General features: G+C 49.5%; 3 protein-coding genes and 1 pseudogene across 4 annotated transcripts; all 4 read left to right on the forward strand.

Annotated features, from left to right (window-relative positions):
- Positions 1-22,766: 22,766 nt before the first annotated feature.
- On the forward strand, positions 22,767-29,780 carry LAIR1 (leukocyte associated immunoglobulin like receptor 1; the record flags this gene model as incomplete). The annotated part of the gene is made up of 8 exons (XM_082863559.1): positions 22,767-22,800; positions 23,236-23,271; positions 25,165-25,461; positions 28,049-28,159; positions 28,255-28,297; positions 28,381-28,418; positions 28,622-28,674; positions 29,220-29,780. The coding sequence occupies 8 exons, from the start codon at positions 22,767-22,769 to the stop codon at positions 29,364-29,366; spliced, it is 759 nt and encodes a 252-aa protein (XP_082719685.1). The 3' UTR covers positions 29,367-29,780.
- A 7,799-nt stretch (positions 29,781-37,579) lies between these two features.
- On the forward strand, positions 37,580-41,576 carry LOC309977431 (leukocyte immunoglobulin-like receptor subfamily B member 3; the record flags this gene model as incomplete). The annotated part of the gene is made up of 8 exons (XM_082863543.1): positions 37,580-37,613; positions 37,772-37,807; positions 37,991-38,275; positions 38,423-38,725; positions 38,953-39,249; positions 39,512-39,814; positions 41,181-41,288; positions 41,489-41,576. 8 exons carry the CDS (start codon positions 37,580-37,582, stop codon positions 41,548-41,550), a joined length of 1,428 nt encoding a protein of 475 aa, XP_082719669.1. The 3' UTR covers positions 41,551-41,576.
- A 12,134-nt stretch (positions 41,577-53,710) lies between these two features.
- LOC309977418 (leukocyte immunoglobulin-like receptor subfamily B member 3) lies at positions 53,711-59,642 on the forward strand (the record flags this gene model as incomplete). The annotated part of the gene is given in 14 exon segments (XM_082863518.1): positions 53,711-53,744; positions 53,904-53,939; positions 54,123-54,407; positions 54,555-54,857; positions 55,085-55,381; positions 55,619-55,779; positions 55,783-55,921; positions 56,583-56,633; positions 57,342-57,449; positions 57,796-57,838; positions 57,924-57,961; positions 58,186-58,238; positions 59,019-59,183; positions 59,261-59,642. Coding segments are annotated over 14 exon segments (1,857 nt in total). The 3' UTR covers positions 59,405-59,642.
- Positions 59,643-67,438: 7,796 nt separating this feature from the next.
- Positions 67,439-70,536, forward strand: LOC309976373 (leukocyte immunoglobulin-like receptor subfamily A member 6; annotated as a pseudogene). Its single transcript has 7 exons — positions 67,439-67,472; positions 67,632-67,667; positions 67,850-68,134; positions 68,282-68,584; positions 68,812-69,107; positions 69,370-69,672; positions 70,391-70,536. The product of its transcript is annotated as a leukocyte immunoglobulin-like receptor subfamily A member 6 (transcript).
- Positions 70,537-71,257: the final 721 nt, after the last annotated feature.

The raw sequence follows: 71,257 nt of genomic DNA on the forward strand, positions 1-71,257 counted from the left end.
GAAAAATAAAACAATTAGATTCCTAACTTACACCATATGCGAAAATTAACTCCAGTTGGATTGAGAAACTAAATGTGGAAAAGAATCTAGGAAACTCCTCCTCGGTCCTGGATGTTATAAAGTTATTCTTTGGATGTTATAAAGTTATTCTTCTATAGCATGTTCTACTTATTTAAACAACACAAAACACTTTTTTAAAAATGTATTTATTCATTTTTGGATGTGTTGGGTCTTCGTTGCTGCACACAGACACTTTCTCTAGTTGCAGCGGTGCATGGGCTTCTCACTGCGGTGGCTTCTCTTGTTGAGGAGCCTGGGCCCTAGGCACACGGGCCTCAGTAGTTGCAGCGCGTGGGCTCAGTAGTTGTGGCTCACGGGCTCTAGAGCGCAGGCTCAGTAGTTGTGGCGCACGGGCTTAGTTGCTCCGTGGCATGTGGGATCTTCCTGGACCAGGACTCAAACCCGTGTCCCTTGCACTGGCAGGCAGATTCTTAACCACTGCGGCACCAGGGAATTCCCATAAATACTGTATTGACCTTGATTTGATACCTAACAATACACTCTGGGATCTTTCCTTACTGGTACGTAGGTTATTTTCAAATACATTTCTCCATCATCTTCTAATTTCCACAGTGGTCGATGAGAAGTCTGATGTGATTCTGAGCTAGGAACAATTACTTTAAAAAATTTACAGAGGAAGAAGCAGACGCACAAAGAGATTGATTAACTTGCTCAAAGTACAGAACTTATAACTAGCAGAGTCCAGAGTCATACATAGAAATCTAGTCTCTGGAATTGTATTTGACGATAATGCACTATATGCTTCCCTCTACTTCCCATATTCTGTATGTATCTATTCATCTATCAGCATTCAAAAAATATTTACTGAGGGCTTCCCTGGTGGTGCAGTGGTTGAGAGTCCGCCTGCCGATGCAGGGGACACTGGTTTGTGCCCCGGTCCGGGAAGATCCCATATGCCGCGGAGCGGCTGGGCCCGTGAACCATGGCCGCTGAGCCTGTGCATCTGGAGCCTGTGCTCCGCAACGCGAGAGGCCACAGCAGTGAGGGGCCCGCATACCGCAAAAAAAAAAAAATAAAAAAAAAAATATATTTACTGAATATCTACTATGTGCCGGTTACTGTTCTAGATGCAAGGATACAATGGGAAACGCTACCAAAAAAAAAAAAAAACCTCTAGAGATTAGAATAGCAATATATTCTAGAGGGAGACAGACAGTAAAGAATATTAGTAAGAAAATACATAACAAGGCTAGTGATACATGCTGAAGGAAAATTAAAAAACAGCAAAAGATAAATATACAATCTGGAGGCGGTGTAGCAGTTTTAGAAAGGATGGTGGTCTGGGAAGGTCTAAGTGAGAAGGAAACTTTGGAGCAGGACTGGAGGACAGGATGTGGTGAGGAGCCACGTGCATCTCTGGCGGAAGAACATTCCAGGCAGAGAAAACGGCATGTGCAAAGGTCCTGAGGCAGAAGCATGCTTGGTGTGTTCTAGGCATAGCAAAGACACCCATGTGGCTGAAGCAGAGCCAGTGAGGAGATACAATGACAGAAGATGCAGAGTCCTGTAAGTCTGACCGAGATGGCAAGCCCTGGAATGATTCTGAGCAGAGTGATACAAAGTGGCTAGTTCTGGTTGCATTTTATTGCCAAATTGTATTTTATTATCCGCGTGCTTTATTCCATGGAATCAGGCTTGTATTTTGGAGAAAGATCCCATTTTTTAAAAAATTTTTATTATTTATTATTTATTTTCCTTTTGGCCGCACCGTGCAGCATGTGGGATCCTAGCTCCCCCACCAGGGATCAAACCTGTGCCCCTGCGGTGGAAGCACAGAGTCTTAACTACTGGACTGCCAGGGAAGTCCCCCCCCACCCCGTTTTCTTTAAATTGAGATACAGCTGCCATATAATATTGTGTAAGTATTGTGTAAGGTGAACCACATACTGATTTGATACGTTTATACTGAAGTATGATTGCCATCGTAGCGTTGGCTAACACCTCTGTTGTGTCACATAATTATAATTTCTTCTTGCAGTGGGAACATTCAAGATCTAGTGTCTTAGCAGGTTTAATGTTTAGAATACAGTTTTATCATCCATAATCACTATACTATGCATTAGATCTCCAGGACTTATCTACTAGTTGCACGTTTGTATCCTTAAACAACATCTCCCTATTTCCCTCGTCACCACCGTTCCACTCTCTGTTACTATTTCACTTTTTTTAGATTCCACATATAAGCAATATCATACAGTATTTGTCTTTCTCAGCCTTACTAATCTCACCTAATATAATGCCCTCAAGATCCAACCATCGTGTTATGGCAAATGGTAGGACTTCATTTTTTCTGGTAGCTGAGTAGTATTCATATATACAGCACATCTTTTTTTTTTAAATAAGTGACTTTATTTAATTTTGGTCGAACCACATGGCTTGCGGGATCTTAGTTCCCCGACTAGGGATTGAACCCGGGCCCTCAGCAGTGAAAGTGCAGAGTCCTAAGCAGTGGGCCACCAGGGAAGTCCCACACCACATCTTTATCCATTCATCCACTGATGGACACTTAGGTTGTTTCCATATCTTGTGCATATTGTGAATAATGCTGCAGTGAACACAGGAGTGCAGATAACTCTTCGAGATCAGGTTTTCGTCTCCTTTGGATAAATACCCAGAGGTGGGATTGCTGGATCACATGGTAGTTCTATTTTTAGTTTTTTGAGGAACAAGAGATTTGGTTTTCATGAATGGACTGGTGTGCTATATATATGGAAACAGTGCCAACCATTTCAGGAGAACTGCCTTCAGTCCTCTTGTGGACATCCCGGTGTGGACACCCAGACATCATTCTTGCGTCTCCATTCCAAGGGCTGGTAATTGGGAACTGGTGACGTACCCCTCAGACCTTCCCCCTCAAAGGAGACAGACCAGGGTCTTCCTTGGCAGCCTCCTCCCGGCTCTGGGGACTGGAGGTCGACCGTGAGCGTCTCTCCCTGTGAAGACCTCTACTACTGCTCTGCTCAGCGAGGCCTCCGCCCAAAGCCAAAGTCCTATTTTATCCCATAATTTCCCAGGAATAATAAAGCGTTCCATAGGGATCAGCTTTTGGCTAGCTTTTCTCGGTTGCCTCGTCATCATTTCTGTAGGATCCACCTTTTTCCTTCAACAGATTTTTACTCGCAAGGAAATGACTTCCGAGAATGACAGCCATAATGCTGGCTAGTCATTTTCTCTCATCTAGATCTGCCCAAACTCCAGAACCGAGCTTGGCCGGCATCCCTAGTGCTTTGGCAGCCATGGCTGTGTCCGCCCTCCCCTATCTGCCGGGCTTGGCCCCAATTCTGGGAGGAACTGTTAAGTTTAACGGGGTGACACTGCTGCTTGGTTGAGATTAGACCAAATGGGGGAGGTTAAAAATGAGTAGGGGAAGAAAGACAAATACCATATGATATTACTTATATGTGCAATCTAAAATATGCCACAAATGCACCTGTCTAAGAAACAGAAACAGACTCACAGACATAGAGAACAGACTTGCGGTTGCCAAGCGGGAGGGGGTGTGGGGGAGGGATGGATTGAGAGTTTGGGATTAGCAGATGCAAACTACTGCATATAGAATGGATAAACAAGGTCCTACTGTATAGCCCAGGGAACTACATTCAATATCTTGGGATAAACCATAATGGAAAAGAATTAAAAGAATGTTAGAAACCCAAACCAAACAAAACAATAACGAGTCGGCAGGGGAGGTTAGGGGGCTCTTGCAATAATCCAGGTGACAGCTGACGTGGTTCAGACCAGGGTTGTGTTAGCAGAAGTGGTGAGATGAGATTGCAGTTCTGCAATTCTCTCTCTCTCTCTTCCTTCTCTCCATCCCTCCCTCTGCTCTCTCTTCCCCTTAATGGGACTCCAGTTACACATATGTTGGACCTTTTTAGCATGTCCCATACTTGTCTCATGCCCTTTATTTTATTAATTGAGGTAAGTCATGCCCTCTTCTGAATATTTATTCTTCAGTCTCTCTGTACCTCTGTCTGGGTAGGTCTCTGAGACCTATGTCTCAGGTCACTCTTTCTCTATTCAGCTGAGTCCAATTTGCTGTTAACCCCATAGTTGAGTTCACAGTTTCAGTAACTACATGTTTCAATTCTAGAACTTGTATTTATGTTTTCATATTTTCTAGCTCTTTGTTGAAATTTCCCATCTTGCCATTTATTTGTACATAGTGGCTATAATTATTTGAAGCCCAACGTGGTCTATTTCTATCACATACTTTTTCCCCCTCTGGGTTCTTTGGGCTAATCTTAACCACCTGATGCCTTATTGCTTTTGATTATGTGCCAAAAATTGCGTGTGATGTTTTTGGGGATACTCTGCCACTCTGTATGGTTGTTCTGCTCCAGAGAGGATATATTTTTGCTTGGATTAAAGACCAGTCCTTTTCACTTTTTAAAACTGGGTTTCTCCCCTTCTGAGGTCTTGCTAATGCCCAGATCACCTTCATCCCAGGATGTGACCCTTCAGGGATGTTTATGGGGTACTTCCTCCTAATGGACCCTTCTGCCTGATGCCCTCAATTTGAAAATATTGTTTAATGCGATGGCCAAAATTCCACCCAGCTTTTCAGTCTCTTCTCTGCTGCTTTTACTTTTAGTAGCAGCAAACTGTCAGTGTAAACCTATCCCCAAGTGATAAATCCCCCTCTCTTGGTTTCCTTCCCCTTTTGTAACTTGGAACCATAGATCCTGTCTGCTTTGGAAGCTCTCCAAGGCTGACAAACAGATGTTCTCTATGCTTTTTCTCTGTTTTTGTTTGTTTTGTTTTATTTTTTTGCAGTGGGAAGTTTAATCTAAAACAACGTAGTCAGACATTTCTGGGAACCAAACTTCCATCAGCATTTCTTTTCAGCCTAGTTTCCATTCTTGAAACCGTGCGTTTTTAAAAAACCCTTACAGCTATCACCCTACCCCAAGCAACTCAAGTCTTCCCTGGAGGGCAAGAGCTCCTTAACTGGTCTATACACACGGTTTTGTTTTAATAACTATAAAAGTGTCCATTTATATTATATATTATTGCTAAATATAGTATCACAATAATAGGTGAGAACATAGGGTCCTCCCAGGTTGAAATTCAGTTCCAACACTTACCTGACGCACAGCACTAATCACACTAGTTGCCCCTCTGAGCCTCCCTGTCCTCATCTATAAAACAGATCTACTCCTCTACTGACTCTTGTGAGAATTAAGAAAACTATCCACATGGAGGACTCAGAACGGTGACTGGCACATAACAGGTGCGCAGAAAATGTGAGCTCTTACGTTTATCGCCTCCTCCAATTCCGTCTCCATGAAGTGGCCGTATATATATCTTAGACAAAAATCTGATTATGCCAGGCTTACGTTGAAAACCTTTCCCGTTGGGCTTCCCTGGTGGCGCAGTGGTTGACAGTCCGCCTGCCGATGCAGGGGACGCGGGTTCGTGCCCCGGTCTGGGAAGATCCCACATGCCGCGGAGCGGCTGGGCCCGTGAGCCGTGGCCGCTGAGCCTGCGCGTCCGGAGCCTGTGCTCCGCAACGGGAGAGGCCGCAGCAGTGAGGGGCCCGCGTACCGCAAAAAAAACAAAACACAACAAACCTTTCCCATTATCCTGAAGATCAAATCCCAAATCTTTATGTCACCTTTTACAAAGCCCCGCACATTCAATCCCTATGGAAGCATCTCCTCAATGTCCTCCAGTTTCCAGTGCTTTGGGAATTGTGTCAACTTCTGAGAACTTGCAAAATTATTTCCTGACTCAGGGCTAGAGTCAGGATTCTGCCTAGATTCTCCTCAACTCTCAGCTCTGCTGACAGTTCATCCAATCTCACACTCCTACTTAAGCTCAGCATCATGGGGGCGCCTTCCCCGAGGTCTGCACTCAAGGTCAAGTCCCCTTTTTACACAGAGTCATAGCCACTGTTTCCCTTGGAGTGCCTACGACGTGGGCAGCTGTGGCTTACCACGCACCACGCTTTCATGGCTTCTCATATATTGTGTTATCACTGCCCCACAGCTGCCCCACAAGACACTGTATACCAGACTTTCTTACACCCAGCTGTGGACTCGTGATGAATTCTCATCAATGGAATGAGAGCAGAGGTGATACCTGCCACTTCAGGATTTTTTTAAAAAAGAAATGGATGTGGGGCTTCCCTGGTGGCGCAGTGGTTAAGAATCCGCCTGCCAATGCAGGGGACACGGATTCGAGCCCTGGTCCGGGAAGATCCCACGTGCTGCAGAGCAACTAAGCCGGCGCGCCACAACTACTGAGTGCATGCCACAACTACTGAAGCCCACGTGCCTAGAGACCGTGCTCCGCAACAAGAGAAGCCACCGCAATGAGAAACCCGCACACCGCAACGAAGAGTAGCCCCCGCTCCCCACAACTAGAGAAAGCCCGCGCGCAGCAACGAAGACCCAACGCAGCCAAAAATAAATAACTTAATTAAAAATAAAGAAGAAAGAAATGGATGCGTCATTTTCACTCTCTCATTCTCCTTCCCCTCTCTGGTAGCAGAGTACTCCAAGATCTTAGTGGGTGCTGGGGCCAAAAGTTGGAAGAATCCTGGGAGCATGGGTCACCCCATGGAGGAACTCCAACTGCCGAGCTGGGGGCACCCGTACTGAAGGGTTACATGAGTGAGAAATAAGACATTCCACTGAGACAAACTACTGAGCTTTTGAGGTTGATGTGTGGGGGAAAAAAAATCTAGTGTTACTAGAGGTTAATTATCACCCCTGCAATCACATGATTTTTGGAGACCCTTGACGTGTGTCTTCCTCATCAGACCGGGAGCTCCATTAATTTGCATATTTCAAATGTTCGGCACAGACTCAGGTCCTTAAGAGACACCCAATAAATATGTATTTGTTGAAACAACAAAAAAGGAAAGCGGCCGACTCACACCTCCCTAGGAAGGCGACTCGCTTCAGGCCCCACGTTCTACATGAGACAGAGCCGGCATCACAGTATCATTTACGTCTAACTCCTGTCGGTGCTCAGAGTCCCCCTCGCACCCTAGGGCCAGCCTTGCCAATCTGGATGCGGTGTTTGGATGGGAGATTCAAGTCGGGCATGAGTGTGGTTGGACCAGTCCTCCTTTCCCACACCCCCGGTCAAGGGAAGGAGGAACTAGGTCATGTGGGTGAACTTTCCGTTAAACCACTTAGTAAGAAAACCACAAGATGGTTCGGATTGAGTCTCTGACCACCACAGCCCGTACATCTGTCCGTTGGCAAGGCTGGGTCTTGGGCAGGCAGCATCGTGCCTGCCGTGTTTACTTTTTGGTTTTCCATTGGTGAGTTCTGACATAGCAGGAGGGGATCTCTGGGCTGGGGGACCAGGATGCTGAAAATCCAGGTCCTTCCCTAGACCATAGTCCTGGTTGGATCGATGCTATGGGACCTTAGTCTATGATTCAAGGGGGAGCAGAGACTATGAAAAGAAGGTATTGTCTACCCAAGCCTCAGGCTCCCCTGCCCCGGCCTTGAACCAGGAGCTAAGGGGCTTAATCAAATATGGATTCTGAGTGAAGAATGGAGCCCTTTAAACCTGGATTTCTCTACTAGGCCACGAGAGAGGAGGGAGAGGAGGGAGAGGAGGCCACAATCTTGAGTCTGGGCCACAAGATTTGGATACGAGAGAGTAAGTCTGTGTCCTAAAGTGCTAAGGTCTATACTGGGTCAATGCAGTCGACTCTCACCAGCAGAGCCGGAACTGGATAAGAAAAGGCTGGGATGGTGAGCGTATCTGTGGAGTGCTTTTGGAGTCTAAACTCTAAAGTGCTTGGACTCCGTGAGATCATAGTTCCCTGACCAGGGCTCGAACTCGCGCCCCCTGCACTGGAAGCATGCAGTCTTAACCACTGGGCCACCGGGGGAGTCCCGTGAGGCTCTAGATGTGATCCCCTTCTAGAAAGCTACTCTGGAGTCATTTTCCTGGGTGATCCAGACTCGGTGTCAGACCAGAAGAATTTCAGGACCCTCTGGGGCTGGGAGCTGTCCAGGTCTGATGAATTCTGTCTGGATAGAGATGGAAATCCTGAGCTCTGGGATAAAGATGTCACCAGAATCACCCAACTACCCATAGTACACGGGAGCAGACAATTCAGGCCTTCGCCACAGTCCCTACGGCAGCCGAAGCCACGGCTGGCGATTTCAGGTTGGACGCCTATCCAGAGGTTGCCCAGTCTCAGGTCCCGCCCGTCGTGTTCGGATCAAGGGGGAAATGAATGGGCCACGTGGAGCCCTTCACAGAGACAAGAACAGAGGGCGAGGGAGGTGAGGAACCAACCCCCCTTCACACGGCCACCCCCCTGTCCTCTGGTTGCTCGTGACATCTACCTTCAGCTTAGCCAGCACTGGGCGGGTTTCTGGAGAGAACGTGGAAATGCATGCCTTTAATGTTCCTCAGAACTCCAGGGTAGCTGGTTCCTTCTAGTACCGAGGCGTCCATCAGCTCCGATGGTGCATCAGCCAGAGGGGTCATAATGACACGCTCCTTTGCTCTCCACGCTCCCGGGAGGTGGCTACCCACAAGGAGCTTTATTGTCTGGTCTCCCTTGCATCTGCTTGTGACTGTAGTAAGTAAATATATCCAAGAAAGTTGGGCAGAAATAATGTGTATCACTTCCAGGCCAGAGACGTACAGGTGGACATACCCTTTCTGCTTTCTCTTTCTCTTTCCTTTGGTTGGAAGCAGAGGACACTGTTGCCCACGAGGATGGTGGGGCCACAGATGGAAGAGGCTGAGGTTCCTGAGACCTCCTAAGACAGGAAGTTCAAATCCTTCCCAGGAAGACCCACATTGGTCATGAGGAAGCAACAGACTCCCTTTGTGTTAAGACACTGGTATTTCAGGGTTGACCTGTTACAGTGGTGACTGTTACCCCTCTTTCATATCACAATGGTAGTTAAAGAATTGATGAGTAGCTAAGTAATTGATTGATTCTAACCCCTCACTGGATGGAAGCTCTGCTGAGCACAGGGACCGTACCTGTTTTGTTCACTTTTGTATCCCAAACACCAAGCGCATGACAGGAAATGACTAAATATTGGTCAACTGGCTTCTGAAGAAAGGGAGCTCACAAAACTCACATTTATGAAAGTTTATGGGGAAAGGGACTTGTCCAAGGTTGTTGTAGGAGACAGAGGAAGATCTCATTCCGTCTGACTTCTCAGCCCACGCTCTGCACTTCTTTCAATATCTTAACAGCCAAGTTTCCACTACACACCTACTCAGAGTGGCCAAGACCCAAAACACTGACACCAAAGGCTGGCGAGGATGTGGAGCAACGGAAACTCGCATTAGCTGCTGGTGGGAAACGCAAAAGGGTACATTTTGACCATTTCGCAGTTTCTTACCAAACTCAACCTGCTTACTACCATATGACCCAGCAGTTGTGCTCCTTGGTATTTACTTAAATGAACTGAAAAGTTATGTGACCACCTAGAGGGGTGGGATAGGGAGGGTGGGAGGGAGGGAGACACAAGAGGGAAGAGCTATGGGCACATACGTATATGTATAACTGATTCACTTTGTTATAAAGCAGAAACTAACACACCATTGTAAAGCAATTATACTCCAATGAAGATGTTAAAAAAAAACCAGAAAAGTTATGTCCACACAAAAACCTGCACACAGATGTTTAAAGCAGCTGCGTTTTCATAACTGCCAAAACTTGGAAGCAACCGAGATGCTGTTCAGCAGGTGAACAGCTTAATAAACCGTGGTCCGTCCACAATGGAATATTATTCAGTGCTAAAAAGATACGAGCTATCAAGCCATGGAAAAACATGGAGGAACTTTACATGCTTATTACCAAGTGGAAGGAGTCGATCTGAAAAGGCTACAAGCCGCATGATTCCAACTCTATGACAGTCTGGAAAAGGAAAGACGATGGATACAGTAAAAAGATCAGTTGTTGCCAGGGGTTAGGAAGGAGGGAAGCATGAACAGGCGGAGCAGAGAGGAATTTCAGGGCAGTGAAACTACTCTGTACGATACTGCAGTGGTGCATGCATGGCATTATACGTTTGTCCGAACACATAAAACGTACAACACCAAGAGTGAGCCCTCTTACGCTAATATGTATAAAATAGATAACTAATAAGAACCTGCTGTATTAAAAAAAAAAAAAACAATTCAGAAAAAAAGAAAAAGAGTGAGCCCCCATGTACACTACGGGCTTTGGGTGGTTATGATGTGTCGATGTGAGTTCATCAGTTGTAACACGTATACCACGCTGGTGCCAGCGTGTTGATAATGCGGGAGGCTGTGCATGTCTGGGGGCAGGGGGTGGACGGGAAACCTTGGTATCTTCTGCTTCAGTAGTTGTGGCTCACAGGCTCAGCAGTTGTGGCGCACGGGCTTAGCTGCTCCGCGGCATGTGGGATCTTCCCAGACCAGGGCTCGAACCCTTGTCCCCTGCATTGACAGGCGGATTCTTAACCACTGCGCTACCAGGGAAGGCCCCTCTTCTGCCCAATTTTGCTGTGATCCTAAAACTAGTCTAAGGAATAAAATTCATTTGCGAAAAGAACCAAATTACCCATCTGAACTTGATGGTGGGTCGCGGATGGTGTTTCAGATAAGTGAGCAGCGGTTTGCTTGCAAAGCTGCTGAAACATCTGTGATGCTAAGCAGCAGCCCTCACTGCTGATGGGGGTGGCGGTGAGAAGGACAAAGCTCCAGGAAAGGAGTTACTTCCCTTTTTGTGAGAAAATCAACAGGAAAACCGAGACATACTTGGGGTTAAGCTTCCGCACATCCTACCCTGCATGTCTGTCTGTCGAGTTGGGCTCCACTGCCTACCTGTCTGTCGAGCTGGGTTGTTTCGGTTCCTCTGTTTGCACGTGCTGGCCTGCCTCGCTCTGTCCCCTCATCCTCCTTGGAGAGCTTCCCTTGGCGATGAGCATGCCTGGGCTGCTTTCTCCCCGGGCTCTGCGATTCTGCCCTTGCAAGGACTTTCAGATGCTAATGACGGAGGGTGACCATCAATCCTCCTGGGAACAATGGGGTCCCGCTGATACCCCAGGCTTGCGATCACCTGTGAGCATGCCCAGCTAACCCCAGTCCTCTGTGGGGCTCAGACGGGCTGTTTTAAGCGTTTTACCCAGGTAGTCACATGTATGGGAGGTCCACCTTAGGTTCTTGGGGACACAGAGAGGCCCTCCAGACTCAGTGGGAGAGAAGGACACGGACAGAGACAGAGAGAGAGGAAAAAAAAGGAGAGACAGAGAATTTGCATAAAGTCAGACTAAGCGAGACAGAAGAGAGGAAGAGCCAGAGACAGATGTACTGACTGAAGGAGACCTCTACCTACTTCAGGCACCGAGGGTGTGTTTAGAGACGCTCCATCAAGCGTGGTGGCCGCTACCCACAGGTGTCTGTGGATCAGTCTACACAAAGCCAGTCTCAGCCGCCATGTGCTTCAATTATAAAACACACCCGGGACCTGGAAGACAGAGTAAAAAGAAAGAGTGTGAGCTATGTCGTTGGTCATTTTTTACACTGCAAAGATAACGTTTTAAAACAGATTGGGTTAAATGAAACATAGGTATAATTACTTTCCATCAGTTTCTTTTTAGTGTGGACCTTTAAACACGCACATGTGGCTAGTACTTGCGGTTGATATTGTATTTTAATTGGAAAGTGCTGGTTTAGGGAGCTGGCTGGCCACCTTAACACCCCACACTCTTCTCAAAGGAGACTCAAAGGAAAATGGGCATCTTCCCTGAAGCAGATGCTCAGACAGTCTCCGGAGAGCCTATGACCCAGAGGCATCACTCAGAGACCTGGTGAGACTTATCCTTTCCGTCCTAAGAGAGATGAGCTAACGTTCCAGGTCTTGCTTAGCAGACCGTGGCTTTTCTGGCTTCCCCTGAACTTGGTGACTTCAGTCACTGAAGACATCTCCAGTCACAATGGCTTTTCTGACAACGACCTCTCGTGTCATTGGATCCTAATGAGTTTTGGACCCTGACTTCATGGTCATGGGGGGCCGGAACAGTGCAGAACACAAAAACAATAAACTGGACGTAAGATAAATCTATCCAGATTGAAGTACTCAGAAAAGAAAACGGAAGCCCAAAGGAAAATTCTAAGAGACTTGTGGAGCACAGGAAAAAGTTTCTACGTTTGACTAACTGGAGCCCTAGGAGCCAAGAAGAAAGAGGATGAAGAAAAAGCAATATTTGAGGAGATAATGACCTAGAAATTATCCAGCTTTATCTAATTTTAATTTTATCCAACTTTTAATTATCCAAAGTGATCCATTTGGGGAACTTTCCTGGTGGTCCAGTGGTTAAGACTCAGTGCTCCCCACGCAGGGGGCACGGGTTCGATCCCCCGTCAGGGAACCCAATCCTGCATGCTGCGTGGCACGGCCAAAAAACAAACAAACAAAAACCAAACCAAACCAAAACAAGAAACCGAAGTGATCCGTTTTTGCTTCCCAAATTGGATCAGCCACCAAGCCACTGCTTCCAGAAGCTCAGAGAAACCCAAGATAAGTACATATAAAACAGTGTTTAGTACTTCAAAGAGAATTCATCCAAACTTTAAAGGAAAAATAACACCAATCTTATAAAAAACATTTCAGAAAAAAGAGAGAATATACCTTATATCCTATGAATTTATTTGTCTATTTATTTATACTGAGACATAATTACATATAACATTGTTTAAGTGTAAGGTGTGCAGTATATTGATTTGATACATTTAAATATTGCACCTTGATTACCACTGTAGCATTAGCTAACACATCCATCCCGTCACACAGTTGCCATTTCTCTTTTCCTTTGTGCCGAGAACAAGATCTAGTCTCTTAGCAACTATGAAGTCTAGAGTACGGTATTGTTGTCTATAACTACCATGCTATATATTAGATCCCCAGAACTTCTTCATCTTACAACTGCAAGCTGGTACCCTTTGGCCAGCATATCCCCATTTTCCCCACCCCAGCCCTTAAAAGACAATCATTCTACCCTCTATTTCTACGAGTTGGCTTTTTTTAGATACCCTATAGAAGTAAGATCGTACAACATTTGTCCTTCTCTGTCTGATTTACTTCACTCAGCATGATGCCCTCAGGGCTCATCCTTACTTTTCCAAATGGTAGGATTTCTTTCTTTCTCATGGCTGAATAATATACCACTTATAAATATACCACATCTTCTTTAACCGTTCATCTGTTGAGTGACACTTAGGTTGCTTCCATATCTTGGCTATTATGAATAACGCTGCAATGAACATGGGAATTCAGAAATCTCTTAGAGATTCTGTTTTCATTTCCTTTAGATATATACTCAGAAGTGGGATTGCTGGGTCATATGGTAGTTCTATTTTTAATTTTTTGAGGAAGATTTATACTGTTTTCTATATCCCATTTTGGAATTCGAGCAAAGTCTTGATTTCAAAGCCCAACTAAGGATATTACGTGATAAAATATTACAAACTAATCTTGTCAAGAATCCTTAATAAAAATGAGCAAATAATATAGTTATATAATAACAATACTATTTTATAACCAAGTGGGATTTATACCTTGTATGCAGAATGACTTAACATTTAAAAATACATCGGGGGGGCTTCCCTGGTGGCGCAGTGGTTGAGATGCAGGGGACAAGGGTTCGAGCTCTGGTCCGGGAAGATCCCACGTGCCGCAGAGCAACTAAGCCCGTGCGTCACAACTACTGAGACCGCATGCTACAACTACTGAAGCCCACGTGCCTAGAGCCCATGCTCCACAACAAGAGAAGCCACCACAATGAGAAGCCCGTGCACTGCAACGAAGAGTAGCCCCCGCTCGCCACAACTAGAGAAAGCCCAGGCACAGCAATGAAGACCCAACACAGCCAAAAAAAACCATAAAATAAAAAACCCACATCACTATAACTTTCCTCATTGACAGAGGAAAAAAGAGGTAAATTATATGCAGAACATATGACAGATGCAGAACACATTTAAGAAAATTAAATGGCCATTCACGGTAAAGGAAACAAAACAGAACAAAAAAATACAAACTACCGTAAAATAGGAAATTTCTTAATCTGGTAAAGAAGATGTAAGTAGCCCTACAAAAAGCATCATATTAAACGGTGAAATCTTGATTTCATCATTTATATTCATTAGCGATTCTAGCCCGTACAAAAAAGCAAGGAAAAGGGATGAAAGCCATAAGTATTGGAAACAAAGTAATACAAACTGTCACTGAAAATAGAATATACTGTTGTATATATAAAAAATCCAAGAGATTATACAAACTATCAAAATTAATAAATGAATTTTGCAAGGCTGTTATATAGAAGGTCCACAAAAACCCAACCATGTTTCTTCATAACAGCAAAACGAAAAAACAAAGGGGGGGGGTAGAAATAAAATTTAAAAAAACCAATGACATACACAATAATCTAAAAACATGTAATTAAAGCAATAAATCTAAGAAAGGATGTGTAAGACCACCACATTGAACTACAAAACATATTGAGAGCAACTCTGAAGTCCTAAATTTTAAATAGAGCGTAGAAAGACTCAATATTGTAAAGATGTTGACAGTCCCAGAAGGAGTCTGTGGATTTGATGAAATTTCAATCAAAACCCAGGGGAAAACTAAAACAGAGTTACCATATGATCCAGCAATCCCACTCCTGGGCATGTATCTGGAAAAGATGAAAACTCTAATTCAAAAAGATGCATGTACTCCTGTGTTCATAGCAGCACTATTCACAATAGCCAAGATATGGAAGCAACTAAATGTCCATTGACAGAGGAATGGATAAAGAAGATGTGGTACATATATGCAATGGAATATTACTCACCCATAAAAAAGAATGAAATAATGCCATTTGCAGCAACATGGATGGACCTAGAGATCGCCATACTAAATGAAGTAAGTCAGACATAGACAAATATCATATGATACCACTTACATGTAGAATCTAAAAAATGATACAAATGAACTTATTTACAAAACAGAAACAGACTCACAGACAAAAACAAACTTCTGGTTACCAAAGGGGAACGGGTGGGGAGAGGGACAAATTAGGAGTTTGAGATTAGCAGATACGAACTGCTATGTATATATAAAACCCAGGGAGTTTTTTTTTCTTAGACATACCGAGGGCCAAAATTATTCAATGATATCTTGAAAAAGAAGAACAAAGCTGGAAGACGCACACTCCTAGGTGTCATGAAGCTAGAGTGTCTGGATCCACGTGATATGGCTGCACAGATACACGAACTAACCATTAGAACAGAACAGAAAGGCTGGTAACAGATGCGTTCAGTCTCCTGCTATACGACACAGGATATCCAGGAGCTCAGTGAGGACAGGATGGTCCTTCCAATGAATTGTGCTTGTATCAATCGGATTTCCACATGAAAAATGTTTGTGGACTCTTAGCACACAACATACACACACACCATGATTTCCCAAGGACTGAAGATATAAATCTAGAAAGTACATATAGGGCTTCCCTGGTGGCGCAGAGGTTGAGAGTCCACCTGCCGATGCAGGGGACACGGGCTCGTGCCCCGGTCCGGGAAGATCCCACGTGTCCCGGAGTGGCTGGGCCCATGAGCCATGGCCGCTGAGCCTGCGCGTCCGGAGCCTGTGCTCCGCAACAGGAGAGGCAACAGCAGTGAGAGGCCCGCGTACCGCAAAAAAAAAAAAAAGTACATATATAGTTCTGGGAGGAATACACAGGAAGCTTCTTCACATTTTGCAGCAGCACTAAATATAAAATAAAAATTAGATAAACTGGACTACAATAAGATTCAGAAATTCTATTCTTCAAAATGCCCCAATAAGAAAGTGAACCCCAGCTAGACCAGGAATAATCACAATGAACATATCTGATAAAGGACTCACATGCATAATAAGAAAAAGAGAAAGCTTCCTATTGTTTAGTAAAAAAGTCAACCCAATTTTCTGAAATGAGAAAATGACTCAAATAGACATTTCACAAAAATAAAACGAATATTCAAATGACCAAAAACCGTAGTCATTAGAGAAATGCAAAGTGAAACCACAAAGGTACCACCACCCATCACAGCGTGGCTAAAATAAAAAGATGCAAAATTGGAGGGGTTGGTGAGGATGTGGAATAACCAGACACTCAGATTAATTAATTAATCCGTATTGATTACATTAATACAATCACTTTGAAAAACGTTCAGCAGTACCTACTAAAGTTGAATAAATGCACAGCATAACACACAGCAGTTACACTTGTAGGTTTATTCCAACAAAAAATGCACAGATATGTTCATCACTTCACACGTATTAAGAAATTCAAAGCAGGACTCTCCATCGTAACCTAAACCAGAAGCTAAGCAAATGCCTGTTCACACGAGGATGGATATGCTCATTGTGGTGGTTCACGCAGTAGAATCCTCCAGAGCAACCCAGCTGAAGGTCCACAGCTCCCTGCATGACTATGGACACATCTTACAAACATCTGGTTGCACAGAAGAAGCCACACACACACACACAGAGCGCAGAGAAGTTTCATGTTGACGTAAAGAACCAAAACAAGCAAATTTAACCCATGCTGTTAAAAGTTAGTGTAGGCATTACCTTTGGAGAGAAGTTACCGGAAAACATGAGAGTGCTCAACTTGTGAAAATTCAACAAGCGGTGCATTTGATATGTGCACTTTTGGTTTTTTTGGGCCACACCGCACGGCATGTGGGATCTTCTTTTTTTTTTTTTTTTTTTTTTTTTTGCGGTACGCGGGCCTCTCACTGTTGTGGCCTCTCCCGTTGCGGAGCACAGGCTCCGGACGCGCAGGCTCAGCAGCCATGGCTCACGGGCCCAGCCGCTCCGCGGCATGTGGGATCTTCCCGGACCGGGGCACGAACCCACATCCCCTGCATCGGCAGGCGGACTCTCAACCACTGCGCCACCAGGGAAGCCCGCATGTGGGATCTTGATTCCCCCACCGGGGATCTGCATTCGGGATCTTAGTTCCCCAGCCAGGGATCAAACCCATGCCCCCTGCAGTGGAGGCGCAGTGTCTTAACCACTAGACCACCAGGACATCCCTGATATGTGCACTTTTAATCTAGTACACATCAATAAAAGTCAACACACACACACACACACCCTGAGATACGTCAGAGGAAAACTGCTGAACCCCAAAGACAAAATCTTAAACGCACTGAAAGAAAAAGGATACATGACTTTCAAAGGAACGAGAAGAGTTACAGTTCATTTGCAACAAAAATGATTAATACCATATTTAAGCGCTAAAAAAAAAAAAACTGCCAACCTAGAACTCTACAAGAGAAAACTTCAATATTGGCGGTGAAATACAGACATTTTGGCAATGAAAAATTGTATTATTCACCAACAGATGGGCACCAAAAGAATGAAAGTTTCAGGCAAAAGGAGAATAATCCCAGTAGAAACAGAGACATGCAGGAGGGAAGGAAGAACCATGGAAAGGGTAAATATTTGAGTAAAGATAGGAATTTCGAAGGATGATTCCATCGTTAATGAATTAATAGAACATTAGCACACATTTACTCTGTATTTGATTTCAAAAATCATTTTGACCTGTATTGAGCCTTGGGCATGAATGTTCTCCAGTTGGAGACCCATGTGTCAGAAGGATGCAAAGGTTGGGGGCCTTACTGTGAATAGTGAGGGATGACAGCTCCACATCAACTTCCGGAAAGAAAAAACCAGAATAACTGCCCCGATGGACCTGCTGGCCCAGGAGGAAGCTGTAGATGCTAATTCTTGAGCATATATATATATAAATTTATTTATTTTTGGCTGCGTTGGGTCTTTGTTGCTGCACGCGGGCTCTCTCTACTTGTGGTGAGCAGGGGCTACTCTTTGTTGCGGTGCACAGGCGTCTCATTGCAGTGGCTTCTCCTGTTGTGAAGCACGGGTTCTAGGTGCACAGGCTTCAGTAGTTGTGGTTCGCTAGCTCTAGAACGCAGCCTCAGAAGTTGTGGCGCACGGGCTTAGTTGCTCCACGGCATGTGGGATCTTCCCGGACCAGGGCTTGAACCCCTGTCCCCTGAAATGGCAGGCGGATTCTTAACCACTGCGCCACCAGGGAAGTCCCTGTAGATGTTAATTCTTTTAGCCCTTCTTTTCCTAAGTAGTCAGCCTGTCCCCATATCCTCCTTGCATATGCCCTTCAGGTACGATGGGAATAGTAATTAGGATCCAACAAGGAAAACAGAAACTCTTCTCTGTATTTAAAACCGCGAGAACTAAATCCAAATGTTACTCTGAATTGGATCCTTGCACAGGAAAAGAACATTAGTGAAAAAATGTATTAATTCCAAATAAAGTCTGTACTAGTTAATGATTGAATCAATGTTAATTGCTTGTTTTTGACAGATGTACTATGGTTATGCGAAACATTACCATTAGGGGAAACTGGGTGAAGGGCATATGGGATTTTTCTGTGTCTTTGCAACTTTTCTGCAAATCTAAAATTACGACAAGGTAGGTTTTTTAAAAAAATAAGTTAGCAAAGATCTAAACAAACATTTCTCCAAAGAAGACATAAAGATGGCCAACAGGCACATGAAAAGATATTCAACATCGCTAATTATTAGAGAAATGTAACTCAAAACTACGAATGAGGTATCACCTGTCAGAATGGCTGTCATCACACATATATATGGAATCTAAAAAAAAAATGGTTCTGAAGAACCTAGGGACAGGACAGGAATAAAGATGCAGACGTAGAGAATGGACTTGAGGATACGGGGAGGGGGAAGGGTAAGCTGGGATGAAAGGAGAGAGTAGCACGGACATATATACACTACCAAATGTAAAACAGATAGCTAGTGGGAAGCAGCTGCATAGCACAGGGAGCTCAGCTCGGTGCTTTGTGACCACCTAGAGGGGAGGGTGGGAGGGAGATGCAAGAGGGAGGAGATACGGGGATATATGTATATGTATAGCTGATTCACTTTGTTATACAGCAGAAACTAACACAATATTGTAAAGTAATTATATTCCAATAAAGATGTTAAAAAAGAAAGAAAGAAAAGAATGGCTATCATCAAAAAATCTATGAATAACAAATGCTGGAGAGGGTGTGAAGAAAAGGGAACCCTCCTACACTGTTGGTGGGAATGTAAATTGGTGCAGTCACTATGGAGAACAGTATGGTGGTTCCTTAAAAAACTAAAATAGAACTACCAATATGATCCAGCAATCCCACTCATGGGCATATATCTGGAAAAGATGAAAACTCTAATTTGAAAAGATACGTGCACCCCAATGTTCACTGAAGCACTATTCCCAATAGGCAAGATAGGGAAGTAACCTAAGAGTCCATGACAGATGAATAGATAAAGAAGATGTGGTACATATATGGCAATGGAATATTACCCAGTCATAAAAACGAATGAAATAATGCCATTTGCAGCAACATAGATGGATCTAGAGATTATCATACTAAGTGAAGTCAGACAGAAAAAGACAAATATTATATCACTTACATGTGGAATCTAAAAAACAGTACAAATGAACTTATTTACAAAACAGAAACAGATTCACAGACATGGAAAACAAACTTATAGTTACCAAAGGTGAAAGGAGGAGAGGGATAAATTAGAAGTATGGGATTAACAGATACACACGACCATATATTAAATAGATAAACAAGGATTTGCTGTATAGCACAGGGAAGTCTAGTAATAACCTATAGTGGAAAAGAATTGAGAAAAAAGAATATGTGAGTAACACCCACGTATTCTTTTTCCATATACATATATATATATATATATAAAACCAAATCACTTTGCTGTATGCCTGAAACTAACACAATATTGTAAATCAACTATACTTCAATAAAAAAATAAGTTAGCAGATACATATTTTCTAAAAAGAAAAGAAGGATCAATGGTGTTGACTGCAATAAAAATGCACAAAACGCACAGTGAGAGTTGTGAGGTTCTGTTTTATTTGGGGACATACTGAGGACTGTTGCCCAAGAGACAGCCTCTCAGAGAGCTCTGAGGAGCTGCTCCGATATCAGCATCTATGTGATTTTGGGGAAGGCGTACATGCCATCAAGCACACGTCTCTGTAGAAAGCTGCTGCTACTCACGAGGAACAGATACTTTAGTTAATGACTTTAGTGCTTTTCTAAGTACGAGAAGATGCAAGAAATTGGGTTCATAAAATCTTCTCCTGAAAATATCTAACTCTCTGAAGGCCTGTTCTGCCAGCTTTCCCAGAGCACAGAGTGCCTCATTCCAGATCCCTGCCTTGAACACCCTTCAGGGTGTGTCGAAAGTGAGTAACTCCAGTGACTAATGACTCAGTCCTTGTAGAGCCAGATAGAAAGTGACATTCTTTGGTTGGCAGTGATCACCTGGGACCAAGGAGTAGCGACCATAAAAATAAAATAGCCAGTTTCCTTAGCAGCAAAATGGTTTATTCGGGAATTGCAGAAAATTGCTATTTGGGACAGGCCAGCTATGGTGGATCACAGGCAAGTCTAAAGAGATAAAAGGGAGGTCACCTCTTATCGGGTTTTAGGAGGAAACGGGAAAGGATTGTTTTGAGCAGAAATTCACTGAACAACAAGAGTTAGACGTTTGACATCTTCTCATTGGCTGGAAGCAGTGGTTAGAGCATTGTTGCTGGGGCACGGAAGGATCTTCCTTCTTTTTCTTAAAGCAGGGGATGAAATTCCCATGTAATTAATGTCCTCCCTTGTCTAAATAATTCTCGTCTTCCTTCTCCGTACTGGGAGTGCAGGTTGCACCAAGCGCTACATGCCTGAGAGTTCCCCTTTCAGGGCTTCCCGGCTCCATTTTAAATGAGGTTACTTTGCTTATTTTCACAAAGGGAACAAGGAATCTTGGTGGTGATGGAAATCTTGACTATGATGGTGGTTTCACAACTACCAGAGCTCATTGAATTGCACATATTTAATGGATGCAGTTGGCTGTCTGCAAATTATCCTTCAATAAACCTGATAAAAGCCACTAATGAAGATGAGAGAGAGAGAGAGAGAGAGAGAGAGAGAGAGAGAGAGAGAGAGAGAGAGAGAGAGAGAGAGAGAGAGAGACACCAGAAAAACACGGATACATAGGGCTGGCTGGTGTTAATCAACGAGGGTGACCCCTGGACTTTAGCCTCTACCATCTGCAAGGCCATGAAAATAAAACTTAATGCATCACTGTCAAGGTGAGAGCCATGTTCAGCATTCAACTTGACTCTGGGGAATCTTGTCTTCCTTTAATTTTTGACTACATAGCCTTCACTTAGTGTTCATTTCTTTGAGGCATTTAAGAAGAGCTTTAAAATAGTCTATTAAGCAATTTTAGTTTTTAAAATAATTATTATTTTAAAATGAAGCGTGGTCCACAGATTTAGTCTGAAATTTTGACAGAAAATCTAGTATATTTATTGTTTACTTATTAAGAATTCCAGGGATAGGCAGTCCCAGGGCTGGTTCAGCATTTGGGGACCTTCTATGAACCCTGGATCTTGTATTCTTTCCCCTCAGTTTGTTCAGTATTTCTGCTATTGTAGTCAAGCTTGTTGCCTCATGGTTGCAAGATGGCTGTTGCAGCTCCAGATATCACATCATCATGATATAGCTGCCCATGGACAGAAGAAAAGGAGGCAAAGGTCTCATGAGACCCTCTGTTATTAAGAGACAAATATGATTCCCAGAAACCCTGATATATCCTGCTTTAAGTACCATTGGCCATACTACATGCTCACGTGCCCCCTCTGGACCAATCGCTGCAAATGGGATTGCTGGCTTGTCTTAACCCAAATTTTATCCTCTGCACTCCCCCCATCCCTCAGCTCCAGGGTTGGAACATAGCCACTCAAACAGAACTAGGTTTCTGTTAATAAGGAAAAAGTGAGCATCGGCTGCTGTGCAGACATCAACGTCTGGCACAGCTACCCCCTGGGAGAAGCAGCTCTTGTCTGGCCTCAGGGGCAGTGGACGTGAGATTCCATGGTGGGGCTCCTGTCCTACTGGGCTCCGTGTGCACAAACGCCCTCCCCATCCCTGGTCCTGCTGTTTATTTCAGCACCCAGCTGGGTGCCCCACCTGATCCCAAGCCCAGGGCCAGCTCCCAAGGTCTGTCTCCTGATCACCCAATCCCTTTAGGATTTTGCATGTGCTGATGGACCAGCCTCCCTTTCCCTGGTTCCCATGCCACTTCGGGAAGATAGGCAGAGAACCCATGTGAGTGAGATATTTTTAATGAGCTCAATACCTTGCTGGGAATGTAACATATATTGTAATATTAAATACCTGGAGGAGGATTTGGGGCTTCCCATTTTAAACACAAGGAAGTGTTGGCATAAAGTGGTGTAACTCTTTGCCCGAGAACAGATGGCTGTTGTGTGGAGCTGGGACCAACAGTCAAGTCAGTTTGCTGCACAAATCCGTGTTCCGCTTGCCCCACAGATTGAGAATGAGGCTCCCACCTCAAGGGGTGCCTCCAGAGATGAGTTCAGCCTCATCAGTGCACAGGGGGAACAAACAACTTTTGGAAGCCAGGCCCCACCTCTGTCTCGTTAGTGGGAAGCGTGGATGGGAGGGGAGAGAGAGCTCTTCCCCTTTGTGTGAGGCCGTTGATGTAGAAACCCCAGACAGGGGCCCTAGCCACCACATCCTCTTCTCTCGTGTAGCCTACAGGCTCTCTCCTTCACTCACAAACTCCAGGACGGTGCCGGGGGCAGGGGCTGGGCCATGTCCCCCCGTCCCACCACCCTCCTGGGCCTGGGTGAGTCCTGGAATGGAGGGGTAGGAATCCAGGGGCAGAGGGGCTCTGCTTCCCAGCTCCGTCTCGACTCCAGCCCAGAAGACGCTGGGACCCTAGCGGGGCAAAGTGGTCCCCCTCAGCTCTGGCCAAGACCTAAGTCTTACCATGGAAGGTTCAGTGCTGGAAATGGTGCCTGGGTATGGGGTTGAGTTCAGACTGAGAAGGGCTGGGGGGCAGGGAGGAGCACCTGCTTGGAAGAGGGGTTGGGGGTTTGTCCTGAGACTATTTCAGAGCAAGGAGAGGGCTCGTACTCAGAGGCAATGTTGACCGGGGTGTCGGGAAAGTATGGACGATGACCACCCCCTACCCCGCTGGCTCCTCAAGGCCCCCGCTTGACTGCGGCCCCATGAGGAAACCGTACAGTGGGCGTCTTTCTCACTACAACTTCTCTTCCAGTGCTCTGTCTGGGTCACACGATGCACACACAGGCAGGTGAGTCTTCTCCCCAATCCCCTCTGCACCCTGCAGGCAGATGTAGGTGAGAGTGGAGCCGATCCTGGGGGCCCTAACATACACCTCGAATTGCAAACAACCCCCAGTGTATAGCCCTCGCCCAGGTCTCTCCCGCGTTCTCCCCCTCTGCTCTTGATGGCCCCCAGGGACGATTCAGAGCATACAGACCAGGCTGCACCCACGAGCTCTCCACGCACAAGCCCAGATCTCCCGCGGTAGCCCCTGGGCAGAGAACATGACCTCGCCAAGGGCAGACTCAGAATCATCCTCAATCCCACCGTCTCCATCCTCCCGTACGGACTGTAGCACACAGTGATGTGGTTTTAAATGATCACTTAAAAGTTTTACTTAAAAACTTTAAATATCTATATAGTATATAATTTATCTTCAGGACCGTAATCTTCCTTCGAGTCCTCTCACAGTTTACCTTCAGACAGACCGAGACCCACGCATCTCTCTTTGGCCTGGATCTGTCTGTCCCCATGCTGTCTGGCCCACTTATCTCAGTTACCTTGGTTTTCTTTCCCTTTCTAAATGCCATCTTCCCACTCAGCTCCAGACCTCCGCACCACCCTGAATGCCCGGTGTCCCCTGTCCCTCGGCCTGGGGAATTCATCCCTGACCTCAGATCTTGGCTCAGATATCTCTTCCCTCGGACCTCCCAGAGGACGGCAGCTCTGCCTCCTGTCTGCCCCCGAGATTCCCACACTCACCCCGAGGGCATGTACCACCGTTTGTACCCGTGGATTTGCACAGTTATTTGTCAATGGCTATCCTCTCTCTAGACTTTCAGCCCCAAGAGGGCAGGCATCCTGGGTGTTTCTCATATTTGTGGAACCAGTGGTACATGGAGGCATCAGTAAACAGATAGATGAGAGCTAAGGTGTGGTCAAAAGAAAGAAAGAGTGAATGAGTGACCTCTGCCAGCCCCCTGCCTCTATGGAATTTTGCTGAATGTGAGGCCAGCTTCCTGTTTCAGGGCTGCAAACCCACTCTTCCCCCTGCCCCCAGCCTAGTTGAGACATTTGGGGTTTCCAGAGCCTCCGTAACAAGGAAATGGAAATAAGCTGAGATGAAGGTAAAAATACAGAGAAAACCCAGGGATGAAAGCACGGAAGACTCGCATTGGACACAGAGATCCTCGCCTGCTGAGGAATGTGGGATCAGATCTGTGCTCCAGCTCCTACACACACACACACACACACACACACACACACACACAGCCGCTCTGCAGACTGCGTCCCTCACCCCACACAATCCCACCTGGGACTGGCAGCTGTCCTTCAGACCAGCCCAGATCATTCCTACCGACTGAGACCCCTGCTCTCCTTGTCCCAGGAATGACCCGGTCATTCCCATCCTGTGCCACCCTCACAGCTGTCTCTGTTCCCCTAGAGCGGCCGTGGGCAGGGAGGGAGCCGCCCCCTGCAGCAGACATGCCCGGGGGCCCAGCCTGCTCTGACACCTCCCACGTCACCCTGAGCAAGACGTGACCAAGTCTCAGGGTCCTTAAGTCAAGTGGGGAAAATCACTCCGCAGTGATGGGAATTTATATGCTCATAGAATGGACCTGGGGGGGTCTTTTGGGGGAGGATGATGGAAATGGTCTAAAATTGGATTGTGGGACTTCCCTGGTGGTCCAGTGGTCAAGACTGAATGCTTCCAATGCAGGGGGTGTGGGTTTGATCCCTGGTTGGGGAACGAAGATCCCACATGCAGTGCAGCCAAAAAAAATTGTATTGTGGTGACGGTTGCACAACTTTGCAAGTTTAAAAAAAAAAAGTACTGAATTGAGCAACACAAATGGGTGAATTATGTGATGTGACGATTTTCACTTAATGGATGCTGAGACTCTGCTCTTACCCATCCCAGGGACCCTGCCCAGTCGCTCCACCAGGGCTGAGCCCGACTCTGTAAGCCCCCAGGGGTGGCCTGTGACCATTGTGTGCAGGGGCCCTGCTGGGGCTGAGGAATTCCGTCTAGAGAGGAAGGAAGATAGGAGTGACTTCAAGGATGAGAAAACTGTGTTTCAAATTGGTCCACACCAGACAGAGGCCAGATTCCGCATCACCGCTGTGAGTAGAGACGCTGCCCAGCATTATCAGTGCCTCTATCGAAAAGGTAATCACTGGTCTGAGCCCAGTGAGACCCTGGACCTGGCGGTGACAGGTGAGGAGGTCTCTGCTCTGCCCTCAGGTTTGCCCCAGGTCCCTGGACCCTGTCCCCAGCTGTGTCCTCCGTCCACAGGCTCCCCTGCCCCCTCCTGACCCCCAAACCCTCTGGTTCCCTCTTCCCTCTGCACACACATCTCTCTGCCTTCACACCTGGCTCAGGTCCCTGGAGCCTGGTCTCACCTGGACACCACGGTGACCTGGGCACTCAGCCCCAGCATCAGGGTGGGCACAGAGCTGTCCCTGCTGGGCTGGCGGGGGGTGCGCTTCCAGAGATGGGGTGAGGACAGACCCCTTCAAGGGAACCTGCGTCTTTCCCCTCAGATGGTGTCGACTGTCCTTTCCACTGGGTGAGAATCTGTGGGCCCTAGGCCATGTGTCCCCTGTGGTGTGGCCCACCCTCCATCGGGCACATCACATGGTCCTAGACCCCTGACCAGGGCTGGATGGTGTTTTGGGGGACCTCTGGGATGAGGCCGTCCCTGTCCCTGTGTGCAGTCAGCCCCCAGGATGTCCTGGAGTCAGCGCCCACTGGGGACACTTTGACCCCCTCCACACCCTCCGGGGGAAATGACCCCGCCGTGCTGCTTTGGGGACACAGGAGTTCACGTACAGAGGACACCCGCTTAAATATGCTGACAAATGGGACAACCTGGAGAAGGGCTAATCTTATTAATACCGAGGAAATATTTTCTTCTCACCTCGTGTGCACCAGACAGCCTCCTGCCGTGGGACTGACGCACATGGTGAATGAGGAGAAAGGGTCCCTGGCTTCCCAGACTTTAGCGGGAGAATTCATTAGAATGAATAATAGGGATGTATATAAGTATACATGGGCATATAAAAATATAAACATATAACTTACAATGTAAAATTTCAGATCTATAATTTAAGTAAATTAGAATAGTTACACTATTAAATATATAAGTAATACAATATAATATACATTACTATATTGTTACATGAGTAATATGTGCTATATATTATGTTATCATGTATCATGTATTACTATAATCTGTATATGTAATATTAAAATGTGTACCATAATATATATTAAATATGTATAATTGATATAATTTTTATGTATAGAATAATTATGTATAATTTAAATTATTCATATAAATTAAATTATACATATGTAAGTTAAAAACACATAATTTAAAATATATTAATATATATTTATATATAATATATATATTTATATATTTATATAATATATATATTATATATTATACTTATATATATAATATATTAAAATATATTTATATTTACTATTTAGGCATTAAGCATATTTATATAATATGTAATATACATTATAGATGTAAACATATTGCTATATATTATTTGTACGTGTGTAACATATATGCTATTCTAAATCGTAGTAAATGTCAGCAGGGGAAGCTCAGGCAGCAATGGCGTTAAAACGCAGGATGGGGTCGTGGATCCTGGACCAAGGACACAGTGTTGAGGAAAGGATGTTCCAAGAAATGATATTTTCTATTTTAAAGGATGTTGAGGACTCAAGCTCTGGAGCAGTGGGAGGGAGGGGGCGCTGACCAGAAGAGGGGATGAAGCGCTCCAACCTTGTGGGTGTACCAGCCCCCAAGACCTCTGTTGGACCGCCTGTAAAATGAGCCATGCTGAGCACAGCACTTAGGAGATGTAAAGGAGGTTATGGACAAAAGGCGCATGCGTGGAGTGCAGCTCGTGGCGGGTGCTGCATCCTCTCACCTGCTAAAGGCTGGGCTTCAGGCAGCTCGAGGACATCGGGTCTTGGCTTCTTGACTCACAGAAGAGCATTTCCGCCCCATCAGGGATTGCTGCGAAAAACAGAAGAGATCAGAGATGGGGATTCTTGTGTTTGGCGTGGGAACCCAGAAGGAGGTGAGCAGGCAGAGGTTCCCGCTCTCGATTCCTGCTGGGTTTCCGTCTCTGTAAAGGTTGCACAAAGCGCGGAGAGCAGCGCCGTCCCGCGCAGCCTCCTGCAGGAAGGAGATGCTGTGTATCTGCGTCATCCCGGGAGGGTGTCATTAGCCAGGGGTAGTGCAGTGGCTAGTGCAGCTGGCGATCTGACTTTTAACTTTAGTTAACCTAATTTCAGTGAAAATTGTCCCGCGTGACTACCGTGGTGGTAACCATCCTCACAGCAAGGTCCATGGGGCTGTTCTAGAGGGAGCAGGTCGGGGTCCGGGGAGGAGACCCCTTGGAGGTGGGGATGGGGGACTCAGAGGCTTCTCTGTCCAGATCAGGCCTCTGACCCAGACCCTCCTCACTCCTCGGAGACACAGACGCATCCGCAGGACAATGACCGTCCTGATGGGCGAGGGGGACGCAGAAGCACGAGCCCGGTGCGTGTTCTTTGGGGAAAGGGGGAAAGAAGGGGCTTTGGTGCCGGTCATATCCCAGCTTGACCAGTGCCCTGCGGACAGAGGACTCCAGCGCTCAGATCCGGTTTTGTAAAGTGGAGATCATGTCACAGGACTATTGGGCATGAGAGATTTATGTGTAAGTGGGGACACGACAAGCGCCCAGCGCGTAGTGGGCACGCGGCCAGTAATCGGATTCCACCCTCCCACCTCCCGCAGGCCTGCCGACAGAGCATCTTTATATTCTCATTGGGGTCCCTGTGGCCTTTCTCCTTTGTCTCTTTCTCCTGGGCCTTTTCCTCCTCCATCGTCGGCACGAGAGAAAACGGGGTAGGTCTCAGGGACAGGGTGGGGTGACCCAGGCGGGCTGTTTGGGGTGCTGGGAAGAAGGCTTCTCTTCTGAATTCACACCCGACTGTCCCCAGGGCCCCCAAGAAGCAAAGGTGAGGAGCAGAGGCCCCAGGAGAGGTGAGGCTCCTGGGAGTGACCCCCGGGCCCCCAACCCCCTGCCCCCAGGCAGCCCCGAGGGCTCACGTGTTCTCTCCCCTCAGGCTCAGCCCCGCTGTTGACGTCGCAGATGAGACACCAGGTAAAGACAAGGATGGGGGACAGGTCTGGGAGCGGGGAAGTGGGGATTCAGTGCCATCAGGAAGCAATGTGGTAGGGGGTGTTCGAGAGCATTCTAGAATGTTCCAGATGGGGTGGGAGACCAAATATGAAGCTATGAGGTCAGACGTATTTGCCCCCTAAGGTCCACCCCAGAGAACTGACCCCTTGTCCTCTCCCTGCCAGATCTGGCCACTGTCGACAGACTTCCTGAGAAGAGTGGGGAAGTGGACACCTCAGTAAGTGCTTGCATTAGTCACCTCCTGCTGGGTACCAAAGCCCCTGAAATTAGCAGCTTAACAAAATCATCTCAGTTTCCTGGGCCAGGAATTAGGAATCGGATCAGCTGGGCAGTGGTGGCTCATGGTCTGTCCTGATGTCGCTGTCAAGATGCCAACCAGGGCTGCATTCATCGGAGGCTCAACTGAGGCTGGAAGATCCACTTCCACGATGGCTCAGTCCCCTGGCTGTGGGGAGGAGCCCCATTTCCCCACCACACGGGCTCCTCCATGGCGGCCGGCCTCCCCCAGCAGGAGGGACCCCAAAGAGGGAGGAACAGAAGGCACACTGTCCTCTGTGGCCTCCCCTACAGGTGGCCCTCACTCTGCCACATTCTATTGGTCACACAGACCAACTCTGCTTCTCTGCGGGAGGGGACTACACAACGGCGACTCAGGAGGTGGGATGTGCGGGGGCACCTGGCGTCTGGCGACCAAAGTCTTCCCCTCCCACAGCCCCTCCCTCACCTCAGCCACCCATACTCACCCTGAGTCTCTCTCCTCAGGCCTCTGCTGCAGGAGGCCCCCAGGAGGTGATATACGCCCAGCTGGACCACCCGGCCTTCACACAGAGGGTGGCCAGAGCTGTGTCCCCACTGTCTACAGAGCCCACAGCCAAGTCCAGCATGTATGCAGTCCTTGCCAGAAACTGACCCCAGGCCCACCTGGCCTCTGCACTAAAGACACAGGAGGGCACTCTTGCAAAAGCCTGCAGTGGACATTTGGAGGGTTTCCCTGTGGAATCAGCCCTTCCTGAAGTCATCCGGTCAATTCTCCTGCTGGCAAGAGCTGGAGTCCTGAGACCCCCAATCAACTTCTAGGAGATTCATTCACCATGTGGCCCCTCCCACAATCAACTAGCTCCTTGGAGAGGACGTGTAGCACTTGTTTCAGAGACCCAGCTGTGGTCCCTTGGCTGTTTCCAGAGAACCAGCTATAGTGCTTGGCTGTTTCCAGAGACCCAGCTGCAGTCTCTTGGCTGTTTCTAGAGACCCAGCTATGGTCCTACAGTCGCCCAGCTGATTCCAGATATGTCCTGTGAATCCTCCCCTGCCCCCAGAGACCTGTTTTGTTTTCTCTGCCGACTGTACGAACCTTCCTAGAGTTCAGTTGTTGATCTTGAATCTGGGCTACACTTATGCGGCTCATTGCTGATACCCTGTTTTCTGGATCATGCTTCACCTTGTTCATCAATAAATGTCCTCACAGGCCCAACTGCGTCAGCCCTGCGTGTGGCGCCGGGGTACACAGGTTCTAGGTCCCTGTCTAGGTCCAGTCTCTGCCTCCACAGTCACTCAAGGCTTAGTGAGGGAAACGACAAAAAGGGCATCCTTGTTTTCTGATTCAAGTGTGTCTCAGGGATGAGAGAGGGAGATGTCTGAGGGGACTTCTGTCTGGGTGAAGGCGCAGGCCTGCCCCACCTGATACAGCTGGCATCCCCCCGCCATGTGCACGCCCACGAATGCACGCATGTACTGTACAAACGCATATACTTATGCACACACCCACACGCATGGACACGTGTGGAGTGGGCGAGGGAGTTGATGAGACCACGACTGCACACGGAGGGTCCCTCGGGCTTTAGGTCCACCCAGAGGAACATGCAGGTCCCCATTTCCCACCCCTACTCCAGTTCATCCCCACTGGACGCCATGCATTCTCCAAACACAAGAGGACCCATCAGCTGTAGGACACTGTCCTTGATCTGACCTTCACCCCGTCACCTGGCTAATGCCCTTCAGGTTTGGGATTGGAGGCTGTTCATCCCAACAAGCTTGCAGTTGCTGCTGTAACGAACCCCTCACATAGGGGCACCAAACAACACAACTTATTATCCTACAGTTCAGGAGCTCAGAGGCTAACATGTTAAACTGGGCTAAAATCAGGGGTCAGCAGGGCTGCGCTCCTTCTGAAGCCTCCAGGGCAGAGCCCATTCCTTTACCTTTAGCAGCGTCTGGGGGCTGTCTGCATTCCTTGGCTCGGGGCCCCATCCTCTGCCTTCAAGCAGAACTGTAGCCTCTGCAAATCCTCCCTCTGACTAGGACCCCTGCTTCTGTGGTCGCACCTCCTTCCCTCTCTCTCACCTGCCTCCTCCCTCTTACAAGGACCCTGGTGATTACATTGGGTCCACCTGGAACATGCAAGCTCATTCCCCCCCTCGAGATCCTTAACTCAATCACACCTGCAAAGACCCTTTTTGCACCTAAGGTAACAGCAGTTGGCTCCAGGGCGTCGGATGCGGACATCTTTGGGGCTGTTATTCTGTCTACCTGAGCGGGTGTCGGGCCTCAGCACCACCTCCGCTTGTGGGCTCCTCTGGGCTTGAATGCCTCACTCTGAATTCTAAGTACCTCCTTGCAGGAATGTTTCCTTCTTCCACTAGCTTGTGAAATGATCAATGTTTGAGAGTCTATTTCTTGTGTCCCTAGAACCTCTACGTAAGAGGAGGTCGGGGAGGAAGCAGTGGAGACTGGAAACGCACCCCACAACCCGTTAACCCCCCGACCCCCACCCGGTGCTCAAAGTGACAGGAGGTCCCTGTGTGACAGGTGGTCCCCGTGTGACAGGAGGTCCCCGTGTGACAGGTGGTCCCCGTGTGACAGGACGTCCCCGTGTGACAGGTGGTCCCCGTGTGGCAGGAGGTCCCCGTGTGACAGGAGGTCCCCGTGTGACAGGTGGTCCCCGTGTGACAGGAGGTCCCCGTGTGACAGGTGGTCCCCGTGTGACAGGACGTCCCCGTGTGACAGGTGGTCCCCGTGTGACAGGAGGTCCCCGTGTGGCAGGTGGTCCCCGTGTGACAGGTGGTCCCCGTGTGACAGGAGGTCCCCGTGTGACAGGTGGTCCCCGTGTGACAGGAGGTCCCCGTGTGGCAGGAGGTCCCCGTGTGACAGGTGGTCCCCGTGTGGCAGGAGGTCCCCGTGTGACAGGAGGTCCCCGTGTGACAGGTGGTCCCCGTGTGACAGGAGGTCCCCGTGTGACAGGTGGTCCCCGTGTGACAGGACGTCCCCGTGTGACAGGTGGTCCCCGTGTGACAGGAGGTCCCCGTGTGGCAGGTGGTCCCCGTGTGACAGGTGGTCCCCGTGTGACAGGAGGTCCCCGTGTGACAGGTGGTCCCCGTGTGACAGGAGGTCCCCGTGTGGCAGGAGGTCCCCGTGTGACAGGTGGTCCCCGTGTGACAGGAGGTCCCCGTGTGGCAGGAGGTCCCCGTGTGACAGGAGGTCCCCGTGTGGCAGGAGGTCCCCGTGTGACAGGAGGTCCCCGTGTGACAAGACTGTGGCTGCTCACCGGCACCGTGTCCTCCCTTCCTGGGCTCCCAGCGAGATGATCTCCCCAGCCTCCCTGCAGTTATGTGTGTCCTGGGATGAAGTTCACAGTGGCATGTGAGCTGGATGGACGGAGCTTCTTCCAAGCCTGGCCTGTGAACCTCCCACACAAGATCCTCACGGCTCTTCCCTTCTGCTGATGGGTATGGATGCCCTGGGTGACCTTGGACCCACACGCTGAGTGTGGCACCTGGTTCCCAGGATGACCCCATAGAGTAGAGCCTGCTGTACCCCTTGTATTAGTCATATTTCAGGTGTCTCTAAAGTTGATGCTTTAACATGGGTCATACATGCATATGCTAGTGTGAAAATTAATAAAGGGAAACCTAATTTAAAACGGAGTTGGGAAGCCCTAAAGGGGAGCTCTCTCACCCCTACCCTCTGCTGCAGCTTACTTTACATTCCTGGGCAGGAAGAAACTTGATTTTCAGAACGATGATTTTCTCCTCGCCCAGCAATAGCCCAGCCAATGAGAAACAGCAACAGCCCAGCCAATGAAAAGAGCAACAGGCCAGCCAATGAGAAACAGCCACAACTTAGCCAATGAGAAACAGCACCAGCTCAGCTAATGAGAAACAGCAACAACTCAGCCAATGAGAAAACAGCAAAGCCCAGCCAATGAGAAACAGTCACAAGCTAGCCAAGGAGAAACAGCACCAGCTCAGCTAATGAGAAACAGCAACAACTCAGCCAATGAGAAAACAGCAAAGCCCAGCCAATGAGAAACAGTCACAACCTAGCCAAGGAGAAACAGCAAAGCCCAGCCAATGAGAAACCACCACCAGCCTGACCTCTTGGTTTTCTCCAAGGGACTTTCAGTCAAAGCAGCCCCTTCCAGCTTCCTCCTTTTTCTCTGTAAAGTAACATTCCTCTTCCTTGTTCTCTGGACTTGACTGTGGTTTGCCATAGTTTGAATGTCCTGAATCGCAATTCCTCTGCCATTCCTAAATAAACTCATTTTGCCCGTAAAATAACATTTAATTTTAAGGTCGACACTGGACACACCTTTTCCTAGATGACCCGATAATATGCCTGAGTCACTTGCATTGTCCCCCCGCCTCCTCCCTCACTGCCCCCCACCCTGCCCCAGCTCCTGAGCAAGAATCCTCTTCCTGGGGTGCACTTATCAAATACAAACCAGTCAACCCAGAGTCCACACCGCACCCCCTCCTTTATGGGGGTCCACAGTCTGGGCCACGATCCACCTGCCCTTGTCACGCTAGGGCCAAGCACATGACAACTAGGGACGCCCCCTCCACCCCAGAACCCGCTGAAATCATTAATCCAGCCAATCCCATGCCTGCTTACCCTTTCCTGCCCATTCCTTCTTGTGGAAACCACAGTAAAGGCTCCCATTTCCCCCTCACTCCATCTCCTTCTTTCTGTCTCTGGTGCTTCCCTACGTGGCCCTGGTGGGTGGCATGCATGCCCCCTCCTCCTGGGAACTGTGATGAATATCTTTTCAATGGCAGGCGTCTCCTGATCTGCTCCCTCACATTTTAGAATTAACACACAGTATTTTAAAGCACCTCCCTGCTGAGCTGGAATCAGCTTCACCTGTTTCATGGAAGAGGCACTAATTCCTATCACGTGAGTCGTTACACTTTTGGGTCTATTGGCTGCAATAGTTACACAGCTGAAACGCACAGTGAGACGGCCTCCGCCCGGGTAAGGGCTTACCCTGCCTTGGCTGCGCAGAAAGCAGACCCCCATATCTCTCTAAGTCTGCTCTTCATCTTCTGTTCCACGTGCACAATGTCAGTCCGCCCAGCGCCCTCTGAATTCCACACCTGGAAGACCTCCTGCTTCTCTCCCTGACCCCGCCCCCGCTCCATCACTGACACGTGGGCGGGCCTCATGGACGTGTTATATGAACAGATATAACCAAATATATTCTTTCCTCATGTCAGTTCACACAGATTTAGGTCCGTCCACAACTGCCCACTTGATTACTTAGCCTTGTTGCTGAAGCTACAGGGCTTCTAAACAAGGCCACTCCGTGCTGTCTCAACATGAAACACTTGGGATCTGCACGACCACGTCTCCGGAGCGGGACCAGCTGCGCCGCCAAGGACGTGGGGTCACCGGGAACCCCTCGCCCGGAGAGCCCCGATCCCGATGTGAGTGGGACATGTAGGTGGTCACCGCCCTACTTAGGGGTCAGACCTGCGGTTCCCACTCAGATTCAAACGAAACGTTACGGCTTCCCTGGTGGCACAGTGGTCGAGAGTCCGCCTGCCGATGCAGGGTACACGGGTTCGTGCCCCGGTCCGGGAAGATCCCACATGCCGTGGAGCGGCTGGGCCTGTGAGCCATGGCCGCTGAGCCTGCGCGTCCGGAGCCTGTCCTCCGCAGCGGGAGAGGCCACAACAGTGAGAGGCCCGCATACCACAAAAAACTAAAAACAACAAAAAAAGAAACATTAGCCTGAAGACCCGCTAGGGGGCGCCAGCATTGAGTTCTAAATTTTTTCGTCTTGTGTATCTTTTTGATAGAAACATAAGAAACCTGCATGCCTGTTACAGGCCTGGTATTTAAAATGTTCTTATATATCTTAAGAATATTTTAAAAATTCAACCTAGATTCAGCCAGCTCTTAAAATGGTGCAATGGCTCTTTTAGTTCTATGCAAACATTAGCATATTTAAACTTTGTACAAACCCTCCACAGAATGCCCTATTCTTTTCACTTTTTTTTAAACAACTTTATTGGAGTATAATTGCTTTATAATGGTGTGTTAGTTTCTGCTTTATAACAAAGTGAACCAGCTATACATATACATATATCCCCGTATCTCCTCCCTCTCGGGTCTCCCTCCCACACTCCCTATCGCATCCCTCTAGGTGGTCACAAAGCACCCAGCTGATCTCCCTGTGCTATGTGGCTGCTTCCCACTAGCTATCTATTTTACATTTGGTAGTGAATATAAGTCCACGCTACTCTCTCACATCGTCCCAGCTTACCCTACCCCCTCCCTGTGAACTCAAGTCCATTCTCTATGTCTGCATCTTTATTCCTGTCCTGCCACTATGGTCTTCAAAACCTTTTTTTTTTTAGTTTCCATATATATGCATTAGCATACAGTATTTGTTTTTCTCTTTCTGACTTACTTCACTCTGTATGACAGACTCTAGGTCCATCCACCTCACTACAAATAACTCAATTTTGTTTCTTTTTATGGCTGAGTAATATTCCATTGTACATATATGCCACATCTTCCTTATCCATTCATCTGTCGATGGACACTTAGGTTGCTTCCAGGTCTTGGCTATTGTAAACAGTGCTGCAATGAATACTGGAGTGCAAGTATCCTTTTGGACCATGTTTTTCCCCAGATATATGCCCAGGAGTGGGTCTGCAGGATCATATGGTAGCTCTATTTTTAGTTCTTTATGGAACCTCCATAGTGGCTCCATATGTTCTCCATAGTGGCTGCACCAACTTACATTCCCACCAACAGTGCAGGAGGGTTCCCTTCTCTCCACACCCTCTCCAGCATTTGTTGTTTGTGGATTCTTTGATGGTGGCCCTTCTGACTGGTGTGAGGTGATGCCTCATCGTAGTTTTGACTTGCATTTCTCTAGTAATTAGCGATGTTGAGCGTCGTTTCATGTGCCTCTTGGCCATGTGTGTGTCTTCTTTGGAGAAGCGTCTATTTAGGTTTTCTGCCCATTTTTCCATTGGGTTGTTTGTTTTGATGATATTAAGCCTCATGAGCTGTTTGTAAATTTTGGGGACTAATCCCTTGTCAGTCACATCATCTGCAACAAATATTTTCTCCCAATCCGTGGGCTGTCTTTTTGTTTTGTTTATGGTTTCCTTTGCTGTGCAAAAGCTTTTGAGTTTAACAAGCTTTTCTTCTTGAACTAGACAAGTTGATACTAAGCTCCATATGGAAAAATAAAAACGTAAGAATACTTAGGAAAACACACAAAGAGAAGAGCTATGCGGGTAGAGGGGACGAGATCAACCAGAAATTAAAACACACCATACAGCCTCTGAGTCGTGAGGAAATAAGAAAGCCTAGATGCGTCTGCTTATTATGACAGAAGAAACACAAGAAGGATTGGCCGTATTTTACAGGCATTTAAAAGTACTGGGATATTATAAACAATGTGATTTCCACGTGAATGGGTGCATTTGGGAGAAGAGAAGCTTTTGCTATGGCATAGGGTCAGTAGCTGCTAAACTTATAAAGTGAAAATTTAATAAGGAGCATGATACGTACAAACTCTCAAAGTACCTCCCCACAGACCAGTGATTAATTACAAAGGGGAAATAACAGCCTTACTCTGGAGAAACCTGGGGCATGCCGAATTAACCAAGTCAGGAAAGACCCAATCACCAAAAAGGAGAATCAAGGACAATATGGCTTGAGTGGTATTCCACCCCAAAATGCACAACTGGCATCTAAGCAGGAAGTGCTTTGGGCAAACCTCCTATTCTGTGTGTATCACGCTTCCTTTCTCTGCAGGGTCTGCCCTTCCTCAGGAGCCCTCAGTCACGTCTCTCATCAACCCCAGTATGACCAAGGCTGTGAAGGAAAGAACCCAACATCTCCATTCGTGAGCTTGTTTTAAATCTCATTAATCCAAACAGGACTCCACGATCTAGGAGCGTTTGGAGATGAACACAAACCACTGAAGTGTGGGGAGAGGAAATACCTTGGGCGGGAACCATTGATCTTCTGACCGTCCAGCTCGAAAGCCAGCATCGGGCTCTCGGCACTTGATGGCGTATTTGGACCGTGTCTGGAGCTCACATCTGAGGTTTATGACGCGCAGAAATTGTTTTTTGAAAAAGGAGACGTCATGCATCTTATTTGGGATGGTAACAGAGACTGACGTGTAGGGAAACAGCTGCTCTGCTTCCTGTGAAACCTTTAGTGTTGAAACCCGCGCTGGGGGTGATGGGCACCTGCCCGAGGTATCCTTAGTCGGCGTCGCCTCCCGGGCTCTGTCCTCTTGTCCCTCTGCTCAGACGGGGTGGGCAGGAAAATCACTGTGATTTCGAAACTCACTACCTGCTCTACCTTACTCCGCGCAGAAGGATACTGAGTTCTATTTGTATTATTATCATTTTGTACTCTTAGGATGAGCCCTGAATTTCCCTTGAAGATCCCCCCAAGGCACCTTCTAAGTGCTGGAGATGGGGAGACAGTCCTGGATTACACGGGGGGGGGGGCAGCCACGTTACCACCGAGGTCCTGAGGAGTGAAGGAGCGAGGTAGAGGGGTCAGAGCCAAGGTCGATGGGACTCGGAAGCAGAAGAAGGAGAGACACGCCTGCTGGCTTGGAAGATGGGAGGGGCTGAGTCCAGGGACATGGCAGCCTGCAGAAGGCCGCTGCCCACTCCAGCCTGAGCCCTGAGGAAACGAGGGCCACGCTCCTGGGGAGGGGCAGTTCCCCTTCCTGTGGGGCTGCTGACGTGACAGCCCCGTGACGGGGAGGACCAGCCTCCCAGTGGACACACCCTCGGTTCTCCGTCCTGAGGGCACCGTGGTCTCCTCCATCTGCACCGCCTGGACCACAGGAAGGAGACGCCATGACCCCCAGCCTCACGGCCCTGCTCTGCCTCGGTGAGATGGAGGAGGGGGAGGGGAAGCCCCAGCCAGGGACGGACCCCTCCCCACAGCCAGGCTGCTCTGTCAGGAGACCCCAGGACTCAGGAGGCTCACGGGTAGGAGAGGCACTGCTCAGGGTCAGGGCGAACCTCTCACAGGGGTCTCTCTTCCAGGGCTGAGTGTGGGCCTGAGGACCCAGGTGCAGGCAGGTGAGTCTGTCCCCAGGTGTCCCACCTCCCTCCTGATCATGGGGACAAGGGGCCACCCCCAGGCAATGGGGTGGGGAACAGCAGTTCTGAGCTGAAGGAGGGGGAGTCCGGGAGGTTGGGGGCTGAGAGCTGGGGACCTGGGGGTGAGGATGTCTTGTGACGCAGCCTCTGATGTCCTTCCAGGCACCCTCCCCAAACCCACCATCTGGGCTGAGCCCGGCTCTGTGATCCCCTGGGGGAGCCCCGTGACCATCTGGTGTCAGGGGACCCTGGGGGTACAGGAGTTCCATCTGAATAAAGAGGGAAGCTCAGCTCCCTGGGACAGATGGCCCCCACTGGAGCCCGGGGACAAGGGCAAGCTCTCCATCCCACACATGACACAGCCCTACGCAGGGAGATATCACTGTTACTACCTCAGCCCCACCGGCTGGTCAGAGCGCAGTGACCCCCTGGAGCTGGTGGTGACAGGTGAGAGGACACTCGGGGGTCCCAGCATCGGGCTCTGCCCTCAGGAAGGGGGTCTGCTCTCAGGCGTGTGTCCCTCTCACAGCCCAGCCCTGGAGGAGGAAAGGGGGGTATGAGCCCCATTTGACAAGCTCCCTCCTTCTTTCCTAGGGGCCCACAGCAAACCCACCCTCTCAGCCCTGCCGAGCTCTGTGGTCACCTCGGGAGGGACCGTGACCCTCCAGTGTGGCTCATGGCAGCGACTGGACAGGTTCATTCTGACTAAGGAAGGAGAACCCAAGTCCTCCTGGACCCTGGATGCACAGCGAGGCCCCCATGGGCAGACCCAGGCCCTGCTCCCCGTAGGTCGCGTGACCCCCAGTCACAGGTGGATGTTCAGATGCCACGGCTTTTACAGGGACACCCCGCAGGTGTGGTCGGCCCCCAGTGACCCCCTGGAGCTCCTGGTCCCAGGTGAGGAGGTCCCACCCTGGCCTCACGTACTTCTTGAGGCACGAGACAGATTATTAGATGCTTTTCTCCCAGGATTGTCCCAGATGAGAGAGTGGGGTGAGGGGGGAGCGGGGCGCACAGGACAGAGACACAGAGTGTGAGCGACAGTGAGGCCTGGGGACCAGGACGGGAGAAGGGGCTTCATGGGAGGAACCAGCCCCTACAGCCCAGGGCTGGTCTTCCCCCAGGTGTGTCTGGGAAGCCCTCCCTCCTGACCCCGCAGGGCCCTGTCGTGGCCTCTGGACAGAGCCTGACCCTCCAGTGTCGCTCTGACGTCGGCTATGACAGATTCGCTCTGTCCCAGGAGGGGAGACAGGCCCTCCCCCAGCGCCCTGGCCGCCAGCCCCAGGCTGGGCTCTCTCAGGCCGACTTCCCCCTGGGCCCGGTGACCATCACCCACGCGGGCCGGTACATATGCTATGGTGGACACAACCTCTCCTCCGAGTGGTCGGCCCCCAGTGACCCCCTGGACATCCTGGTGGCAGGTGAGGAGCCAGCGGGTCAGTCAGGGACCCAGACTCTGCACAGGCCCTGCCGGGAGAGCCCCCGCTGGTGATGCTGGGACCAGGCGTGAGGGGTCCCCAGGGAGGGAGGGAGAGAGACAGAGAGAGACGGGGGTGGGCAGGGAGAGGGAGAGGCTCGGAGAAAACAGAGACAGACAGAGATGAGGGGCCTCAGGGAGGCCCTGCTGAGTCGCAGTTCGGAACCAGGGCGCGGGCAGCCCCTCACCCCCCTTCCTCTCTCTAGGGTGGTTCCCTGACACGCCCTCCCTCTCGGTGCAGCCGGGCCCCCTGGTGGCCTCAGGAGAGAACGTGACCCTGCTGTGTCAGTCAGGGAGCACAAGGGAAACTTTCCTTCTGTCCAAGGAGGGGGCAGCCCAGCCCCCACTGCGTCTTAGATCAAAGTACCGAGGTGGGCATTTCCAGGCCGAATTCTCCATGAGTCCCGTGACCTCAGCCCACAATGGGACCTACAGGTGCTACAGCTCACTCAGCAGTAACCCCTACCTGCTGTCACACGCCAGTGCCCCCCTGGAGCTCACGGTCTCAGGTGAGGGACCCTGACCCTGTCCTTTCTGACTCAGTCAGCTCAGGGCTCTGTCCCGAGCACTCTGGGCTGGGGTTGAGTGAGGGGACTGTGAGGGAGGGTCACCCACATGGGGATCTGCCCCTCAGACGCCCTCCCATCCCCTCCCACACCTTCTCACCTCACCTGGAATCTGGAACCTGACGACTGTAGAGGAGACCACAGGGCAGGTGTAAGGGAAAGGTTTCATGAGGTGGGGACTGCAGGGTCAGCCCCACCCCCTTCATGTCCTCATTCCCAGGACCCTCTGGGGGCCCCAGCCCCCCACTGACAGGCCCCAGTTCAACAACTACGGAGTCACTGAGGCCTCTCTGCAGAGGGAGCACAGGCCACCCCAAGGCAGTTTCAGAGTCTCTGGGAGGATCTAATGCCCTCAGATTCTCAAGGACAGGATGGGGGTCAAGCAGAGATGCCAGGAGGACCCCAGGGCTCCAGGGGCTCTGAGGCTGGTGGATGAAGGGTGGGGGTCATGGAGAGGGAATGACCCCTCGGGGCCCATCCTGGGGGAGGAGCAGTGGGCTGACGTGGGGAGAAGCAGCCCCCAACCCTCACCTCCTGTCCTGACCCCCAGGAGGCTCTGAAGTTGGGGCCCTTCCCCCCACGGAGCCAGGCCCACAGACGGGTGAGTGAGGGTCTGTGGGACATGGTGTTGGGCCCAGGGGGGCAGGGCTCAGTTATGGCCTTGGTTCAGGCACCTCTGGAGATGCTGACTTGGACCCCCTTCCCCTGCCTGGGCCTCAGTTTCTCCAAGTGTAAAGGCAGAGAATCGTGGCCCGGAGCTTAGATTTCCTTCAGTTCTGACTTCTGGCTCTGACCCCCCAGGAGAGGAGGCCTCACAGGGAGGCCCCTGAGGATGTGACTGTATGGGGGCATGTCCCCAGTGCCGCAGTGGTGGTGGCATTGTACGGGGAGGGGGAGGGAAAGATGAAGAGTCCACCGCACACAGCCGGCCCCTCCCCCAGTCCCTGCTGTGGTGGGGGAGGGGAGGGTAACAAGGAAGGACCCTCGGCTCCAGATGAGACCCTCGGACAGGCACCCCTGCAGATGAGAAGCCCCCAGAGCACAAAGCTGGTGTCCACCTTGGGCGGGGTGCAGCAGGAGGACAGCTCGGGGAGCCCACAGCCCTGGGTTCCAATCCCAGCTCTGCCACCTCCAGACTGGGTCACCTGGGGTTGGTGAATTCCCTCTCTGTGCCTCAGTTTCCTCATCTGTAAAATGGGTGGGGTGGGTTAGAGGAGATGAATGCACAGACCCCAGCACGAGCCTGCACACAGTAGGCGCTCAATTAAATGCCATCTTGGGCTCACTCATGACGTCACTGGTGCCCCAGGTCTCAAATGGTACCTGAACGTCCTGATCGGGGTCTCGGTGGCCTTCGTCCTGCTGCCCCTCGTCCTCCTCGTCCGACACCGGGGTCAGAGCAGACGCAGGAAGTCAGGTGAGTAGGGAACGGGGTGACTCAGACCCCTGGAGGTGGTGGGCTTAGGGCACCAGCTGAAGGGAAACCTAAGAGATGGGCAAGGTCAGCTTAGAAAAAGATTGTCCAGAGTGTGAAACTCAACCATCTAGAAAGAAAACACGTGCTGTCAGCTGACATGTATAATTTAAGGTATTTTCCTCCTTTTCAATCTCATGAAGTGTTGAAACACGTACGCAAGTATGAGTTCAGGTCTCCTTCTTTCCTCCTGAATCCCGTGTGAGGGGCGGGGGTCATAAGAGTCCCAGGGCCGAGCCTCTGTCATCTGCCCCAGCCCAGGGCGAGGCTGATTTCCACCCTCCCGCAGGGGCTGCAGACCCAGAGCCCAAGGACACAGGCCTGCAGAGCAGGTAACTCCCGCCCCGAAGACCCCCAGGCCCGCCCCGCCCGCAGCTCCCCCTCATTCTCCCCCTAACACGCCCGCCTCCTCCCCAGCTCCTGCCCAGCCGCCGCTGCCCAGGACCAGGCCCTCTGTGAGCAGAAGAGGATGGGGTGGGGGACACAGGGTTCTGGAGGCACCTGTGTGGGGGAGGGGAAGGCTGGGAAGGGGTGGGCTCATGGGGTGCGGACTGAAACCCCACACTTCCCCTCACCCCTGGGTCTCAGTGGCCCCTCCTGGATGCACTGCGGGGGCTCCAGCCCTGAGGGATCTCAGGGGATCCCACCAAGCGATACACACCCTGTTCTGCCCCAGCAGATGCTGCCGTGAAGGACACACAGCCTGAGGACGGGGTGCAGCTGGACCATCCGGTGAGACCCCTGCTCCTGTCCAGGCCACCAGAGACCTTCTTGTTGCCAAACTCAGTCCAATGGACACGTCTCTGTCCTCACATCCCAGCTCCAGCAGCGTCCCACACTGACCTCTCCTTCTGGGCTTCCTGTGTCGTCCTGCTGTGACTCCACCCCTCCTGCTTCCTTGTGACCTCATGGCCCCTCCTTCGGGGTCCCCTTTCCTGGCTCCCCGTCCTCTGTCTGACCTTCTGGCGTTGCAGAGAAGCCCCACGTCTCAAGAGGATTTGTGAATAAGTGAATCACCCGAAAGTCCCCAGGTCCCCCTTCCTTCATTCACCCAAAAGCGGTGCACAAGGAGAGCACATCCCCCCGGCTCCCTGTAGGTGCTGCAGGTGCAGCAGGGAGCTCACCTGGTGGGTGAGAAGACTATATGTAAAGAAGCAGGTAGCGTCCTAGAATGCAAGGTCCCGATAAGGAACGTAAAGCAAGAGAAGGTGACAGAGTGCATGGTGGGGGGGCAGCAAGTGCAAAGGTCCTGAGGCAGGGACGTGCTTTTGCAGGAAGATGGCCGTGCGGCTGGAGCCAAATGTGCAAGGGAGATAACGTGTTAATACTGAAATCAGAACCGTAGAAAGAATCCAGAGGCTCCAAGGTGTTAGGAGGTCCCCGGAGTTTCCATCAGGAAAGTGACCTGACCTAAGGTTTTAAAGCATCACTCTGCCAACACAGTGGAAAGCTGACGGAAGGAGATCACAGTGGATCCAGGAAGTCTCCTTTCTGTCCTACTCTCTCCCTCCAGCAGAACAGGCAGGATGCAGACCACCAGGAGGGGACGTATGCCCAGGTGAACCACTCAAGATCAAGACTAAGGCGGGGGGTGGCCACCTCTCCTTCCTCCCTGTCGGGGAGATTGCTGGACACGAAGGACAGACAAGCGGAATGGGACGGGCAGAGGGACGGTCAGGTGGGTCCCATTCTGTCCGGGCCCCCAGGCTTCCCCCACCCCAACCACACACCCTCCCTCCCTCTCCCCCACTGCAGGCCGCCGCATCTGAAGCCCCCCAGGATGTGATCTATGCCCAGCTGAACCACTCGACCTTCAGACGGGAGACTGCAACTCCTGCCCCCCAGTCAGGGGAGCCCCCAGAAGAGCCCAGCGTGTATGCTGCTCTCGCCGTCCGCTAGCCCAGGAAGGACCCAGACCCCACGCTCCAGGGAGGAAGACTGCACGGACCCCGGAAGGCACAGGAGCTGCCTGCCCGCAGTGGACACCGCCTAACGACCATCAGACAGCCTGGACTCCCAACACAGACCACCAGGAGCCCCTGGGGCCCTTTGGCAGTCACCTGATTCTACCCTCAAAGATAACTAATATCCTTACATTTGGGAAATAATGCAACAGACTGCTCAAAAATCAACGTGTGAGTTGAAAACCAAAATCAAAACGAAAACAAGCAAACAAACAAAAAAACAAAACAGAAGTGGGAAAATGTTTTCAATGAATGATAATGTAAATAATACACATTAAACATATGAAATGAGAAAATTAAGAATCATGAATGAATATATTAGAAAAGGCTTCAAAAAAATCGATGACCTAACATATCATACCAAGACTTCAGGAAAAAATAGCAAATTATTTCAAATGAAGGTAGAAGGTGGGAATAATAATGACAAGGGTAGCTAATAATGAAGACAACCAAAAAGTGGAGAAAATCAATTAAGGCAAAAAATAAACTCATTCTTGCAAACATTCATGAATCCTAGGCACCACAGCCGAGGGAAAAAGAGAGAAGGCACACACTTCTAATAGCATGAAAGGGATTGCAGGCAGCACTACAAATCCTACAGACGTTATAAAGATAGTAACAGAACATTATGAGAAATTTGACGCCAACATACAGAAAATGTAGATGGGATGGAAATCTTCACGTGTACAATTTACTAAATGGATATAAGAATAAATGGAAAATCTATCACCTTATACATTGACTCTAATCAAAACTTACCCACGACTGAACTATATAGAATCTAACAAAGTCAAAATGAAAGAAATAGTAGAATGCTGGTTCCCGGGGTTGGAGCGAGGGGGAAATGGGAAGATATTGGTCAAAGGGCACAAGCTTCCAGTTATAAGATGAATAAGTTCTGGGGATCTAATATACAGCATGGTGGTTACAGCTAATCACACTGTATCCCATTCTTGAGTGTTTTTTTTTTCCTTCGGTACGCGGGCCTCTCACTGTTGTGGCCTCTCCCGTTGCAGAGCACAGGCTCCGGACGCGCAGGCTCTGCGGCCATGGCTCATGGGCCCAGCCGCTCCGCGGCATGTGGGATCTTCCCGGACCGGGGCACGAACCCGTGTCCCCTGCATCGGCAGGCAGACTCTCAACTACTGCGCTACCAGGGAAGCCCCTCTTGAGTGTTTTGAAGAGAGCAGATCTCAAATGTTCTCACCAAAAAAAGAAATGGCGACTGTGTGATGGGATGCGGACAAATGCTCTGACGGTCATCATTGTCCGAAGTGTAAGTGTGCAGTTCAGGCGGCTTCACTGGTGATTTCTTCCGAGCACTTATGTACTCGTGAAAGACACACGCACATGCACACACACACCCCAAAACTGCACAAACATTTCCCGAGAACAGAAAAAGAAGAAACATACCTCAACACATCAGATCAGGAAAATATTTACACCAAAACCTGACAAGGGAATTATACATGGGGAAGTCACAGGAAGATCTCTCACATGAGCTTAGATGGAAATCCCTAAATAAAGTGTACACAAATGAGATGTAGTGATACATTAAAAGGACATTACTTCATGACCATACTGTGGGGTTTCTTTTCGAAGGATAGAGTAACTTAAAATTTTAAAAATCTATCACATAATGCAATACCTTAATAGAACAAATAAAAAATAATCACCTTAATAGATGCAGACAAAGCCTTTGATAAAATATACCAACAATTCCTGGTGAAAATAAAAACGCATCAGAAATAGACGGGAATTCCCTTTCGTTGATGAGGGCATGTTTAACAACACTAGACGTCATCTGTACACGTGAGAACCTGAGGTCCTTTCGTCTACGACTGGCAATGATCCAAGTATGTTCCGTATGACCACTTGTATTCACCAGGGCCCTGGAGGCACCAACCAAGTAAGTGAAACAAAACAAGGCGAGAAGCTCTGAAGTGGATGAGAATAATATTGTATTACTAAGAGACTGCACAGCTGTGTTCGCAGAAAATCCAAAATAATGTAAAGATCTTCTACTCTAATTTAAAAGTTTTCCTGCATCGCTGCATACAAGGTCAATATATAGAATTCAACTGCCTTCGAGACTTCCAGTTCTGGATGGAGATGAAGTAAATGAATGTCTCCCTGTTCCCTGACTTTATACCAGTAACCTGACTGTATACTGCTGAATTCCAAGAGCCGTAAGATAATATATTTGGGCTGTTTTTCTTTTTTTGAATTTTATTTTATTTTTTTATACAGCAGGTTCTTATTAGTTATCCATTTAATACATATTAGTATATATATGTCAATCCCAATCTCCCAATTCATCACACCACCACCGCCACCACCACCCGCCACTTTCCCCCCTTGGTGTCCATAGGTTTGTTCTCTACATCTGTGTCTTAATTTCTGCCCTGCAAACCGGTTCATCTGTACCGTTTTTCTAAGTTCCACATAGATGTGTTAATATACGATATTTGTTTTTCTCTTTCTGACTTACTTCACTCTGTATGACAGTCTCTGGATCCATCCACATCTCTACAAATGACCCAATTTCATTTCTTTTTATGCCTGAGTAATATTCCATTGTATATATGTACCACATCTTCTTTATCCATTCGTCTGTTGATGGGCATTTAGGTTGCTTCCATGACCTGGCTATTGTAAATAGTGCTGCAATGAACATTGGGGTGCATGTGTCTTTTTGAATTATGGTTTTCTCTGGGTATATGCCCAGTATTGGGATTGCTGGGTCATATGGTAGTTCTATTTTTAGTTTTTTAAGGAATCTCCATACTGTTCTCCATAGTGGCTGTATCAATTTACATTCCCACCAACAGTGCAAGAACGTTCCCTTTTCTCCACACCCTCTCCAGCATTTGTTGTTTGTTGACTTTCTGATGATGCCCGTTCTAACTGGTGGGAGGTGATGCAACTCACTTTGGTTTTGATTTGCATTTCTCTAGTAATTAGTGCTGTTGAGCAGCTTTTCATGTGCTTCTTGGCCATGTGTATGTCTTCTTTGGAGAAATGTCTATTTAGGTCTTCTGCCTATTTTTGGATTGGGTTGTTTTTTTCATATTGAGCTGCATCAGCTGTTTATATATTTTGGAGATAATCCTTTGTCTGTGGATTCGTTTGCAAATATTTTCTCCCATTCTGAGGGTTGTCTTTTCATCATTTTTGTAGTTTCCTTTGCTGTGCGAAAGCTTTGAAGTTTCATTAGGTCCCATTTGTTTATTTTCGTTTTTATTTCCATTACTCTAGGAGGTGGATCAAAAAAGATCTTGCTGTGGTTTATGTCAAAGAGTATTCTTCCTATGTTTTCCTCTGAGAGTTTTATAGTGTCTGGTCTTACATTTAGGTCTCTAATACATTTTGAGTTTATTTTTGTGTATGGTGTTAGGGAGTGTTCTAATTTCATTCTTTTACATGTAGCTGTCCAATTTTCCCAGCACCACTTATGGAAGAGACTGTCTTTTCTCCATTGTATATCCTGGTCTCCTTTGTCATAGATTAGTTGACCATAGGTGTGTGGGTTTATCTCTGGGCTTTCTATCCTGTTCCATTGACCTATATTTCTGTTATTCTTCCAGTGCCATACTGTCTTGATTACTGTAGCTTTGTAGTATAGTCTGAAGTCAGGGAGTCTGATTCCTCCAGCTCCATTTTTTACCCTCAAGACTGCTTTGGCTATCTGGGGTCCTTTGTGGTTCCATAAAAATTTTAAGTTTTGTTCCAGTTCTGTAAAAATAGCCATTGGTAATTTGATAGAGATTGCACTGAATCTGTAGATTGCTTTGGGTAGTATAGTCATTTTCACAATATTGATTCTTCCAATCCAAGAACATGGTATATCTCTCCATCTGTTGGTATCATCTTTAATTTCTTTCATCAGTGTCTTACAGTTTTCTGCATACAGGTCTTTTGTCTCCCTAGGTATGTTTATTCCTAGGTATTTTATTCTTTTTGTTGCAATGGTAAACGGGAGTGTTTCCTTAATTTCTCTTTCAGATGTTTCATCATTAGTTTATAGGAATGCAAGAGATTTCTGTCCATTAATTTTGTATCCTGCAACTTTACCAAATTCGTTGATTAGCTCTAAGTGGTTTCCTGGTGGCATCTTTAGGATTCTCTATGTATGTATTCTCTCATGTCATCTGCAAACAGTGACAGTTTTACTTCTTCTTTTCCAATTTGTATTCCTTTTATTTCTTTTTCTTCTCTGATTGCCGTGGCTAGGCCTTCCAAAACTATGTTGAATAAAAGCAGCAAGAGTGGACAACCTTGTCTCGTTCCTGATCTTAGAGGAAATACTTTGTTTTTCACCATTGAGAATGATGTTTGCTGTGGGTTTGTCATATATGGCCTATATTATGTTGAGGTAGGTTCCCTCTATGCCCACTTTCTGGAGAGTTTTTATCATAAATGGGTGATGAATTTTGTCAAAAGCTTTTTCTGAATTTATTGAGATGATCATATGGTTTTTATTCTTCAATTTGTTAATATGGTGTATCACATTGATTTGCATATATTGAAGAATCCTTGCATCCCCGGGATAAACCCCACTTGATCATGGTGTATGATCCTTTTAATGTGTTGTTGGATTCTGTTTGCTAGTATTTTGTTGAAGATTTTTGCATCTATATTCATCAGTGAAATTGGTCTGTAATTTTCTTTTTTTGTAATATCTTTGTCTGGTTTTTGTATCAGGGTGATGATGGCCTCATACAATGAGTTTGGGGGTGTTCCTTTCTCTGCAATTTTTTGGAAAAGTTTGAGAAGGATGGGTGTTAGCTCTTCTGTAAATGTTTGATAGAATTCACCTGTGAAGCCATCTGGTCCTGGACTTTTGTTTGTTGGAAAATTTTCATCAGAGTTTCAATTTCATTACTTGTCATTGGTCTGTTCATATTTTCTATTTCTTCCTGGTTCACTCTTGGAAGGTTATACCTTTCTAAGAATTTGTCCATTTCTTCCAGGTTGTTCATTTTATTAATTTGTCCATTTAATTTGTCCATATTAATTTGTCCATTTAATTTGTCCATATTTAATTTGTCCATTTCTTCCAGGTTGTTCATTTTATAGAGTTGCTTGTAGTAGTCTCTTAGGATGCATTGTATTTCTGCAGTGTCTTTTGTAACTTCTCCTTTTTATTTCTAATTTTACTGATCTGAGTCCTCTTCCTCTTTTTCTTGATGAGTCTGGCTACTGGTTTATCAATTTTGTTTATCTTCTCAAAGAACCAGCTTTTAGTTTTATTGATCTTTGCTATTATTTTCTTTGTTTCTATTTCCTTTATTTCTGCTCTGATCATTATGATTTCTTTCCTTCTGCTAACTTTGGGCTTTGTTTTTTCTTCTTTCTCTAGTTCCTTTAGGTGTAAGGTTAGATTGTTTATTTGAGATGTTTCTTGTTTCTTGAGGTAGGCTTGTATTGCTATAAACTTCCTTCTTAGAACTGCTTTTGCTGCATCCCATAGGTTTTGGGTCATCGTGTTTTCGTTGTCATTTGTCTCTAGGTATTTTTTTTGATTTCCTCTTTTATTTCTTCCATGATCTCTTGGTTATTTAGTAACATACTGTTTAGCCTCCATGTGTTTGTGGTTTTTACATTTTTTTCCCCTGTAACTGATTTCTAATCTCATAGCGTTGTGGTCAGAAAACATGCTTCATACGATTTCAATTTTTTTAAATTTACTGAGGCTTGATTTGTGACCTAAGATGTGATCTACCCTGGATAGTGTACCGTGCACACTTGAAAAGAAAGTGTAATCTGCTGTTTTGGGGTGGAATGTCCTATAAATATCAATTAAATCTCTCTGGTCTATTGTGTCATCTAAAGCTTGTGTTTCCTTATTAATTTTCTGTTTGGATGATCTGTCCATTGGTGTAAGTGAGGTGTTAAAGTCCCCCACTATTATTGTGTTACTGTCAATTTCCTCTTTTATAGCTGATAGTTGCCTTATGTATTGAGGTGCTCCTATGTTGGGTGCATATATATTTATAATTGTTGTATCTTCTTCTTGGATTGATCCCTTGATCATTATGTCCTTCCTTTTCTCTTGTAACATTCTTTATTTTAAACTCTATTTTATCTGATATGAGTATTGCTACTCCAGCTTTCTTTTGATTTCCATTTGCATGGAATATCTTTTTCCATCCCCTCACTTTCAGTCTGTATGTGTCCCTAGGTCTGAATTGGGTCTCTTGTAGACAGCCTATATATGGGTCTTGTTTTTGTATCCATTCAGCAAGCCTGTGTCTTTTGGTTGGAGCATTTAATCCATTCATGTTTAAGGTAATTATCGATACATATGTTCCTATTCCCATTTTCTTAATTGCTTTGGGTTTGTTTTTGTAGGTCCTGTTCTTCTGTAGTGTTTCTCACTTAGAGAAGTTCCTGTAGCATTTGTTGTAGAGCTGGTTTTGTGGTGCTGAATTCTCTTAGCGTTTGCTTGTCTGTAAAGGTTTTGATTTCTCCGTCGACTCTGAATGAGATCCTTGCTGGGTAGAGTAATCTTGGTTGTAGGTTCTTCCCTTTCATCATTTTAAATATGTCATGCCACTCCCTTCTGGCTTGTAGAGTTTCTGCTGAGAAATCAGCTGTTAACCTTATGGGAATTCCCTTGTATGTTGTTTTTCCCTTGTTGCTTTCAATATTTTTTCTTCATCTTTAATTTTTGTCAATTTGATTACTACGTGTCTTGGCGTTTTTCTCCTTGGGTTTATCCTACCTGGGACTCTCTGTGCTTCCTGGACGTGGGTGGCTATTTCCTTTCCTATGTTAGGGAAGTTTTCAACTACAATCTCTTCAAATATTTTCTCAGATCCTTTCTCTCTCTCTCTTCTTTTTTCGGGACCCTTACAATGCAAATGTTATTGCGCTTAATGCTGTCCCAGAGGTCTCTTAGGCTGTCTTCATTTCTTTTCATTCTTTTTTCTTTATTCTCTTCCACAGCAGTGAATTCCACCATTCTGTCTTCCAGGTCACTTATCCGTTCTTCTGCCTCAGTTATTCTGCTATTGATTCCTTCTAGTGTAATTTTCATTTCAGTTATTGTATTGTTCACCTCTGTTTGTTTGTTCTTTAATTCTTCTAGGTCATTGTTAAACCTTTCTTGCATCTTCTCGACCTTTGCCTCCACTCTTTTTCTGAGGTCCTGGATCATCTTCACTATCATTATTCTGAATTCTTTTTCTGGAAGGTTGCCTATCTACACATCATTTAGTTGTTTTTCTGGGGTTTTATCTTGCTCCTTCACCTGCTACGTAGCCCTCTGCCTTTTCATCTTGTCTATCTTTCTGTGAATGTGGTTTTTGTTCCACAGGCTGCAGGACTGTAGTTCTTCTTGCTTCTGCTGTCTGCCCTCTGGTGGTGGATGAGGCTATCTAAGAGGCTTGTGCAAGTTTCCTAATGGGAGGGACTGGTGGTGGGTAGAGCTGGGTGTTGCTCTGGTGGGCAGAGCTCAGTAAAACTTTCATCTGCTTGTCTGCTGATGGGTGGGGCTGAGTTCCCTCCCTGTTGGTTGTTTGGCCTGAGGCGACCCAACACTGGAGCCTTCCCTGGGCTCTTGGGTGGGGCTAATGGCAGACTCTGGGAGGGCTCACGCCAAGGAGTACTTCCCAGAACTTCTGCTGCCAGTGTCCTTGTCCTCACAGTGAGCCACAGCCACCCCCTTCCTCTGCAGGAGACCCTCCAACACTAGCAGGTAGGTCTGGTTCAGTCTCCTATGCGGTCACTGCTCCTTCCCCTGGGTCCTGATGTGCACACTACTTTGTGTGTGCCCTCCAAGAGTGGAGTCTCTTTCCCCCAGTCCTGCTGAAGTTCTGCAATCAAATCCCACTAGCCTTCAAAGTCTGATTCTCTACAAATTCCTCCTCTCGTTGCTGGACCCCCAGGTTGGGAAGCCTGACATGGGGTTCAGAACCTTCACTCCAGTGGGTGGACTTATGCAGTATGAGTGTTCTCCAGTTTGTGAGTCACCCACCCAGCAGTTATGGGATTTGATTTTATTGTGATAGCGCCCCTCCTACCGTCTCATTGCGGCTTCTCCTTTGTCTTTGCACGTGAGGTATCTTTTTTGGTGAGTTCCAGTGTCTTCCTGTCGATGACTGTTCAGCAGTTAGTTGTGATTCCGGTGCTCTTGCAACAGAGAGTGAGAGCACGTCCTTCTGCTCCGCCATCGTGAACCCCAGATGTCACTTTTAAATACAGGCGTCCTAGCACTTAGCTGGCCTCTCCTCATCTCTGAAAAATGTTCAATTCTTCATTTCTTTGGCCGTTGTTATACGTCACGACCTTTCCTTCTGACACTTACAATAGATATGACGTGGGCCCTCCTCATTCTATTCCCCAAGTATCTTGAATTTCCATTTCTGGTCTAAGCTTCATTGTGGAACATTTCCTCGATATTGTTTTCAATTCCATAACTGGTCCCTCAGCTGTCTTGTCCTTGATGGGGTGACATTTTTTAATGTGTTCATCCTACTGGATTTGTCATCTCTACCTTTTCTAACTCTTAAAACTGTCCTTTCTTCTATAAAATAATCCATATGGTTGCCTCCCTTTATTTTTCAGATACTTAAACACGCTTAATTTAAATCGACTGTCATATTCTCCTACTGATTCTTTTTCTGCATATTTTTATTTCAGCAAAGCCACTAATTGTGTTGTGATACAATCAAGATATTCACATCAAGTATGTTCTACATTTTTTTCACCTCTTTATTGGTTTCCTACTGATTCTGTTTCCTTGCCTAGGACACCCCCATGCGTCAGCAGACGGCTGTCCGTAGCACTGTCATCATTACTAGGGTCACTGTGATGTCCATTCCTGTTAAAGGCTCTGCCCTCACACCCCCGGTCTCTCCTAGAAGGCGTCTCCCGGGCTGTCCTGGGAGTCAGGCTGACCAGGGGCGACTGCTGCAACTGCTCTGCCCTGTGCTGCCCACCGTCTCAGACTTAGCATCTGCTCACAGCTGTGGCCTCAGGGATGGTCCAATGGGACCCTCACACTCTCACGAGGGTGGACGCCCAGCGCTGACAGTCGTGGACTGAGTCTGTTTCACGCCACACAGGGGAGGTGGCTCAATGCTGACCACGGGCTTGGGGCAGTGAGCAGAGCTATCCCAGTGCCCGTCCAGAAAGGCAGGGAAGTGGGGCCGCAGCTTCAACCTCCACCTGGAGCCCTGACCCCTCCCTGCCTGTGAGGACCTGGGTCCCTCTCTCTGTCCACACAGGTGGGAACCTCCTCCCTATGACCCCCTTGATGATCCCGGTCAGCGGGGGCCACTCAGCCTAGTTCCCTCTTCTTTGGTCTGGTTCCCTCTCCATTTGGGGAACTTTCTTTCTCTTTTTCTGCACGTTTCTGTGGGTACGTGTTTCAGAAATACTCAAAATAGCATTTCTCAGTGTTAGGAGCAGAGGAGGGCTCTTAGGTGGGCACCACAACCACCCACTCTGCCGTGGAGTCTGAGCCCAGGATCCTCTCATGTCCCACCCACTACTGCTGTCACCTGCTCTGGAAATTAACAGTGGTGATCCTGCAATGAACCTGACACCATTGAGCTCACAGCCACGCTGAGGAGTGGGGCTCGCGACAACATGCAGAGGAGGAAACTCAGGCTCAGAAAGGGCACTGCCCTCACGGTTACAAGAGCAGTGGGGACAGAGTTAAATAGAGATGTTTTCCTTCAAAGGGAGACCTCTACCTCAAATCAAGGTCCCCTCAGCTTCCAGGCAGGACGACAGGACGGGGAGGAGAGCCCTGTCCAAGGATCAAGGGCCACCGAGCAGGCAGGAACGACTCAGGGGCTTGTTCCCAGGAAGGTGCGGTGGACGCTGTTTCAAGATAAAGGGAGAAGTCCCTGAAGGGGGCTGAGACAGAAAGCAAACCCACACTCTGGGGCCAGGGGAGCAGGCATGTTTCCTTCCTTATTGCCCTGAACTTCTCCTCTGTGCTCATTGCCACACTGACCTCCACGGAGCTGTAGGCAGATGTTACACGTGTGTCTCTGCTGATCTGAGCTCTGCGGTGCAGCAGGAACCTGCAACCTCCCTGAAGCATCGCCAGGGCCTGGGTGATCCCTGTCCATGGTGAGGACCCCACAGGGACCTGCCGATGGACCGGCTAAGGACGAAGGAGATAAAACGGGGAGGCTCTGAGAGGGAAAGACGTGCTCGGGTCACCCTCACCTGGAAGGGGCGTCTCAGGAAGACACCGGGTCTGTCATGGGAATGAGAGCCAGCCTCCTGGGGAGGGGCAGTTCCCCTTCCTGTGGGGCTGCTGACGTGACAGTCCCGTGAAGGGGAGGACTAGGCTCCCAGTGGACACAACCTCGGGTCTCCGTCCTGAGGGCACCGTGATCTCCTCCATCTGCACCGCCTGGACCACAGGGACGAGACGCCATGACCCCCAGCCTCACGGCCCTGCTCTGCCTCGGTGAGATGGAGGAGGGGGAGGGGAAGCCCCAGCCAGGGATGGACCCCTCCCCACAGCCAGGCTGCTCTGTCAGGAGACCCCAGGACTCAGGAGGCTCACGGGTAGGAGAGGCGCTGCTCAGGATTCAGGGCGAACCTCTCACAGGGGTCTCTCTTCCAGGGCTGAGTGTAAGCCCGAGGACCCAGGTGCAGGCAGGTGAGTCTGTCCCCAGGTGTCCCACCTCCCTCCTACTCATGGGGACAAGGGGCCACCCCCAGGCAATGGGGTGGGGATCAGCAGTTCTGAGCTGAAGGAGGGGGAGTCCGGGAGGTTGGGGGCTGAGAGCTGGGGACCTGGGGGTGAGGATGTCTTGTGACCCAGCCTCTGATGTCCTTCCAGGCACTCTCCCCAAACCCACCATCTGGGCTGAGCCAGGCTCTGTGATCCCCTGGGGGAGCCCCGTGACCATCTGGTGTCAGGGGACCCTGGAGGTCCGGGTGATCCGTTTGCATAAAGAGGGAAGCTCACCTTCCTGGGACAGACAGCCCCCACTGGCGCCCGGGAACAAGGGCAACTTCTCCATCCCACACATGACACAGGACTATGCAGGGAGATATCACTGTTACTACCTCAGCCTCGCTGGCAGGTCAGAGTGCAGTGGCCCCCTGGAGCTGGTGGTGACAGGTGAGAGGACACTCAGGGGTCCCAGCCTCAGGCTCTGCCCTCAGGAAGGGGGTCTGCTCTCAGGCGTGTGTCCCTCTCACAGCCCAGCCCTGGAGGAGGAAAGGGGGGTGTGAGCCCCATTTGACAAGCTCCCTCCTTCTTTCCTAGGGGCCCACAGCAAACCCACCCTCTCAGCCCTGCCGAGCTCTGTGGTCACCTCGGGAGGGACCGTGACCCTCCAGTGTGGCTCATGGCAGCGACTGGACAGGTTCATTCTGACTAAGGAAGGAGAACCCAAGTCCTCCTGGACCCTGGATGCACAGCGAGGCCCCCGTGGGCAGACCCAGGCCCTGCTCCCCGCAGGTCGCGTGACCCCCAGCCACAGGTGGATGTTCAGATGCCACGGCTTTTACAGGGACACCCCGCAGGTGTGGTCGGCCCCCAGTGACCCCCTGGAGCTCCTGGTCCCAGGTGAGGAGGTCCCACCCTGGCCTCACGTACTTCTTGAGGCACGAGACAGATTATTAGATGCTTTTCTCCCAGGATTGTCCCAGATGAGAGGGTGGGGTGAGGGGGGAGTGGGGCGCACAGGACAGAGACACAGAGTGTGAGCGACAGTGAGGACTGGGGACCAGGATGGGAGAAGGGGCTTCATGGGAGGAACCAGCCCCTACAGCCCAGGGCTGGTCTTCCCCCAGGTGTGTCTGGGAAGCCCTCCCTCCTGACCCCGCAGGGCCCTGTCGTGGCCTCTGGACAGAGCCTGACCCTCCAGTGTCGCTCTGACGTCGGCTATGACAGATTCGCTCTGTCCCAGGAGGGGAGACAGGCCCTCCCCCAGCGCCCTGGCTGGCAGCTCCAGGCTGGGCTCTCTCAGGCTGACTTCCCCCTGGGCCCGGTGACCAACACCCACGCGGGCCGGTACAGATGCTATGGTGGACACAACCTCTCCTCCGAGTGGTTGGCCCCCAGTGACCCCCTGGACATCCTGGTGGCAGGTGAGGAGCCAGCGGGTCAGTCAGGGACCCAGACTCTGCACAGGGATGCTGGGACCAGGCGTGAGGGGTCCCCAGGGAGGGAGACAGAGAGAGATGGGGGTGGGCAGGGAGAGGGAGAGACTCGGAGAAAACAGAGACAGACCGAGATGAGGGGCCTCAGGGAGGCCCTGCTGAGTCGCAGCTCCGCAGTTCGGAACCAGGGGGCGGGTAGCCCCTCACCCCCCTTCCTCTCTCTAGGGTCGTTCCCTGACACACCCTCCCTCTCGGTGCAGCCGGGCCCCGTGGTGGCCTCAGGAGAGAACGTGACCCTTCTGTGTCAGTCAAGGAGCACAAAGGAAACTTTCCTTCTGTCCAAGGAGGGGGCAGCCCGGCCCCCACTGCGTCTTAGATCAAAGTACTGAGGTGGGCATTTCCAGGCCGAATTCTCCATGAGTCCCGTGACCTCAGCCCACAATGGGACCTACAGGTGCTACAGCTCACTCAGCAGTAACCCCTACCTGCTGTCACACGCCAGTGCCCCCCTGGAGCTCACGGTCTCAGGTGAGGGGCCCCAGCCCTGTCCCCTCTGTGTCCCTGTTGTCAGCTCTGAAGGTGACCCCCTTTCTAGGATAGGAGTGAGGGGGGCTCCAAAGGAGAGTCAAGAGAGGGTGATGCGGAGGGGGTCCAGCCTGCAGAGGGACGGAGGGAAACCAGGCCCTCCCGTCCCTGCTGCTTCTCACGTCCGGTCACCAGACTTCTCAGACAGGAGGAGGGGGAAAGCCAAGGGCAGCCCCAGAGCAGAGACAGCACCAGAGTGTGAGCAGAGGGGGGATCCCAGGGAAGCCGCAGCCCCTCACCCAACTACAGGCATTTTCCCAGGATCCTCTGGGGACACCACCACCCACACACAGGGCCCATTTCAAGAGCTGGTGAGCCACTGGGGCCTCTGCCCAATGTGGATACCTGGCCCCAGGCCTGTCCCTTGAGCTCCTCAGCTGCTCTAAATCCTGACCCAATCTCAGCACAGCTTGTGTCCCAGGGGGGCTGGGAGTCAGGTAGAGATGCTGGAGTGACCACAGGCACCAGGAGCTCTGAGGCTGGTGGATGAAGTGTGGGGGTCATGGAGAGGGAATGACCCCTCGGGGCCCATCCTGGGGGAGGAGCAGTGGGCTGACGTGGGGAGAAGCAGCCCCCAACCCTAACCTCCTGTCCTGACCCCCAGGAGGCTCTGAAGTTGGGGCCCTTCCCCCCACGGAGCCAGGCCCGCAGACGGGTGAGTGAGGGTCTGTGGGACATGGTGTTGGGCCCAGGGGGGCAGGGCTCAGTTATGGCCTTAGTTCACGTACCTCTGGAGACGCTGACTTGGGCCCCCTTCCCCTGCCTGGGCCTCAGTTTCTCCAAGTGTAAAGGCAGAGAATCGTGGCCCGGAGCTTAGATTTCCTTCAGTTCTGACTTCTGGCTCTGACCTCCCAGGAGAGGAGGCCTCACAGGGAGGCCCCTGAGGATGTGACTGTATGGGGGCCTGTCCCCAGTGCCGCAGTGGTGGTGGCATTGTACGGGGAGGGGGAGGGAAAGATGAAGAGTCCACCGCACACAGCCGGCCCCTCCCCCAGTCCCTGCTGCGGTGGGGGAGGGGAAGGTAACAAGGAAGGACCCTCGGCTCCAGATGAGACCCTCGGACAGGCCCCCCTGCAGATGAGAAGCCCCCAGAGCACAAAGCTGGTGTCCACCTTGGGCGGGGCGCGCCAGGAGGACAGCTCAGGGAGCCCACAGCCCTGGGTTCCAATCCCAGCTCTGCCACCTCCAGACTGGGTCACCTGGGGTTGGTGAATTCCCTCTCTGTGCCTCAGTTTCCTCATCTGTAAAATGGGTGGGGTGGGTTAGAGGAGATGAATGCACAGACCCCAGCACGAGCCTGCACACAGTAGGCGCTCAATTAAATGGCATCTTGGGCTCATGCATGACGTCACTGGTGCCCCAGGTCTCAAATGGTACCTGAACGTCCTGATCGGGGTCTCGGTGGCCTTCGTCCTGCTGCCCCTCGTCCTCCTCGTCCGACACTGGGGTCAGAGCAGACGGAGGAAGTCGGGTGAGTAGGGAACAGGGTGACCCAGACCCCTGGAGGTGGTGGCCTTAGGGCACCAGCCGAAGGGAAACCTAAGAGATGGGCAAGGTCAGCTTAGAAAAAGATTGTCCAGAGTCTGAAACTCAACCATCTAGAAAGAAAACACGTACTGTCAGCTGACATGTATAATTTAAGGTATTTTCCTCCTTTTCAATCTCATGAAGTGTTGAAACACGTACGCAAGTATGAGTTCAGGTCTCCTTCTTTCCTCCTGAATCCCGTGTGAGGGGCGGGGGTCATAAGAGTCCCAGGGCCGAGCCTCTGTCATCTGCCCCAGCCCAGGGCGAGACTGATTTCCACCCTCCCGCAGGGGCTGCAGACCCAGAGCCCAAGGACACAGGCCTGCAGAGCAGGTAACTCCCGCCCCGAAGACCCCCAGGCCCGCCCCGCCCGCAGCTCCCCCTCATTCTCCCCCTAACACGCCCGCCTCCTCCCCAGCTCCTGCCCAGCCGCCGCCGCCCAGGACCAGGCCCTCTGTGAGCAGAAGAGGATGGGGTGGGGGACACAGGGTTCTGGAGGCACCTGTGTGGGGGAGGGGAAGGCTGGGAAGGGGTGGGCTCATGGGGTGCGGACTGAAACCCCACACTTCCCCTCACCCCTGGGTCTCAGTGGCCCCTTCTGGATGCACTGCAGGGGCTCCAGCCCTGAGGGATCTCAGGGGATCCCACCAAGCGATACACACCCTGTTCTGCCCCAGCAGATGCTGCCGTGAAGGACACACAGCCTGAGGACGGGGTGCAGCTGGACCATCCGGTGAGACCCCTGCTCCTGTCCAGGCCACCAGAGACCTTCTTGTTGCCAAACTCAGTCCAATGGACACGTCTCTGTCCTCACATCCAAGCTCCAGCAGCGTCCCACACTGACCTCTCCTTCCGGGCTTCCTGGGTCATCCTGCTGTGACTCTACCCCTCCTGCTTCCTTGTGACCTCATGGCCCCTCCTTCGGGGTCCCCTTTCCTGGCTCCCCGTCCTCTGTCTGACCTTCTGGCGTTGCAGAGAAGCCCCACATCTCAAGAGGATTTGTGAATAAGTGAATCACCTGAAAGTCCCCAGGCTCCCTTCCTTCATTCACCCAAAAGTGGTGCACAAGGAGAGCGCATCCCCCTGGCTCCCTGTAGGTGCTGCAGGTGCAGCAGGGAGCTCACCTGGTGGGTGAGAAGACTATATGTAAAGAAGCAGGTAGCGTCCTAGAATGCAAGGTCCCGATAAGGAACGTAAAGCAAGAGAAGGTGACAGAGTGCATGGTGGGGGGGCAGCAAGTGCAAAGGTCCTGAGGCAGGGACGTGCTTTTGCAGGAAGATGGCCGTGCAGCTGGAGCCAAATGTGCAAGGGAGATAACGTGTTAATACTGAAATCAGAACCGTAGAAAGAATCCAGAGGCTCCAAGGTGTCAGGAGGTCCCCAGAGCTTCCATCAGGAAAGTGACCTGACCTAAGGTTTTAAAACATCACTCTGCCAACACAGTGGAAAGCTGACGGAAGGAGATCACAGTGGATCCAGGAAGTCCCCTTTCTGTCCTACTCTCTCCCTCCAGCAGAACAGGCAGGATGCAGACCACCAGGAGGGGACGTACGCCCAGGTGAACCACTCAAGATCAAGACTAAGGCGGGGGGTGGCCACCTCTCCTTCCTCCCTGTTGGGGAGATTGCTGGACACGAAGGACAGACAAGCGGAAGAGGACGAGCAGAGGGACAGTCAGGTGGGTCCCATTCTGTCCGGGACCCCAGGCTTCCCCCACCCCAACCACACACCCTCCCTCCCTCTCCCCCACTGCAGGCCGCCGCATCTGAAGCCCCCCAGGATGTGACCTATGCCCAGCTGAACCACTCGACCTTCAGACGGGAGACTGCAACCCCTGCCCCCCAGTCAGGGGAGCCCCCAGAAGAGCCCAGCGTGTATGCTGCTCTCGCCGTCCGCTAGCCCAGGAAGGACCCAGACCCCACGCTCCAGGGAGGAAGACTGCACGGACCCCGGAAGGCACAGGAGCTGCCTGCCCGCAGTGGACACCGCCTAACAACCATCAGACAGCCTGGACTCCCAACACAGACCACCAGGAGCCCCTGGGGCCCTTTGGCAGTCACCTGATTCTACCCTCAAAGATAACTAATATCCTTACATTTGGGAAATAATGCAACAGACTGCTCAAAAATCAATGTGTGAGTTGAAAACCAAAATCGAAAAAAAAAAACAAACAAAAAAACAAAACAGAAGTGGGAAAATGTTTTCAATGAATGATAATGCAAATAACACACATCAAACATATGAAATGAGAAAATTAAAAATCATGAATGAATATATTAGAAATGGCTTCAAAAAAATCGATGACCTAACATATCATACCAAGACTTCAGGAAAAAATAGCAAATTATTTCAAATGAAGGTAGAAGGTGGGAATAATAATGACAAGGGTAGCTAATAATGAAGACAACCAAAAAGTAGAGAAAATCAATTAAGGCAAAAAATAAACTCATTCTTGAAAACATTCATGAATCCTACCACCACAGCCGAGGGAAAAAGAGAGAAGGCACACACTTCTAATAGCATGAAAGGGATTGCAGGCAGCACTACAAATCCTACAGACATTATAAAGATAGTAACAGAACATTATGAGAAATTTGACGCCAACATACAGAAAATGTAGATGGGATGGAAATCTTCACGTGTACAATTTACTAAATGGATATAAGAATAAATGGAAAATCTATCACCTTATACATTGACTGTAATCAAAACTTACCCACGACTGAACTATATAGAATCTAACAAAGTCAAAATGAAAGAAATAGAATGCTGGTTCCTGGGGTTGGAGCGAGGGGGAAATAGGAAGATATTGGTCAAAGGGCACAAGCTTCCAGTTATAAGATGAATAAGTTCTGGGGATCTAATATACAGCATGGTGGTTACAGCTAATCACACTGTATTCCATTCTTGAATGTTTTGAAGAGAGCAGATCTCAAATGTTCTCACCAAAAAAAGAAATGGCGACTGTGTGATGGGATGCGGACAAATGCTGTGACGGTCATCACTGTCCGACGTGTAAGTGTGCAGTTCAGGCGGCTTCACTGGTGATTTCTTCCGAGCACTTATGTACTCGTGAAAGACACACACACGCTCACACACACCCCCAAATTGCACAAACATTTCCCGAGAACAGAAAAAGAAGAAACATACCTCAACACATCAGATCAGGAAAATATTTACACCAAAACCTGACAAGGGAATTATACATGGGGAAGTCACAGGAAGATCTCTCACATGAGCTTAGATGGAAATCCCTAAATAAAGTGTACACAAATGAGATGTAGTGATACATTAAAAGGACATTACTTCATGACCATACTGTGGGGTTTCTTTTCGAAGGATAGAGTAACTTAAAATTTTAAAAATCTATCACATAATGCAATACCTTAATAGAACAAATAAAAAATAATCACCTTAATAGATGCAGACAAAGCCTTTGATAAAATATACCAACAATTCCTGGTGAAAATAAAAACGCATCAGAAATAGACGGGAATTCCCTTTCGTTGATGAGGGCATGTTTAACAACACTAGACATCATTTGTACACGTGAGAACCTGAGGTCCTTTCGTCTACGACTGGCAACGATACAAGTATGTTCCGAATGACCACTTGTATTCACCAGGGCCCTGGAGGCACCAACCAAGTAAGTGAAACAAAACAAGGCGAGAAGCTCTGAAGTGGATGAGAATAATATTGTATTACTAAGAGACTGCACAGCTGTGTTCGCAGAAAATCCAAAATAATGTAAAGATCTTCTACTCTAATTTAAAAGTTTTCCTGCATCGCTGCATACAAGGTCAATATATAGAATTCAACTGCCTTCGAGACTTCCGGTTCTGGATGGAGATGAAGTAAATGAATGTCTCCCTGTTCCCTGACTTTATACCAGTGACCTGATTGTATACTGCTGACTTCCAAGAGCCGTAAGATAATATATTTGGGCTGTTTTAATCCATCAAGTTTGTGGTAATTTGTGGGACAAGGAAACAATACAACCACTTGAATTTTCTTTTGATTAGTGTTTGCATAGTACATTTTTCATCCTTCTACTTTTTTACTGTGGTAGAATATACACACCATGATATTCACCACCACTTAAACATTATTAAAGTGCGAAGTTAGTGGCCTTAAGTACATTTACCATGTTCGGCAATCATGACCACTGTCCGTCTTCCAGAACATTTTCATAATCCCAAACAGAAGCTCTGTACCCATTAAGCAAGAACTCCCCATGCCCCCTGAGATCCAGGCACTGGTCATCTCCATTCAAATTCCTGCCTTAGGGAGTCTGGCTACTCTAGGCTGTTCGTGTCGGTGAAATCATACAAAATGCGACATTCTGTGTCAGCCTTAGTTCACTCTGAATAATGTTTCCAAGGTTCATTCATATTGTTCACTCTTTGACTTTTAACCTATTTACATGTTATATTAGAAGTGAGTTTCTGGGACTTCCCTGGTGGTGCAGTGGCTGGGAATCCTCCTGCCAATGGAGGGAACACGGGTTCGATCCCTGGTCTGGGAGGATCCCACGTGCAACAAGGCCCGTGCGCCACAACTATTGAGCCCTCACGCCACAACTACTAAAGCCAGCGCACCTACAGCCCATGCTCCACAACAAGAGAAGCCACTGCAATAAGAGGCCCACGCACCACAATAAGAAGCCGGCGCACCGCAACAGAGAGTAGCCCCCGCTCACCGCAACTACAGACAGCCTGTGCACAGTGATGAAGACCCAACACAGCCAAAAATAAATAAAGAAATAAATTTATCTAAAAAAAAAAGAAGTGAGTTTCTTATGGACTTCATAGTGTAGGTGGTGGTTTTTTTCTTAAACCAATCTTACAAGCTCTTTTAATTGCTGTGTTTCGCCCATTTACATATAATATTATTACTGATAACACTGTTATTTAGGTTTGTCATTTTATGTTTTTCAAGTTTTGTCCCCTCTCTTTCTTGTTCTTCTATTTACCCTTTCCTGGGATTTAAAAACATTTTTAGCATACCATTTTAATTTCGCTATTGGCGCTGTAACTGTAAGTCTTTGACTGCTGTTGAAGGGGCTGTTCTAGAGATTATCAGGTACATACCTAACTTTACACAGTAAAGACAGAGTTAGTATTTTACCTCTTCAACGGAAATGTAGAACCCTTACAAATCTATAGGTCTCTTTATTCTTACCCCTTTATGTTGTAGTTGTTGTATGTGTTCTTGCCACATAGAAGCCCAGGGCTGTGTCAGGGCCTATGGGGCCAGGTCAAGGTGAGTGACCTGTCCCCACACCTCCTGCTGCAGCTCCACAACCACCACCCCCATCACCTGAGGGGAGAAGAGGAGGTCTGGGCTGATGGTGACCAGTCTGGGGACGGCTATGGAGTGACATCTTGGGAAACTGAGGCCATAAGGGCAACACTGACACTTCAGGTCCACATCCTTTCAGGACAAATTGAAAGCCCACGTGTTCATCTTTGCCTCCTGATTAGATGCAAATGAGACACTGGAGATGCTCACCTCCAGGTACCGGGACTGGCATGTTTAGTTCCAGAGACTCATTCAAGATCAAAGAGATTACTTAAGCATTTCTGCATCTCCTCACCCATACCCTGTCTTTTTTGTTCTCAGGGGTAACTGACATTCTCAGTCCATCACAAAATAAGTCAGACGCCAACAGTGATGAGTAGCAGAAATTCTCAATTTTGGGTTGGGCTCCGAGGGTCACAACCTGTTAATGGAATGCAGGTGACCTGAGTGGACATGTAGGGATCCTGGGGTGATTTGGGTCTGCTCTGACCTCTGTGACCTCTTTTTCCACAGTTCCTAGCCTCACACCCGCAAGACTACACAGTGGAGAACCTCATCCGGATGGGCATGGCCGGCTCAGTCCTGCTGGGCCTCAGGATTCTGCTCTTTCAGGCTCAACACGGCCACGGAGGAGCCCAAGATGCAGCCAGGAGGTAAACAGAGGGAACAAACCCACCATTCGGTGAGTTCGATCCTTGTATGACTAGGAGGTTTGGGAGGCAAATCTGCAGTATGAATTGAGGGAACTGTCTGCAGAGAATTTCACGGGGTATCAATGCTGGCATGCAGGAAATGCCTGGGTTCTTGCTGTAGAGACTCTTCCGTAATTAAAGTGTGATAATTTCCCTCCTTACCATTATTGATTATTCTTGACTACTCCCCTTCTTTTTTTACTCCTGTGATTTGAGGCTACATCCACATCGCAGGTTTGGGTCCACACCTGAAGTCACCTTCATGCTCTGCCACTTTCTTGTAATATATTTTGCTTTATTTGTAATTTCCACACTCACTGGTGTGTGTTATTGACCTCGATCCCTTCAGCCTAGAACCAGAATGTTTTAAGCAACTGAGTAAATGGGTGAAATTCAGGTCTAGTTTAAAACACATAAATCCAAAACCATTTCCGAAAACCCTCTCTGGACCCCCTCAAGGCTTATTCCCCTCTAAAATGATACACGGAAGAGTTTCTGCCAAAATACCATCAATTTGAATGAGCACAAGGTGGACTTCCCTGGTGGCGCAGTGGTTAAGAATCCACCTGCCAATGCAGGGGACAGGGGTTCAAGCCCTGATCCAGGAAGATCCCACATGCCATGGAGCAACTAAGCCGGTGTGCCACAACTACTGAGCCTGTGCTCTAGAGCCTGTGAGCCACAACTACTGAGCCTGTGTGCCACAGCTACTGAAGCCCATGCACCTGCAGCCCGTGCTCCGCAACAAGAGAAACCACCGCAATGAGAAGCCCACGCACTGCAAGAAAGAGTAGCCCCCACTTGCCACAAATAGAGAAAGCCTGTGCGCAGCAATGAAGACCCAACGCAGCCAAAAATAAATAAATAAATAAATTTATGAATGGGCGCAAGGTGTTTGAAGCGACAGCCAGGTGGTGTGCTGGCAAACCAGCTCTATGAAAACATCCCTTTTTCTCACTGTTCTGATTTGTGTACATTACCTGTTGCTTTGGTAAAGACTCCCTTCATGCCCAACTTCAAGATGCCCGTTTGAATGCACTGGATACACAGTTGGGAACAGCATCAACTTTCACAAGAATGAGCCAACTGTGGCACCTCGCAGATGACCCTGAGGTCCTTCTATTCTGTAGGTCATAATAATTTCCACCTCAATCTTATGCCACGGTTTCAGTGGAATTGTGATGCCCAAATCCCAGTACATTCACATTAGAGGTAAATAGAAAACAGGCATAACCAGTTGTGGGAGACACGCTGAGCCCGACATGAAGGTTTAACATAGGAGATGTGAGTCCAAGCAGGTCGGACACGCCCAGGTCTCTCACATGTATGCATTTCTCCCCTGCTGACCCCTTCACCTTTGCCCCTTAATGATAATTTCGGTGAGTATAGAATGCCTCACTGACAATTAATTCCTTGACTGTATTTTCCCCATATCTTTTGGCGTTTTCTCCCTTCAATTTCCTTCCCTTTGCTGCAAAATAGCAAGACACATTTCATGTATAGACACATGCACCCTAGCAATTGTAAGTTCTTGCTACATCTCTGTAAAAGACCAACAATTGGCCTTTCATACTGTCGCAGACATTGTCCTCACTGATTTCATTCTGAAATTCACGATATCCATGGGCCCTGTTCTTTCTACTCCTCATCTACCTCAACTTTCTAATTCCAGTCTCTCCGTACTGCATCCTAAACAAACTCCTCAATATTGTATTCCAAGTTCATAATTGGCTCTTCAGGTGTATCTTCTCCTTGATGGAAAGAATATCTTGAGTGTATTAATGAAAGTATTATTTTTTACCTGTAAGGTGTTTGCCTAATTCATTGCTAAAATCCTATATACTTCTGCAGTATAATCCCTTTTGCTGTTTCCAGAATTTATTTTCCTTCTTCAATTTTTCAGATGTGTAAACATGCTTAAATTGTTTCATATATTCCTAGTATTCTATCTCCTTGGATAGGATAATACAAGTTACCAGCTCTGCAGATAGTCTTCTTAGCACTTTTTCTCAGTATTAGGATTTATCTCTTATGTTCATTCCTAATGCTCAGCTCCCAGACACGTGATTTTCTATAGAGAGTTTGTCCCAGGTCTGTCCTGACATTCAGAGATGAAATGGGTGACTTCTTGTGGCTGCCCTGCCCCACAGCATCCGCTCTCTCAAACTCAGCATCTGACTAGGCATGTACCTGGCAGAGATGACCCCACGTGAGCCTCACACTCACAGGTGGGACAGATATCCATGTACAATTATAATGAATTGAAGCTGTTTTACAACCGCACAGAGGACACAGCTCAGTGCTGACCTCGGGGGTGGGTCAGTGGGCAGAGATATCCCAGTGCCTGGCCACAAACGAGGTGGAGGGGCAACACCGATTCCAACCTTGACCTGAAGCCCTGACCCCTCCCTGCCTGTGAGGACATGAGGTCCTTGTCCTTCCACACAGAGGTGCAAACCTCTATTCTAATGACCACTTGCTGGACTCAGGCACTGGTAGTCACTAAGCTTTCACCTCTTTTTTTTGTTGTGGTCCCTTCTCCATTTAAGAAACTGTCATTTCTCTTCTCCTATAATAGACCATGCCTATGTATTTCATAAAAAACATAAGCAGCGGGAATGTCCTGGTGGAGCAGTGGTTAAGAATCCGCCTGCCAATGCAGGGGACACGGGTTCGAGCCCTGGTCTAGGAAGATCCCACATGCCGTGGAGCAACTAAGCCCGTGCACCACAACTACTGCGCCTGAGCTCTAGAGCCCATGAGCCACAACTACTGAAGCCCGCACACCCAGAGCCCGTGCTCTGCAACAAGAGAAGCCACCGCAATGAGAAGCCCATGCACTGCAACGAAGAGTAGCCCCCACTTGCCACAACCAGAAAAAGCCCGCGCGCAGCAACGAAGACCCAATGCAGCCAAAAATAAATACACAACAAAACCCCACCATAAGTAGCATTTCTCAGTGTCAGAGCAGACGGGGGTCGTGAGTGGGCACATCAGTCATCCATCCTGACTGTGGGGTCTGACACCTTCACCCTCTCATACTGGTTAGAAATTAACCACTATTGGGTCCCACCCATGTACTGGCACCACTGAGCCCACAACCTGTCTGAAGAGTGGGGTTCAAACAACATGCTGCAGGCGAGGAAACTGAGGCTCAGAGACATAACTTCAGGGCTCAAGGCACACGGGGGAGGATGACGAGGAACACTTAAATTAAATCAGCTTCGTCCCCCAAGTCAGAGCACTGACCCACTCTCTGTCCCATAAAAGTGAAGACAGGAGCATACAGTAAGGAGACAATGTCCAAGGATCAAGGGCCACCGAGCAGGCAGGAACGACTCAGGGGCTTGTTCCCAGGAAGGTGGGGTGGACGCTGTTTCAAGAAAAAGGGAGAAGTCCCTGAAGGGGGCTGAGACAGAAAGCAAACCCACACTCTGGGGCCAGGGGAGCAGGCATGTTTCCTTCCTTATTGCCCCGAACTTCTCCTCTGTGCTCACTGCCACACTGACCTCCACGGAGCTGTAGGCAGATGTTAAACGTGTGTCTCTGCTGATCTGAGCTCTGCGGTGCAGCAGGAACCTGCAACCTCCCTGAAGCATCGCCAGGGCCTGGGTGACCCCTGTCCATGGTGAGGACCCCACAAGGACCTGCTGATGGACCGGCTGAGGATGAAGGAGACCCAACGGGGAGGCTATGAGAAGGAAAGACATGCCTGGGTCACCCTCACCTGGAAGGGGCGTCTCAGGAAGACACCGGGTCTGTCATGGGAATGAGAGCCAGGCTCCTGCAGAGGGGCAGTTCCCCTTCCTGTGGGGCTGCTGACGTGACAGTCCCGTGACGGGGAGGACCAGTCTCCCAGTGGACACAACCTCGGGTCTCCGTGCTGAGGGCACCGTGGTCTCCTCCATTTGTACCGCCTGGACCACAGGGACGAGACGCCATGACCCCCAGCCTCACGGCCCTGCTCTGCCTCGGTGAGATGGAGGAGGGGGAGGGGAAGCCCCAGCCAGGGAGGGACCCCTCCCCACAGCCAGGCTGCTCTGTCAGGAGACCCCAGGACTCAGGAGGCTCACGGGCAGGAGAGGCGCTGCTCAGGATTCAGGGCAAACCTCTCACAGGGGTCTCCCTTCCAGGGCTGAGTGTGGGCCTGAGGACCCAGGAGCAGGCAGGTGAGTCTGTCCACAAGTGTCCCAGCTCCCTCCTGCTCATGGGGACAAGGGGCCACCCCATGCAGTGGGGTGGGTAACAGCAGTTCTGAGCTGAAGGAGGGGGAGTCTGGGAGGTTGGGGGCTGAGAGCCGGGGACCTGGGGGTGAGGATATCTTGTGACCCAGCCTCTGATGTCCTTCCAGGCACCCACCCCAAACCCACCATCTGGGCTGAGCCAGGCTCTGTGATACCCTGGGGGAGCCCCGTGACCATCTGGTGTCAGGGGACCCTGGGGGTCCGGGAGTTCCGTTTGGATAAAGAGGGAAGCTCACCTTCCTGGGACAGACAGCCCCCACTGGAGCCCGGGGACAAGGGCAAGTTCTCCATCTCATACATGACACAGTCCTACGCAGGGAGATATCACTGTTACTATCGCAACTGCACTGGCTTGTCAGAGAGCAGTGGCCCCCTGGAGCTGGTGTTGACAGGTGAGAGGACACTCGGGGGTCCCAGCATCGGGCTCTGCCCTCAGGAAGGGGGTCTGCCCTCAGGGGTGTATCCCTCTCACAGCCCAGCCCTGGGGGAGGAAAGGGGCGTGTGAGCCCCATTTCACAAGCTCCCTCCTTCTCTCCTAGGGGCCCACAGGAAACCCACCCTCTCAGCCCTGCCAAGCCCTGTGGTGACCTCGGGAGGGAACGTGACCCTCCAGTGTGGCTCATGGCAGGGACTGGACGGGTTCATTCTGACTAAGGAAGGAGAACCCAAGTCCTCCTGGACCCTGGATGCACAGCGAGGCCCCCGTGGGCAGACCCAGGCCCTGCTCCCCGCAGGTCGCGTGACCCCCAGCCACAGGTGGACGTTCAGATGCCACGGCTTTTACAGGAACACCCCCCAGGTGTGGTCGGCCCCCAGTGACCCCCTGGAGCTCCTGGTCTCAGGTGAGGAGGTCCCACCCTGGCCTCACGTAGTTTTTGAGGCACGAGACAGATTATTAGATGCTTTTCTCCCAGGATTGTCCCAGATGAGAGGGTAGGGTGAGGGGGGAGCAGGGCGCACAGGACAGAGACACAGAGTGTGAGCGACAATGAGGCCTGGGGACCAGGATGGGAGAAGGGGCTTCATGGGAGGAACCAGCCCCTACAGCCCAGGGCTGGTCTTCCCCCAGGTGTGTCTGGGAAGCCCTCCCTCCTGACCCCGCAGGGCCCTGTCGTGGCCTCTGGACAGAGCCTGACCCTCCAGTGTTGCTCTGACGTCGGCTATGACAGATTCGCTCTGTCCCAGGAGGGGAGACAGGCCCTCCCCCAGCGCCCTGGCCGGAGCCCCAGGCTGGGCTCTCTCAGGCCGACTTCCCCCTGGGCCCGGTGACCAACACCCACGCGGGCCGGTACAGATGCTACGGTGGACACAACCTCTCCTCCGAGTGGTCGGCCCCCAGTGACCCCCTGGACATCTTGGTGGCAGGTGAGGAGCCAGCGGGTCAGTCAGGGACCCAGACTCTGCACAGGCCCTGCCGGGAGAGCCCCAGCTGGTGATGCTGGGACCAGGCGTGAGGGGTCCCCAGGGAGGGAGGGAGGGAGACAGACAGAGACGGGGGTGGGCAGGGAGAGGGAGAGACTCGGAGAAAACAGAGACAGACCGAGATGAGGGGCCTCAGGGAGGCCCTGCTGAGTCGCAGTTCAGAACCAGGGCGCGGGCAGCCCCTCACCCCCCTTCCTCTCTCTAGGGTGGTTCCCTGACACGCCCTCTCTCTCGGTGCAGCCGGGCCCCGTGGTGGCCTCAGGAGAGAACGTGACCCTGCTGTGTCAGTCAGGGAGCACAAGGGAAACTTTCCTTCTGTCCAAGGAGGGGGCAGCCCAGCCCCCACTGCGTCTTAGATCAAAGTACCGAGGTGGGCATTTCCAGGCCGAATTCTCCATGAGTACCGTGACCTCAGCCCACAATGGGACCTACAGGTGCTACAGCTCATTCAACAGTGACCCCTGCCTGTTGTCACACGCCAGTGCCCCCCTGGAGCTCACGGTCTCAGGTGAGGGACCCTCATCCTGTCCTCTCTGACTCAGTCAGCTCAGGGCTCTGTCCCCAGAAATGTCTGAGGTAGTAATGAATGAGGGGACACACTGGGCCTCCAGAGAGGAGGACATTCAATGGCCCCTGACTCCAAAGTCTCATCACTGGATCCTGGGTCCTTAGCTGTTGAATCAGTGGGAAGTCCCAGAAGTAGGAGAATAAGATTATAGGCTTCAATCTCAGACTGAACACAGAACACACAGCACTCAATTATTTCTGTCTTAAGAGACCACTTTTCTCACTGATCCTGAGCACCGGGGGCACAGCCAACTCTGTTCCAAAGTGATTCCAAAGCAGGTTCTGAATTCAAAGAACACATGGCGGCTGAGAGAACCCAATGAGGAGAGCAGAGGGAACCTGGCATATTAGAGGAAGGGTTCATTAAAGAACTGTGTAGAAGCTGTAATATGAGAATTGGAAGCAGTGACGACACAGAACCCAGGAGAAGGGCTCGTGTCTCCCCAACTCCTCCCAACCCTCACTTTATGATTCTCAGGAGCAGCTGACACCATCCACCCGCCACAAAACAAGTCAGATCCCACGAGCGACGAAATCACTCAGATATGGGGCTGGGCTCCGAGGGTCATGTCCTGTCAAGGAGAGGCAGGTTCCCTGGGTGGACATCCAGGATTCAGGAGTGACTGGGATCTGCTCTGACCGTGTGATCTCTTGTCCAGAATCCCTACCCTCACACCCGCAAGACTACACAGTGGAGAACCTCATCCGGATGGGCATGGCCGGCTCCGTCTTGCTGGGCCTCGGGATTCTCCTCTTTCAGGCTCAACACGGCCACGGAGGAGCCCAAGATGCAGCCAGGCGCTGAACACAAGAGGGGACCGTGCACCGTCCGAGTGGTGGAGCCCTGTCACCACCTTATGTGCCCAGGAGGTTCTGGAAGAGAATCTGCAGCACGTGTTGTGTGAACTGTCTGACCAGGGAGGGAGAGACGTGGTGTGGGTGCAGGAGAAGGCCCGGGAGTCCCTGTGGAGGACTGGGCCTCGGATAACCATGGTGCCTTCCCTCCCCACCAGTGATGACTCTCCCTGACTGCCCCGTCCCCTCTCACCCCTGTGACGTGAGGCACATCCCACATCGCAGGTCTGTGTCCACACCTTACACACCTTCATGCTCTGGCCCACTTTCATGTAATATATTTGGTTTTTTAAAATTTCCACATTGGCTGCTATGTGCTATTGACCTCCATCCCTTCAGTCAGAAACAGAATGTCGTTTAAGTAACTGAATAAATGGGTGAACTTGGGGTCCTGTTTCCAACAGATAAATCCAAAACTCTTCCCTAAAACTCTGTCTGGACCCCTCAAGCCCTTCTCTCCTCGTCAGATGACACCGGGTATAGTATCTCCAGAAACACCATTAGTGTGAAGGAACACCGTGGCGTTTGAAGTGACAGCCAGCTGCTGTGCTGGTAAACGGGCTTAGGAATTTATCATTTTGTAAAAAGCCCAGATGTGTGGCATTTGTCTCTTTCTTCAGTGTAAATCCTCTCTTCGGGCTTCCCTGGTGGCGCAGTGGTTGAGAGTCCGC

Source organism: Leucopleurus acutus, assembly GCF_964270905.1.
Source record: "Leucopleurus acutus genome assembly, chromosome: 20".
Classification (NCBI taxonomy): domain Eukaryota; kingdom Metazoa; phylum Chordata; class Mammalia; order Artiodactyla; family Delphinidae; genus Leucopleurus; species Leucopleurus acutus.